Raw genomic sequence first — 69,378 nt, forward strand, 5'->3', positions numbered from 1 at the left:
CTGAGAATCTTAACATATCGAAATCGAGTGTTGAAAACCATTTAAAACGACTTGGATACATTAGTAAGCTCGATATTTGGATACCACATGAGCTCAAAGAAATTCATCTCACTAAGCGTATTGACATCTGCGATTCTCTTTTGAAACGTGAGGAAAATGATCCATTTTTGAAACGTATGATAACAGGCGACGAAAAGTGGATCGTCTACAACAACGTCAAACGAAAAAGATCGTGAAGCAAGCGTGATGAACCTGCTCAAACACTTCAAAAGCAGATATTCACCAAAGAAAGATTATGCTGTCAGTCTGGTGGGACTTTAAAGGTATTGTGTATTTTGAGCTGCTTGCAAGGAATCAAACCATTAATTCAGACGTATACTGTCGTCAACTGGATAAATTAAATGATGCCATCAAACAGAAACGTCGAGAATTGGTGAATCGCAAAGGTGTTGTGTTTCACCATGATAACGCTAGACCACGTACAAGTTTGGTCACTCGTGAAAAATTGTTGCAGCTTGGATGGGATGTGTTACCATGATGTTACCACATCCACCATATTCGCCAGACCTGGCACCATCAGATTACCATTTGTTTCGTTCTTTGCAAAACGCCTTGAATGGTAAAACCTTTACTGCTGATGAGGACATCAAATCGTTCTTGGAATTGTTTTTTGCTGAAAAAGATAAGAACTTTTTTGAGCGCGGAATCATGAAGTTGCCTGAAAAATGGCAAAAGATAATCAAACAAAATGGACAATATATTGTTTAATAAAGTTTTTGTTTCCCATGAAAAATTCGCCTTTTATTTATATAAAAAAAACGCAATTACTTTTTGGCCAACCCAATATTTTATTTCTGGCGAAAGATGTGATACGAGAAAAGTTGCCTTGGCTCGATAATAATTAATGCTAACAGTTATCGAGATTATTTTAGTTTAAGTATAATATAATAAGCAGAACTTTTTTTCCTCTAAGGAAACTTGGCGCTGGTAGAACAGCTGCGATCGTGATGGTCGTTGAAACGATATCGTTAGGTCTCTATGAGATAGAGGATACTGGATGAGATATGAATCGTTATCTGAAGCCGAGCGATATGAATACAATACTATGAATACAATGCTATGAATGATTCTCATAAACTTCGAGTGGAGTTAATTAAGATTAAACTCGTTTCCTGATTGACTTTTAGAGGCGAAATTTAGCAGTAGCAGAGAGCGAGTATAATTTCAATTAAATGTGTGGATATTTACAGAGGATGTTTATAGAGATAAATATGCATAATAATTTATTAAATTCCGACTTTTCAGACATGCAACATTTCTATCAAGCACTCTCGTGGAATAATTTTATTCAGAAATAATTTTGGTTGGTATGCTTTTGCATGTATATGAAGCTAATATTATATTAAATAGAAGAGAATATATTTTCCTTCTCCATTAACAGTTCTCCGTTTCCTTTTGAATGTTGCGAAATATTATTGCTTTCTCTTCCTAAGAAGTCATAATTATTCCTGACGAATAAATTTGTGATATTCGATAATCAAGTCAGAATTGCAACTTGGCAAGTGAATAGGAATAAATGTCAAGAAAAAAAAGACAGCTGGAGAAACGAGGCTAGGAAACTGGCAGGAGGATCGTCGTGACAAGAAGATTATATCCGCAACACGCTCCCGGCTATTACGAAACTTTCTATCCACCTTTCCTGAAACGTGACTAAAACTTTTTACCGCGAAGTTATGAGAGAGAGAGAGAGAGAGAATAACAACAATTATATCGTCTACATTACATTATTAAATAGCTAATCACTTGCATATCTTGCTTGAGGCTTTTCTCTTCGTTTCTTAAGATCTAGGCATCGCATATCAGGGACGTAGCAGCCGCATAAAATTTTACAGCACTTAAGCTCTGACTTCCAATTCCAATATCGAGCGATCTCGCGGAACAATATTGCACGTGACGTTGATCAACGTTTTCCATTTGCGTGTCTTAAGTTCTGAACCACGAAGTTGTTGGTGCCCATTGTCATGAACTCCGTTGCGATTTCAGTTTCGGCTAGTGCGAGAAACACTTGGGTACTCTTGTCGATGTCGAATTGTTATATAAGTATATAATACACGTATCGTGCAAAAATGTACGATTACGATACGGGCTTATCACCCACCAGCCGGTGTCAAATTCAGGATTAGCGACGTATCGGCGCTTGTGGCTTGCTCCGATTGGCATCTCTCGTCTTTTTAGTGAATATTGAACTATAGCGTCACATTACCCTTTAACGCATGAATAACCAAATCGATCGAAGGGGTCAATGTTCCTTAACAATGTAAAATTAGCGCGCGATGAATTCACTGAAGAAGGAGATTCTTAGATTCCATTCTTTGATTGTTCTTTGATTCCGCTCAACAATGATTGGTACGTGCGTATAGTGATTAATAGCGAAAGAATGCGTCGTTGTTCCAAATGACGCCCGACGGATATCTGGTGATTTTTCTATGATAAAAGACTCATACCATTGATTCAGCAATTAAAGTTTGATCGGCCGCGTACACAAAGCTCACGAACATATATAATAAACATATAATTACGAACGCGAATTTACGCAGAAACGCAAACGGAAATGATGGCGTAAACTAATATAAGCGAAATAACGCAACGCGTCCCGTGTTCATTACTTGTGCAATTAATTACTCAATTCCGCCATTAAGGCGCGATTGGCCTACACGATATAATCAGCCTGATAAGAGACTAAAATTATAGAAATAATCGCCAGTCGTAAAAGATGTGCTCAACGCTTTATCAGGTCGCTAATGAGGCCGCATATCACAGCACATAGAACGCTAATTTTTAGATTAAGACAACAAGTCGATTCGTGCATATATATATTAACAAATAACAATTTCTGATCGATCGAATAAATGATCGATCAATAATTGTTAATGCAATTATCGCAGTTATGTATGACAAAACATCCTATCCACTTACAAACACGAATAATACTCGAATAATACTTGTTTATTTTACGACGACATTAAACCCATAAAAAGAATATTTTTAGAATAATTACATCGAGCAAGATTGCGAGCGCAATTTTAAAACGTTATCTTGAGAGAAAAGTTTACTTAGCGAGATGGAAACTTGAACCGCATGGATGGCAGCGAAGAGACCGGTTCACGAATACCAGTACACGTACGTACGCGGCATACATACATGCGTACATGCGTATCCACGTACATCGAACTTCTCTTGAAACGATTTACAGGCACGAACTCTCTCACCTGTAGTACCACCGAACTCGCCGTCTGTTTGCATTCTAGCTGGAGCATAGAATTACCTGGAGAACCGAGAAGAGTTGCACTTTCGGAACGATACGGAAACGATCGAAACTTTACGCTGCACACGTGAAATCGGCTGCAACTGCATCGAGCGCAATCGTCGAGCCGTCAGCGGATCGCGATTGACAAACTTGTCGTCGGCGCGAGTCTGACTGAACGAGAAATCCATGCGAGTTTCTCTCTTTCTCCCTCTTTACCCCTCTCTTTATCTCTCTTTCTCTGTCTAGCTCTGGCTGGTCTCCTACCACCCGGTCGCGTGTCCGCGGTCGCTTTACTTTTATCTTCGTTCAACCGGCTCTCTGTGTCTCATGCGTTCTCCCTCTCGTTCCGCTCCCTCCTACAATCCGCCGTTCTGCCGTCAAGGTTTTCGCGCACGGGCCGAGCCAGCGGATCCCCCTGTTCCTCGGCTTTTCACGGTGCTTCACGGCCGCATTCGCGGATCAAACGGCGCGACGCAGAAGCGCGAGTAAGTCGACGATACCGGGGGAGGTACTCGCGAAACAGAGATCGGCCAGTGCGCTGCATTTCTACGGGGTGCAGCGACCCTTCCGCTGCGCTGCTCGACGCTGACTCTCGTGCAGTAGTTTGGAGCCGATGAGACCGGCGGATGTACGATGCGCATTTGGCATTTCCGGCTTTTTCGAGTAACGAAAGTCGAGCGTTGCGTGTCGCGCGGCGGACATCAAATGTCAGCGTGTTGTGTCAAGCATCGGATTACCCGCACCGTAAAAATTGACAGGCGACACTGATAGTGTTACGATGAAAACGAGATGTTTGACATTAATTCGTCTGTCGAAGTCAATTTGGATCGCGTTGAGGAAGCTCAGCTGCGTCAAAGTAAATCGGTTTTCGGGCGTACATTACGTGCATGTATGACGATCTATTAAAAAGTTAGCGGAAAGTTGCATCGGGAAAGTTAACTGGGACTTCTTCCTTCCACGCGAGCGTGTGCTTTAGCTCAACAAACTCGGGGCAGCTTTCGGAAATACTACTGCATTTGCCGCACGTAACTGCATATTAATTTTAAATGTGCGAGTCGAACACACATTTATTCAATGAATCGTTACGTGTCGGCATATGTATGAGAAATATTTTCACTTCCTCGTTTGCCTCGGTGCACTGTGGAAATTCAACTGCGCGCCTCACGAGCAGCCCGTATAACGTGCGTCGTTATGTACTCGGCGTAATGTTGATTTTTCATGTGCCCTATCTCCACTTATCGATCCTGCGAACGGTATTATTGCATGAATTAGCTTCACTTCCGCGGGTCTCGCGTGGAAGTCCAGACGTATTGACGCCGAGCTTCCGCGATTACGACGCGCCACCGTCAAATAACACCGGCAAGGATTTTGAACTCCTGTTATCGTGTCAGATCAGCTATGAAACAGCACGTAACGCCAGACATTGAAATATTTTCTACGCGATCGCGCGATGTAGATACATACTTCAAAATCAACACTTGACACTTTCGAGAGAAATGCTGTGATAAAACTGAAGGATAAGCTGAAATAATAAAATTAAGTAATCGTGCAAGTAATCAGTTGTTGAGCGCAATTATTTAATCTTGTGTCTAAATACGCATCTTTGCATTTGTATTTTATGTGTTTTTTCCACTTTCTATTTCAGGACTGCGTGAAATATTGCCTTGCTGGTTTCGGACGTCTCGCATGGAAGGCCTTCTACCAGCAGTTTAAAATAAAATCCTTTGCTCACGCTCCGACTAACGGCTATACAACCAGATCGGCGCCTATACTGTGATGACCTTAAGGAACCTCATTCCGAGCGTACCACGTAAATGTCACGAGTGTTAATTCATCCGCATTGGATACAGCGTAAAAGGGAGCCGCATACCGTCGTCGGAATGATCGGAAGCTTCGATTAGGTTTAATAACTGCTGACCGTAAAAAACTGTCAACAACAATCATCTCAAGGAAGATCGCGACGTTACAATGTGCTGAATACAGTGCAAAAATAATTACACACGAATAAAGAACAATAAATTGCTTTGTCTTTTGACGCGCGTTCATCTTATTACAAGCTGCATTCAATAAAGTTATTATTATAATATAATAGCAAAACAAAATATCTCAAAGCGCGTCGATGTATACATCTCATAATTCTTTATGTATTTAAAAAGTTGTTTGGGGTGTTATTGGAATTATTAATAAATTTGGAAAAATTAAAATTGAGGTTTTTCAAAGAAAAACAGCAAATTTGAAGAATTTATTTCAATGTTAAATTAGTATTAATGATGTATAACGAAGATATAATACGATGCAGATACGTAAAGGAGATGACGAAAATGTACGACGCTATGCGAACAAGATAATGCGAATATGATAAATGACATGCGCTCGCTCGTGCAACGACGACGTCCAGATAAAATTATGGAGATCCCCGCGACGCGTCTTGGACCGCAGCGCGCGGTTGACATCGGTCAAAAAGCTCAGTCCGAATTTGCAAAGTTTGTCTCTCGCGCAGACAATGTCCGTTGCTCCTGACGAACGTATGCCGGCGACCTACTTGCCTCGCTGTTTGCTCCCTCGATCATCCACGTACATCCCCCAAGCCGAACTTTTTATTCCCGCAACACTCTGCACATGCCCATCCGTCCCGATGCAGATTTCGTGTCTTCGTTCTATTTATGTGGCTTTTCTCCGCGCCAGCTAGCTCCTTTAATGCACGCTGCGTCTCGAGGATGCTCGCGCGGTCTGGGTGTCAACCCCAACGATTTATTGCGCGCTGTGCTTTACCCTTCGCAATCGGAGACCACGATAAATATGCTCGCCTACTCTCTCCACGCACGTAGATACACCCGGCTGCGGGCTGGACGGAAATGCAAATCCATTTTTAAATTAATATGACAATAATAATTTAATAAAGCCTACCGTCACATTGGCGGGATATTAAAATGTTCTGTACCATTAAAGAAATGTTTGATCTTTTTCAAAGCAATTTTGAAACGGTTCTTCCAGTTCCGTCGTTTCTTCACGCTCGCAAACTCTCCAATATGCACGCGCGCGCGGAGATATATGCAATAACTATTAATCAGCACCGAGCAATCATCTCGCCGGGGAACACGGGGTGCAGCACGTTGTGGTTTCCATCGTGGTCCTCGAAAATACAATGCGTTAATCGATCGCCTAATCGGAGAAAGTACACAGTGCGCTCCCGCTGCGCTCGGGGCTCGCTTAACTCGCTGTCATCTCCGCATTAGGGGCTACGTGTGTGATCTACGTGATCGTTACGTGCATCATGTGGCTGCACACACGTACGCATGCCTACATAGCGCACAGATCCGCCACGTAATCCCGTATTGATGAACGAAAGCCCGAATGCAACGGTATTTCAGTAAACCGTCTCAAGTCGCGACAGCCAAGCCGCCAACGCGGCTAACGAGATTAACGTCCGCGCGTCAATAGTTTATTCATCGCATCCCTCCTGCCATTCGGATATCATCCCGCTTCGTGTAGCCGTTACGAAGGCACTCTCGTGCGCTAAAAACAGAAGCGTTTGCGCCCGAAATGATGCACCAGGAATGTCCTCTCACCGATACGTCAGTTGGGTTTCCGCAAAGGTGGATGAATCGAAACGGCGACACGTACGCCGGAAATAAAATATAAAAACGGATAGCACGATTTTTCGGAACCCTAAACTAATAATTTCCAGTGACTCCCGGCGAGGGAATAACCGGGCAAGAAGTTGCTATGCATCTTTTAAAGCGTGCGAGTGAATATATGCTTTCGGAGATACTTGCGGAGTGGCTACGTCCTTTTTCGAGCAGCTGAATATTTCAGTAGACATTTCCGGAATTGATAAACGTTCCCGAAATAGATAAGTGAGTGAATAAAAATAAATTATTCCACGAGCGACCGCTTGAAAAGTACCGAACCGCAAGTCTTAAAAAGTTCCACAATAGGATAACTCGACATATCAGATGTTCCTGAAGTCATAAAAAATGGACTAACGACGCTATTCCTTGCAAAATTTATCATGCAATTTAAATAAAATTAATCATTTCATCTTCAGACGTTTTGTGTACGTTGATAAAATGGTAGTTTAAGATTCAGATGTATATATAGATCACTATAGACAGCGATTACTAAAATTCAAAAGATTGCGGAAGATCGACTTCCGGTGCCTTCGCCGAGAAGAGACTCGTGAAATTTCGACTCGAAATTCACGAGGAGCAGCGTTACATATATCGATTGTCCGCCGATGCTAGGACGTTCTATAGACCCGCTCCTGAAATAAGAACGCTATGATACGATCATTAGATCGGAGTCTAAGGGGTTCGAGCGAGACCGAGCTGCAGGTTAAAAATGGATCCCTCGCACCTGGGGAACCCGCCGTGGAACTCCGAGATTTCTTTCGTATCCCGAATCTCATTAGGCAACATCGAAGGGAGTCACGCGAACGACGGGAACGTGATTCGAGCGCCGAACGCGATTTCGAACGCGGTATAGAGCCTCGGCGTCGCGACGCGCCGCGCCGGGTGGAGTTTCTTCCTCCTCTCGCACGCGGGAGGGGGCAGAGGGTAGAGGGTGCTGCACCGTTTTACTGGAACGCATCGTATCCGGGTAACACGATCGCTAACGTTCACACACACATTCCGTATAAAATGCCTGCCCACATATGTAAGTATACGCGCGCGCGAGCTTTCAGCTTTTTCGTGTACCGAGTGTGAGCTCCGGATAATATTTCAAGAAGTGATAAACGCTTGACAAGCACTTATAAAATCAGTCTGTTTTTTAGCGAAAATCTGCATGTTCGGTCTGTCAATGAAAAAAATATAATTGAAAATGAAATTTCCTCGAACAAGAGCGATAGTGGAAATCCACTTGTCCATTTACGTTGCGAAAAATGCATCATCGATTAAAAGGATGCATAATTTAGCAACTTTGGCCTCCGCATATTCTCATTAAGAAGAAATACGCGCCGATGAAAAGCCAATGGTCTGATAGAAAACCAATGACAAATTCAACGAATATTTTATAGTCTGCTTTTCATTTTAGAGAAATCTCGAGTCGCGCTGAGGATGGAAAAATAAGATTAAATGCCATTACCCTAATTTGACATCTCAAAAACGAAAGATGATATTTCTAATAAATTTAGAATAAAATGAATAGCGAACGAAAAGTGCAAGACGCGCTGTTGTGTGTGTGAGAGGAGTGGATGCATCGTGTACTTCTCCCTCTCTCTCTCTTTCTCTTCGTCTGTCCGTCTAACTGTCCGTCCGTCTATCCGTCTGTCTGTCCGTCCGTCGCGAGTTGAATGCAACCCTCGATGGCTCGCTCGAGTCGACTCGAACGCGCTCGAACGAGGGAGTAGAGCGGAGCCTGCCTCTCGCGCATTTCCCTTCGGCGTTATCGCTCTCGTTAGCCGCAGGGGAACACGGGCAAATCTCCGTCGTCCCTGGTCGCCGATCTTGCGAGCGCCGCACGACGTTGCGGACGTCTTGTATTATCGATTGACGAAAGTTACGTGGAGGCGACTCGCCGCCGGCGGGGCACGGCGATCGGTGACGCGAGCAAGTCGAAAGCAGAGAAAAAAGAAAGCAAAAAAAAGAAAGACAAATTCGAACGATCAGAAAAGCATGCATGCGACGAACCAAGAGGAGATGTCAACCCTCGCGTACTTGCTATCTCCCTCTCTCTTCTCCCTCCCTTTTCTTGTCTCTCTCTCTTTCTCTCACTCCCATTTCCCTCTCTCCCTTTCTCTTCGCTTCGTACGTCATTCTCTATGTTGCTTCTGGTTCCCCGCACCACCTTCGTCACGGTGCCGCGTTCTCGATCGTCGTCGAGGGCGACGAGCACGAACGCCACCCCGCGACGTACAGCGTCCGCGGTGCCGAGAGACTCACGTCATCGAGGGGTGAGGACACATGGATTCGGGGGGTTGGTTGCACTCACCCTCACGGGTTAAACCGTCGCGATGGAAGCCTCGTTGGCAGCGCGGACGACGATCATACTCGCGTCGGATATGGTGGCAGTAATGGCAGTGGCGGGACTGACGGCGGCATCCACGACGGCGATGACGATGACAGCGGCAACGGCGGCGGCGATAAAGGAAATGACGCTGGCGATGACGACAAAGACGGCGGTGATGATCGCGGCGACGTCGCAGATTCTATCCGTGGCGGGCGCGATGACGGCGGCGGTACCGCAGCTTACGGCGTTATTGGTAATGCGGATTGACGGCAGCAGCAACGACGGCAACAACGACGATGACGATGAGCAGCAGTCACTTCTCACCCCCGTACAAGCCGAGGACACCATTGCCCCTTTGCCCGCTCGGTCGCGTGCACACCCGACGACGACGACGTCGACGCCCGCACTGCCGCTAGTGCTGTTGCTAGTGCTGCTCCTACTGCTGCTGCTGTTGCTGCTGCTGCTGCTGCTGCTGTTGGCCCGCGCAACGACGACCACGCTGTGGCACCACCGTGGTCGCGCTACCACATCGAGTGACATCGTCGCAGTGTCATCGTCGTCGCGCCCCTGGCGTGCGCCTCGTTTTACGCGCGTTGCTGCTGCTGTTGCTGACTCCCGATCGCACCGTATACGGTATGTGCGCGAATGGGAAAAAAAGGGAAAAAAAGAACGAACTTACGGATAAACGAACGAACGAACAAACGCACAGGATGCACGCACTCTCGTCGCTCTCCCTTTCTCTCCCTCTCTCTCTTTCTTCTATCTCCTACTCTCTCTTGTTCTCTCTCTCTTTCTCTCTCTCTCGCGGCGATTACTCGCACGGGGACTCGCAGAAGACGGTGCTCGTCCCCCGATCGACTGCACGACACCGATGCCCGCTGATGCCAGGAGACGCCCCAACGCGGGGCACCCAGTTCGACGTATGGCGAGCGACGGCTCACCCCGCGATCCGCGTCTGTGCTCGGCCCGACTCGCACAGTGCCGTAACGCACGCGAGGGCAGCAAGCCGCGGTGCCCGCCACCCCCTCTGCGCGACCTTACCTCAGCCACCCCTCAAACGCGCCGCACCCGCGGCGCGGATGCGCCCGCTCGTCTCGCAACCCCGATACGAGCTCTTTCATTGACGTTGTTCCAAATCCCGTGACCGTGATGCGATACGACGTGATCGATTCCTCCCTTTCTGCCTAGAAATCCAACCTGCGATTCAATTCGAGTCAACAATTTCAAGATTAACGACTATCAATCCCAACAGCGTTGGATCAATTAAAGCGAGCGTTCTCGCTACGTTAACTCCTCGAGCTCTTCATAACACGAGGGTAATTTTCCCTCACACCTACAGATTCGTGACTCCACGCCCCTAAGCTGTTCCATGCGAGCGACGAGGAGAAACGGTTTTAGTCGCGGGCACCACGAGCCCTTCGGGGCGACCTGGAGCCGTCGGGCACTCAGCGGCAAGGCGGGGGGCTAAGGAAGCCCTTGAAATCAATAGCTAGCCGCTACTGCCGCCGCCACCCTGATCAGGCTGCTCTGCGCTGCATCCACCGCCGCCACCGCCGCCTCTCCCTCTTCCCGTATCCCGATTTATCTGCACGGCGTGGTCGAGGATGTCGCGTCCGACTTTAGTTCGCAGCCGTACGTCTCTCGGTGCCGGGGTACGTCATCGGTCATCCGAGTCCGTGCCCACGGGGCCATGTGTCGTGGGAATGGAGCGCGTCGCGGCGCGATATTCTGGAGAACGGTGACGCGTCGTTGTCGTCATCGTTGTCGCTGCTACCGTCACCACCGATGCTTCACTAATCTCGATTCGATGATCGGGGATTTGTCGAATCGGTACGGTGAATCGATCTGACGTACGCTGTCACGTTCGACACTGAGCCATGAGTGACCGATGAAAATTTTCACGCAGAATTCTCGGACGCTTTCGTAAAATTCTGCAGCGAGCGATTCACACTGCAGAGTTTATCGTATTATAGATTAAAAACGATAAACGTTAAATGCGTTCGTCGTAGGAATATTCGGAAATTTTCATCTGGACAGTCACAGCTTGTCGTCGCGTCTGTCGTACGTCCTCGGCTCGGACATAATAATATCAGCGTTTATCATGTCTCGGCGAAAGGAGTCCTAATTTCTTCGCATGAGAACGCGGTGAATTGCAAGTTGCTCCTGGCGATTTTCACCCTTCGGTTCGGTTGACAACGCGGTGTTTTTTTTTTCCGAGGCGCGCTTTTTGCCAAAAATAAATCTTTGATGAATCGCGAACGAGACAGGCAGAACATACGAGAAAGTCGAAACTCACCCCCGCTGATCGAGCGGAAATCGTTGCGATATCTCGCCCCACATTCGGGAGCTTTATATTTTGACGCTCTTACCGCAACGGGGTGGATACGACTCTTCGATGTGATCGAAAATACAGACGCGTAGGGAGACGTGCGTAGATCGTGGTCTAGTTATGAGCTGACCTACTCTACTTTGGATCTACCTACGCGCGTTGTTCCCAGGGATGCTACCCCTTTCGGAAAACCGTCTCACGTCACGAGGATGCTTGCTCGCCTCGTTACGGTTTCATGGCATTTTACGTATTACGCGCGAACCCTCTTTCCTCCGTTCAATTTCTCGTTGAATTGCATTCGTTTGTGGAAATGATTGCATCTAAGAAACAATTTAATTTTATATTAATGTGGTCTGACATGTGATATTTAAAGATCTCTAACATCTAAATTCAGATTATTGCAGTTGATCGAGATGAGACAAAAATATGCAAATATTTTATTATAATATACAGGAGGTGGATAGAGAACTGGGGGAGAATTTTTATTCTTTTTTTGCCCGTCTTCTTAGGAAGAACTAAAATTATATACATCTCATGTATATATAGGTTTCATTATTATGGAAGCTTATCGGAAAAAGAATGTGCTGTACATTTACGTTCCTTAGATATGCGTTATATATGTAATCCCGCATTTATTCTGAAAGGAATTTATCACAGAACGTCACAGAAATATCATCATTTACTATTTCTCAAATAAATTAATTTTGCAGATGCTCATATATGTAAATCAACGGCAAATTAAATCTTAGGTAAAACTCCTTGGCGAGGTCAAGATCCTTGACGATCTAGACTCATGTTTTTCAGAAACTCGTTTCGAACTTTGGATCAATAGAAAACAACACAATTGTCTGTAAATATAATGAAAAGGTCAGTTAATTCGAATAATATCGCTGGTACATATCGAAATGCCAAAAAATCTAGATACAGTGTATTCTTTAATAGAATATTTTTATTCAAACACGAGTGTTAACGAAAATATGCTGTTAATAGATTAGTCGCACGTGACGGTGTGTAGTCACGCATGAAGCAAAATCGCAAAACTTGGTAACCATGTGTATAATCATATGTATAACAATAACATATCGATAACGTACAACGAATCCTCGGTGTTTGTAATAAAATCTCTTGCAGCACAATGTCCAATAAATGTTCATCATATGCGTATCATACTAATCGCAACGTTTCTTTCCCACGGCACATGCAGAGAGTATCTCTCTGGTGCAGTTAAGACGCACGAGACGAGAAACGTGCTTTTACCTCCCTTATGTAGGCATGAATATACATATATTTCAAATTTACATGTTACAATATTCTGCTTTACAAAGACGCGACATAGATTTCAGGTTCGAGTTGATGAACTTGATATAATTAATACACGGGACATACACGCAAAAAATATATATGCAAGGAGAGAAAGAGCGAGAAAGAGAGAGAGTAAAGTTTCGAGTTTTTACGACTCAAGATCCAGGATCGTTCTCTCGCTGTAAGAGTCGCCGAGTTCCTCCCGCGCACCAAACTTCCGAAACAACTTTTACAGGAATGTCAGAAATATACAGGAACAAAGGTAATATTGAGAGAGAAAGAGAGTCTGAATGCTCGGCTGAGATCAGAAACTCGTACAGCGACAGAGATTCGCCGTTACGAAGCACACGCGTCGATCGAAACCGCTGTTTGACCGCTCCGCGCGCTTCCAGCTGACAAAAATCGCACGCACCTAAATCAGACGTTCGAGCATTCTGCGATATGTCACAGCCGCGAGACACGGAACTCGTACGGTTCGCTGGAAAGATCCAGGAAGATTACCGGATGCGGTGTGGGAGGTGTGTGGAAAATAAAATGCGAAACGATGGAGAGAGACAGAGAGGAAGCCAGTAAGGTCGAAAATCGTGTTCAATACGCTATAACTGCCTCTAGCTCTAAGGCACGGTTATGTAAACGTCTCTATATCTGCGTGATAAGTATTACGTGCTCAACAATAGTACTTCATTAAACGTGACAACCCGCGATCAATCCGTCGCGCGTGAATTCTGAGACTCCGACCGGCCGACTCGTCGTGTTCGAGGCTCCCCGGCACAAATCGACATCCAACAATCTCGGCTTGGACGACGGTCCGAGACGGCAGAGAGGTGCGGAATACAAAACTCTTCGCCATTTGTGATATCCGAGACATATCTTTATTCGTTACTTTTGTAAGACAAAACATAAAGAAATAAAAAGTACACTGAAGCGTCAATAAATCCATTCGCATTTTAACGTCTTCTGGTTTTTTTTCTTTTTTTTTTCTTTTTTTCTCTCATTCCACTTTTAATATACCAACGCTGGGCGGATACAACGACCAGCGCGGCCAATTGTTGGATCATGAATCACTACTCTTCACCATCAGCCAGCTCCGCCTCTATCCCCTTCTTCCCCTCCGACCCCGACCTCTGCGTGTTACATATTTTCAAATAGACCAGTACATACAACGGGGAACGAGAATAGCCGCACCCGACGCAGATGCACCGACGGAGGGCGAGTCGCGCGAACGTAGGTAGCGAAGTTCCTCGCTCGGTGCATCCGCACCCGGGCCGTCGTTTCCTGCTTCCGATTGTACAACGTTATTTTACGTGTAAGAGTTACATTACGTAGAGAGAGAGAGAGAGAGAGAGATGCTATCCGTGACGAAGTGACAGTAGCAGCACCCCCTCACTCGCTCGTGTGTGACCTTTTGTTTGTACCAGTATAGCTCGGTTTTATTTCGGATGGGTTATAACGATGTCGAGAAAAGGTGCGCGATACATATAAACGATCCAGTAACTCACATTCTCAGCGAGACACTTTTAAAACGGTGCCGGGTGACAGCTGGCCTGCTGGTATCTGCTACTAACGAATTCTGAATCTATTTGTAAATACGAAATCATTACATGTTATCGGCAAATACCGAGGTATCATCCAGCACCGTTTCGAGAACAGACGCAAGCTACTGACCCGTAGAGAGCGAGAATTCCCCTCGCAAGAAAAAAATAAAAATATCACGACAAAACCAATAAATATACAGAATGCAAGAATAACTACTCATCGTATTACTTTGAACGTTTTCCGATCGAGTCTTTGTTTTTTCCGAGATATAATAAATACAACGAAAAATAAATAAATAAATAAATTTAAAACCAAGCGTTATTACCAGAGGTTAAAGCGCACACACCCGTAACGAGCAGCTCTATTAACGTAAACCACTACCACGTTCCTGTTTATAGCATTTATTATGAACATTCGAGTAACGCAACGTTTGGAGGAGTCTGCGATCTGCGATCGAACGGTGACGTGTGACGGCAGAGGACAGGCTAAAAAAACATGGGGGGCGGTGGGGATACACTGAGGTATGCAATAAGATAAAGGCTGTTCAGATTAGTTTTCCCAACAAGTAGCCGAATATAACCATAGCGATGGCGATGACGATACTAGTCGGCGATGTCGGGGATAACTGGCTATTGCTCTGCGAGATCAGACCTCTAGCTGCTGCGAGGTTACCGTCGTTGCCCATTGCCGCGTTCCGCCACTTCATTAAATCTTCCTGCGAACAGAAACACCATCGCGCTGTTGACAGATTCTTCGTAGCTATCCTTGATTCGATGACACAAATATCTCGTGGCCGACTTCACCAACTTTCTCCAATGTCAAACAACATCTATCGAATTTAGCGTTAGAGTCGAGGTAACGTCAGTCGACTTTAAGCTTTCATACGATTTAACGTCTACGGTTTACTTTCTACTCTGGAAATTCGTGAAAATTGAAGATTTGCCAATTCCTTCAATTTCTCGATTAAAATTTAAGCCGTTTGGTGAATTCAGCCACTACAGATTCCAAATTTTATTTTGCATGAAAAGATTAATAAAACTGCTAAAACATCGATGTGTGCATTGTATTATTTGTATGGACAATTTCGATTGTAAAATACATGATTGTCACCAACTTAATAAAAGAAAGATCGACACAAACAATAAATAATTATTTATCCTTATTAGGCATGCAATAATTTCTCTAATATATATTTACCCTAAGTTGAAGATTTTCCTGCCTAAGGGTGCTTTCTTCTACCCTAAGCTGAGTAACTTCTTGTGCAGCTTTTAATAGTTTCTCTTCTGCCTCACCAAGTACCTGGAACAACAAATCAATGTGAAATAACAAAAGAAATAAAATGAATTACGTCGTTTGGGTCTGCAACAAACAATTGTTGTACGAACTCGCGTGAAGAAAGTATATTGTTGCATGATATATTTTAATGCGTCTTACCTTAGGTGACGATTTGGCTGCCATATCAACTGCCTTGTTCTTCCCGTTAGTCGCAGTAGAGTCTGCCTTAGTTGTTGTGGAAGTTACAGTCGTTTTAGCTGTAACGCTGGTACTAGTCACAGGATTCTCAAAGACGCACTTCAATTTAGAGTCCATTAACTGATCTGGATTTATGTCTTTCCACTTGAAAAAGTAAGATACACCCATGTAATTTATTATAATTAATCGCAATGAATAAATAAGGTTCATCATTTAAACAAATTATTTCTAGAGCAATCAATAAAGCAATTAATAAAACATAGTATTCAAAATATTGATCAACATTGCATATTAATTGTTTAATATCCACTTACCACATCAATTGGATACTCATCATCATCATCGTCTGGTGCTACCACAGTTTGCACCATGAATTTGTGTTTATTTTTTTCCGACGGATCAAAATCATATGGTTGTAAGCATACTGCAATGAAGCACAGTTAATATTTAATCAAAAAGAAAAATTCTTCTATAGCTTAATATATAACAGCACCGACAAGATATGAAATTAGAAGACTGCAATAAATGCAAAGATAAAACACATATTTTTTACGTGATGCGAACTAACCCGCTATTTCAGTGACATCCTTTGGCTTGAGGGCTCCAGAATTTGGACGTACACAATATCTCTTTGGGGCAGTTGTCTTTATCTTAAAATATACTTTTTTATTCGTTGGATTAGTTAATTTTATATATGATGTGACTGGACCTCCTGTAAAAGGGCCTGTAACAAAATGGGAAATACAATCATTTATTAACTAAAGTAAATATTATAACTAAAGTAAAACAAGAACAGCCACATATTAACGAACATACTCAAACACGTACATATCATACATATATATGTACACACATTTATCAACTTTATCAACTTTATCAACTTTATCAGTTGAGCTGAAGATTACGTTCAGAATTTCTTTGTCATTTTATTGCACTATACTACCCAATAAAAATAACCGTCAAGAAATTAAGTTATACCTTCTTTATCAAGAGAAAATGTGCTGCAACATCAAAGACACATCTGCCACACTTAAATCTAAAGCGCATTTTGCATGACAAAAAAGAAACTACTATGCGTTTCATCAGTCATCGTACAAATTTCCTTTGTGCAAAGTAAAACGCAGACATTTACTAATTTACTATCAATTAACAACGAGAAGCTCGGTAGTAGCTCGACTCATTACAAAGATGAGGCGTTATTAATCTACGATTACAACGAACTTTATCTTCGACTCTATATTTACCGATTATGATTTCATGCCGAGTCATGCACGTGAGGTGGCCGTGCAATACAAGAGCATATAAATTCCGCATGAATTCATAAATGTGGGGAAAAAAGAGAAAACGTATAACGTAACGGGAACAGTAAAGGATCATCTCGTGGCATGTTGACCGAACTTGCACGTTGATTACAAGTTGTTTTCGGTCGTATTTTAATTCCGATAACGAAAACGTCGTCCGTTCGTACGAACGGCAGCGATATGCCTCGTATGATTGACACCTAAGTGTTTGTCTCTTAATGCAGGCTGGACACGCGCGCACACGAGCGAGCGGTCATAGTCGAAGGACGTTATACCATTCAATTCAAGTATAATTAACGAACTTTGCGCTCGTGGCGATCCAACAAAAGGAAAAGCGAGAGCGCGAAACGGAGGACGCGTAAACAGACGAATTGTTGTAGCCATCTTCCGATACCGATACTCGAGACTGGTGCTCGATACTCGAAGGCGTGCGTGCCGCGGCTTGGAATTCGCACCTGCGAGTACCTGCTTTATAATCCATAGAATCATTTGCAAGGGAATCACGTGACTGGCAACGACGTATGGATGCGGATACGCGGGCGGACGCGAAGGAGGCGGCACTTGTTCTCAAAAGTTTCGCGTTCGAGCTACCTCAGCAGGCAGACGGAGAGACACGATAAAGTGAGAAACGCAGAAGAAGAGACACAGGTTGTCATCCAATCGATGTTGCAAATGCTTTAAAATACTTCCTCCTTTTCTTCCTTTTAAATAAATAAAAAGGAGGTTGAAGCATTTGGAGCATCAACTGGATTACAGCCGTAGAATGGAAATGAAACGAACGGAAAATTGAGAAACTGAGAAACTCGTGGGGACGATCACCGATCAATCGCCGGTTTCCTCTTGCGAGGCACAAACAAGCCGAGCTTTTTTGTGAATTATTATTGTCGCGCACGGCGCAGCTAAGTGGAGCGCCGGTGCAAATCCGATAAATAGGTTTTCCTCGTGTCGGCGGTCAGTAATCGCCGGAGGACGCCGGGCGAGCGCGGACCGTCGCATCGATCGACGACACCTGCGTATTTCCACTTCTCTCTCGCGACGACCGTCGATCGATCAATCGTTCCTCTCGATCTTTCGTACTCGTTCGCGTTTCCGCACCGGGGAAAGAGCCTCGGCTCGCAGAGACGCAGCAGCGGATCCGAGAGGGCGCAAAGAGGGACCGTCCGGTCTGCTCGATCGCTCGCTGCTTCGTGCGTCCGCGTTTAACAAAGCGGGATCAGCCGAGGATTCCTCCTCGAGGCGAGAGAAACCGTGCGATTTCAAGCTTGCGATCGTCAGGCGGACATGCGACGTCGAAGTTGCACTCATTTCTTTGTCTCCGTCTCTCTCTATCTATATATATATATTTCTCTCTCTCTCTCTTTCTTTCTTGACTCGGTGGCTTTGACAGCGGATTGACATACCAACAGATAGGGTTAGGTGCGGAGTTAACGTTATCGGCGCGCGGAGCGCGACCTCGAACGCGGACGACGATGCACGCGCGTCGTGCCGTACCCCGAGAACGATCGCGCCGAGGGAGCAACACGGTCACCCGGCCGCTGCCCACCGTTCGTCAGTCGGACCTTACGTCATCCTGACGACGGCGGCGCGGAGTGCCCCGTGTGCAAGCGGAGCCTCGGCGCGATCGTGCGGGCACCTCGCGCGTAATGGCACGCGCACGGCGCGGTACGACACGGAGCGTGTTGCTCGCTCGCTCCTTCAGCTCGCGCAACGTGACGGAGAAAGACGGAGAGACAGACGCAGAGAGAGAGAGAGAGAGAGAGTGAGAGAAAGAGAGGGGAGAGCGAGAAGAAAAAAGAAAAGATGCTACCGAGGATGACTCCTCGTTTTCAAGCGTACCCCTGAATCGCAGCTCGCTCTGCGGCTCGATAATTAAAACCTGCTCGGGTTTCTCGACGGGCTTCTCGACGGGCTTCTCGACGGGCTTCGACATCCTGGCTAGCCGACCAAGACGGACCTCTCAAAGATACGAGTCACGGCGTTGTTGGTGTCCACTGCTGCTGCTGCTTCTTCTTCCTCCTCCTCCTCCGCCACCGCCGCCGCCGCCGCCGTCTGCTGAAGCGCCAACAACGGTCGACGCGTTGGGCCCCACGTATCGACAAGTCGCTCGGATGCTCACCTCGGGCGCGATACCCCGCTCGGCTGCGTCGTGTCGTGTCGCGTCGACTCGCTTCGCTTCGCGTCGCGCCGCGATACCTCCTTTTCCGCGATTCCGTTGGACTGACTCCGACTGCGCGGCCGCTCGCGACTGTCGCGACGCGCATGCGCCGCGATGGAAATTACACCGCGGCGCAAAGGCCGCGGTGCGTTACGTCACGCCACCGCGGTCGGTGACGGCCGGTTTCAGCGCCGTTCTTCCGTCCCTCTCTCTCCCCCCTCGCCGCGCCCTCCGTCGCGTTTCCTTCAATTTGTTAAAATATCTTGCTCGCGCGTCGTGATTTTTATATCAGCGTCTACGAGTCGTCTGTTTTTTTTTTATCTGCTGTCGCTCGATCTCATTTGTTAGACACCGCGGATTGGCTTGTGAGCCAATCAGAATTTTTCAACCACTTCGCTCGTTTCGGATACGCCCAAGGTGTTTGTAGCCACAGCTGACAAGCGTAGGGAGCCGGTTTTTGAAATCATCGCTGACCGCGTGAACGAGTGCTCTTCCTTCATGTGCGTCTAGGACACCGACCAACCACGAGTCATCGCGAGTAGCGTGGATAGCATATATTTAGGTTTGGGAGAATGCTAAATAGAAAAGTACATTGGCAAAATAGCTAGTATCTCAACATAGAAAGAGCAAGTAACTAGATACTAATCGAGACTGTTTATGAGACTTGTGCGGAAATTGATTGCGGTAGGATTGATCTTTTTGTTCTTGCGATTTCGGAGCGCAGTATCACGGAGTAACGCAAGACTGGCAAGTCACGCGAAGGATGGATCACACAGACTGGGAAGACGCATCGCCGATAAGCAGCGAATCTTTTAGAAATACATTATTAAATCGACCGCCTGTCAGGACTAAGAATCTGCAGTTCCTTCTAATTCACGATGGTAAAGAATTGCATGTTCGTGAGAGAGAGAGAGAGAGATTTCATTTATCGCCTATTAATCTGTACACGTTGATGTTTCTGTCACAGAACACAATGCTATTGTCGGAGGCACGAGTATGACCGATCTCTTCTGGACCGGCGCTCTCTGGTACTTTAACGATATCTCAGAACTGGACAGAAAGAAGGCTGCTATAACGCAGGAACTGGACACTGGCGTTTGCGATGCTGTTTACTTGAACGAGAACAAGTTCGTCGTGGTGGATGACAGTGGTGCTGTACAGATCTTTGACATAATGACTGACAATAGCCCAGAGCAGCCAGCCCAGTTTCTATCTGTCGCGTACGCCTGCCAACATGACAGCAGCGCATTGACAGTATCCTTGTTTCCTGATAAAAAAAATATCATTACGGCAGGAATGGACTATTGGTAAAATTGCAGGACACGAAATCTCACAAGTCATCTTACGCTGATGATAATACTGATCCTACACTTGTTGCAGTATAAAAGTCTGGGATTTGGAAGAATTGATCGCCACGCATACATTCCATTACGCGCACACTGACATCGTCACCAGCGTAGACGTAAAGCCTACGTGTAATCACATAGCCGCGTCTGCAGGTTTGGACGGCGAATCGTTATTGTGGGATGTCCGATGCAGCAAAGCAGTACAGGGTAGGTGAATCATGAATTCTTTCGTTGGTTTATTTAATTTTGCTTTAGTCTTATCCTGGATTTCCCTAGTCCTCTACAGTAAAAGCGGAAGCCAATTAACGGCGGTAACTTGGAACACCAACGTGGACCACCTCGTAGCAATAGGTGCAGAAGACGGCACCGTTATGCTAGTTGACGTCAGGCGGACAGACGTAGAGTCGCCAGACGTGTGGACTAAATGCGATAGAGGCGTACACAAGCTCTTATTCAATCCAAATCCAGAAAAGTAAGAATTTATTGAAAAAAATTAATTCTACAGCTTATTGCAGATATTTTTTTTACTAATATTTGGAATTAATCTTCTTAATAAAAAGAGAGAGATAAAAATCTGTGATAACGCTCGTCGCATTTCTCTACTTTGTAGGAAAGACCAATTGGCATGCTGTTTCAACAACACAACTGTGAACGTATTCGACAGCTACAGAGAATTGTTGGAGATATACAAGGATGATGGTCACAGCGATTTCGTACGAGGACTCGCGTGGCATAAAGACGACTTGTTCTCATGTTCGTGGGATGGAACTGTAAATAAACATGTTATATCGTCCGATGATGATACGAAAAGTGATAAAAATAATGGAGATTAATGATGTACAATAATTTAATGTAAGACTTATTTTCGATGACCAATGTTTGCAAGTATTTGCAATCAATACAATGAATTTTAACTCGATCGATTAGTCATATGATTTTTATTGATTAAAATAATCCCTTAGTACACCATAGGTCGCGCAATTAATGGTAAAATACCAAGTTCAGCTAGAAACACCAGACTATGCGGTATTATTTAATCGCGAGAATTCGGAATTCATGGAAAAATGTGCATTCAATTTTACAACATCGTAGCTTCACAGCGCGAACAGTAATACGGATTTGTAACAGACTTCAGTGCGTGTAGGACAGTCGAAAACATCGTTCTCGTATTTATTCAATCTTTTTTAATTATCGTTTCGGACATTTTTTTTGTAACATGATTATGATGCTCTCTGTTGTGATTATTCGATATATTCTGTTATTGTAGAGGTGTAAAGTACAAGATATCATTACTACATATAACGATAATGCGCAAAGAATCATATAATTGAATATGTAACAGGAACGTCCATAAAATCTTATGCATCCTAAAAACCATCAAATTCCTAAAAACAATCATCGAAACAAATATTTATCTTTCTGACGCTATATATTGCGTGTGTGTAAACGGGCAGTGTGTGTGTGTGTGTGTGTGTGTTTGTGTGTATGGATACTCAATATAAAGGATTTTATTTACAAAACCAGTGTATATCGAATAACGTATATCGTAAACAAAATACCACAGACAGGACCGACGCCACAAAGCGCTCAAGGAATTCCGAAGCAACCGTTTGAGCGTAATTAAAAGGGTGTTCAAATAAAAAAGGAGAGACGTACATTATACCCTAATATAATGATTCTAGGCATGCAGTTTCATTCTGTGGTGCACGGAATAACATACGTATATATTTGTATTGTAGAAAATTGCGAGTTGGTTTGTCCGAACGCACAGTAATAACATTCGTTTATCGTAATAATATCTCGAACATTTAAAAATTTCATTATCTGTTGTACTGCAATTTGTAGAGCTGATCTATCAGGACGACTGCATAATAAATGACTTCTCGTAAGTACATTAATATATCAAATTCATTTATGCATGTAAAATGCGTACACGTATAATGTGAAATCCGTCGAAAAAAAAAGAAAGAAAGAAAGAGAGGTGGTGATGGAGTCACGAGAGAAGGATGGCATAGTTGTACGGTACCTTTCTCCGCATTATTATTACGAATAATAATTAATATAATAACCCCAGTTTACTTTATTATGCTGAATTCATGCGCGCGCGCGCACACATACACACACACGTCATTCAGGAGTTGAAAACCTCGCATCCGTCTCGGATGACAACGTTACCGATGTCGCTTTAATTGAAAATATTCTAATAATTCTCCGCTGATATGAATTCGTCCTATCCTTTCTGTTTCAAGCAGCAGCGCCCGATCCGGATTTGCGATTACAAAGTCTACAGCTACATGATCATCCCTCGCATATATCAAAACTTGGAAATAATAGCACGCATGAGTCAAACATGATCGCTGTGTATCTGTGGGAGAAAGCAAACGATTAAACGTATCTAACGTGTCGAATTTGCATTGCACACTGAAGATTTTTCACCGCGGTACCGTAAAAACGTCGGTGTCCCCGAGCGATCCGTGCCGCGTGGCACCGTTAACAAATAAATTTCATGTCAACGGGGATACCACGGCGATGCCCGCGGCGCTGCAGGATTCCGCTCGAGGATCGTCCTTATATTGCGCACTTTGTTCATTGCATTATTATGCATTAATGCAGAAATTATCAAGATCGTTTATGTACAAAAAGATTCTCTTTTCATATACTGAAGTATATGTAATTACGTTGCGACTGACGTTGCGCGACATGTAGCTTCCCTCGATATCGACAATAATAATCGTTCTTACATCTCTTTTTTTTGTTGCCTATGAGCACAAAGTATCATATATACTCATGATGTTTCGTCTTTCTTTTGTAACATGATCCGTCCGCTTTGTTATTTTTTCCCCACTTCGGTAATGCTTCCCTCATTGAGCACGTTTTACGGCCAATTACAAGCCAAACTCCTTGTCGTCGTCCTCCGGCCTCACGTCACCGTACATCCAGATGTTGCGGTGGTTGTGCTTCGCATCCTCCTCCGCCTTCTTGTACTCCTCAATCTGTCGAGAATTAAACGTGCGATCATAAACATATAATAAGAAAATTCCATGCTTATTCCGTAGCAAGTGAATAGATAAGGCCAGCTAACCAGTTTGGTGAGTCTCCTATCGCGGTGCTTCTGGACGTGCAAGTATCCGTCAGAGATGAGTCCCTTTCCAATGTCCTCGTTTGAAGTGACGTGTACCAGCGTCACGGCGTTCACGTTGTTGCCGAGCTTGTGCTCGTGATTTAGCAGCAGTATTTTGTCCAGCACGTCGTCTTTGAACGCGTCCACCGCTGCCCTCTTATCGTCAGTCTGCAAGACGTATCGGCTCGTGTTAGCGAGAGACGTTCCGTCGAGCAAATCGCGTCAAGGAGGATCTCATCATCGTCGTTACTTACATCACTCGGAAGAGTGACGCACGCGAGCGCGTACTCGTGAGCGTATGGCTTGTCAGTCGCGAAGCGCGCGGGCAGATCGGCGACCCGCGTGACATTCAGGGTCTCCCGGTTACCATAATCGACGTAGAACACGCTAACGTTGGTGCCGGAGACCTTCTCCGTTTTCACGCGGTACCACTGATCGTCGCCGCTGAATTTCGCGACTGCCAAATCTCCCCTGGTCGGCTTGTAGGCGCCCGGAAGCGGCGGGTTCGCCGCCAGCTCCTGGCGCAGTTGCTGCACCATGTTCTCCAGCAGGCTACGCTGGTCGACGAACTGAGCGTAGAAGTGAAGATCGTCCGTCACCTCGGATATCACGATCTTCTGGTAATCGATCTTGCGCTCCTGCACTTCCTTCTCGTCCACGATCTTGTCGGTCTCCACCGGTGCCTCGACGCGGTTCTTCCAGATCTACAACGCAGAGACGTGCATCTCAATCGCACCGCGATGCTATAGAACGTGGTCAATAACGAAAGAATTGCACTTACGTTGAGCTTTTTCGCCTTTGCGCGTTCCTCCGCAGCCTTGAGCGTTCTCGTGAGCTCGCCGGAATCTGGGAAATTCACCACTTCGGCGAGACCCTCCTCGACCAGAGCAACCGACATGTTAACGTCGTTCACCGTCAGCCAGCCGATGAAACCGCTCAACTTCGTTTCCGTGTTCTCGATTTTGATCTCTACGTCCCGCTGGAAGCAGTGCTCCTTCGTGAACGCCAGAGCCTTCTCGCCGTACTCGTCGGCTTTCACCACGCCGCCGCCGGGCAGCGTTCTCTGGCAGCGCGGCGTTCTTATTCCAGCCAGCACGAACGTGATAACGTAGTCCTCCTTCGGGAGATAGAGCTTCAGGCGCGAGCCGCTCGTCACGAACTCGACCACCGCTCGGATTCCCTGCGCGCGTTTCAGCGACGTCAGGAACGCCTTCGCCTTCGAGGGATCGTTCGAGAGGTCGACTATTCTGTGAACTGGAATGTCCTTCTTCGCGTGTAATCCGTGCTGCGATTTCTCCGCTTTGCTCTCCGCGACTTGCAGGAGATTGTAGTGAGAGGAACGCTGGTCGTCATTCTGTCTGTACTTGATGACTCGCGCGAGACCCCGAGCGACCAATGCCTCCGCGATATTCCTGTCGATGTGGAAAAATCAGATAGAAACGATATTAATTCATGATTAACGAAACGTAAATAATCGGAAGGAATCGAATTTCTTTTCGCCGAGCTGGGTTTACTCACGTTTTACCGCAGGTTACAGTGCAGCACAGCTTCTCCGGGAAGTTATCCCTGGCGGGCTGCGTGTAATCAACCACCACTTTTACGTTCTTCCTGATGAACTTTTCGCGCAGGAATTCCCGCGCCTCCAGCATCCACGGGATGTCGTAGAGAGGTCTGAAGTCCTTCGGTCGAGCAGTGTTGTTGCTGTCCTCGGTGTTCTTCTTCTCGCGAGTGGGCGGCCGAATGCTGCTGAGGAATACCTTCTTGTTCTCTCCGTTCTGAGTGCGGATGATGAGCGCGTCCGCGTTGACGACCTCGACAACGGTACCGGTGAACTCAATCTGCGGGCCGGACGGTTTGTAGTCTTTCCACAATCGCAGACGTGCCTCTTTCGCGGCCTTCTCCGCGAGGTACAGCTTCTCCGCGCCGGATCTGCTGTTACTGATCGACCAATCTTGGCATTTCGCGAAACCCTCGCTCAGCAAGATCTCAGCGATGTTTCCTGGTGGAAGAGGCGCAAGATATATATTTTATACAATTTCCACAATTTTCAATCAAGTTTAGTTTCTCAACGCGGACTTACCTTTCGGATGAATAATGCTGCCAATGAAGTTGTTGTTGTTGACCGACTCTAGCACTATCTCGACGTCTCTGTGCAAGAGCCGCGACTCCACGAAGTATCGCGCCTCGTCCGCGTAGGGATCGCCGACGGAATTCTCGCGACGTCCGTTGGGCCAACCAGGGCAACGAACGCCCGATATCATCAGCGTTATATTGTAGAAATCGGGCAGTAGGAACGCCTTCACGGTCGAGCCATCAAAGACGAATTCAATCACGGCTTTGATCGGTTTCTTGCCAAACTTCTCGACCAATTTTCGCGGATCGTCGACGGTCCACTTGATGTCCCGTATGTGCTCGGAGGCCGGCGAGTCCGACCATTTTCCTTTCTTCGCGGCCTTCGCCATGTTCTCCAACTCGACCAATCGTTGCTGCTCGGCTGTGGGATTGCGGTTGTCCTTTTTCACAGTCACCAAACCCTCGGACACCAGAGTTTCGATCACGTTCTCGCCATTTCTGTCTGAAAGATAATAATAATTATTTAATAATAATTTCTGTCTGCAAGATGATAATCGTAATTGAATGTGAGAGTTGATTCTTTAAGGTCTATCGGAATTGGTTGTCGCCAGTGACAGGTACCTTTTCCCAGCCAGACTGTTCCATACGTCCTGGCTGTGTTAACTGACTTCTCCGTGGCAAAGGTGACATCTTGACCGATCAGCTTTCTGCGTAAGAATTCTCTTGCTTCCCAAGCGTAAGGCTCATCTTTGGTCTCATCGGTGCTACAAACGTAATTATTTTATTATCTTCACAATTGAAAATTTGCTTTTTAGAAAATTATATAAATCTCTTATTTGGAGTTTGAGGATTTACAAAAATTCTGTATTTAATTTAAAATTGCTTTGAGAGCAGTAGTTAATATCAAAATTACATGTTAGAGCTATGCATGATTTTATTTTGTATTTTATAATTGTATTTTATATGTAGTAAGTACTTAAATGTGTACATATAATAACACATACCTATCGTTCCCTTTCCAGCGTTCTAATTTTGGAGCAGTAATGTTGCACAGAGTAATCGTCATCTCAGGTGGCGGGCCTCCCATGGGCTGTCCACGGATAACAACGGTGTCTCCAGATGTCACCTATACAATCACAGTTTTGCGTTAAAAGTGCCGTCAATGTGCCCCAAAGTATCCAACATCGTGCAATATCTTGAATCAGGATACCCGCCGTGCGATTGCCAATATTTTTCATAGAACTTTCTCGGATAGCAACAAAAGCAACTCGACAGCGTGAGACAGCGAAAAAAGAAGAAACGACCAAGTGCAAGAAAGACGTTCACGTTCTCATTAACGTTTACAGATATCCCGGGCAACGCTACGCGGAGGTACACGGAGGTGCGCCACGGCGATGATACTTGGGGATCGTAACCATATGTTCCGCCGCTTCCTGCCAGCTGGGCGAGCGAGGCGTGGAGTCGACACTCGAGTCTCGGCATTCGAGCGCGGCGAGTCGCCAACGAGGTGCGCGTGCATCCGCCGCGTGAATCGGCGAGACGATCGACCGGTACGCGCGGCCGCGACGGCAACGACGGATCTCTACCTGTTTCACCACTCCATTCCTCAGTTTCACTGGTGCCTGCGGTGCGCTCATGGTGCCGCACGGTGTCCTCGCCGTGAGAAGAATCGGGACGGCGGAACTGGTCGATCGTACGTCGATGATTTGCGCTCGTCCTCGTCGTTCCGCGCGCGCTTTCGTGGTCGGGTTTCGTCGGTCGACTTGCGCTCGGGCTTCGCGTATCTCTTCAGGTTTCTCAAGTGGCGGTGGCGGACGAGGAAGTCGCGAGGCGCGCTCACGAGTAGGTTGACATGTTGGCTGTAACGCGGCAGCAGACAGGGCCCAGGCACACTCACGGTCTCCACGTAACGCGCGGCGAGCGAGTAGTCGGCGCGAGCGCGATCTACACCGAAAACACGCTTCGAAATTCGAAGCGATTCGGTGGTGATGTGGCAACACGCGACACACGGCGCGCGGCACGGTGTCGCACTCTATGCCGCGGCTTCGAGTTGATGCGCACAAGAGAGGGGGGCGCGCGCGAAGAATCGAATTGCGCGTGCCCAGGAGGGGGAGGGTAATTGCAGTCCGCTCGGACTTTCTCAGCTGCATCTCTCGCACCTGCTTACCGTCGGGCTGCTGCTCCTGCTCTCCTTTATCCGTGCGAAGTTTGAGTACAGAGCTTCGAAACGAAGAGCGCAATCGAAAAGACAAGCTTGTCAGGAATTTTGGAAAACAATATGCTCTATTATTATTTATTTTGTAACATGTGTATATTATCCACGGGAAATATTGATTTTTATAAAGTCTTTTATTTTTGTTAACAGAATTATTATGACTATAAACGGTGTATTTCTGTCTGCGTCAAGTCGATATCAATTTTATTATTATGTCTATATATGTGAAATTTAATTCATTTATATTTCTCGATTTTGCGAAGGAAGAAATGTTAGTACGATAAATATTATATAAATATTCACGAATAATGTACTCGTAATTTTGTCTCGTCCATAAATGTACAAGAGTTTTAAATAGATTTATCTTTACGAAAAATACATTAAAAGTATAAGATGTTTATTTCAATCGAGTATTGATTCTATTTTCAAGTACCTGTATATCTTCCTTCTTTAAATTATTTAAAATATTATTTCTAAATTAGAGAAATAAATTATCTACTAACTCTATTACAGGAATGATGTTTGGGTTAAAAGACTTCGAGAGCTATTAATTAATATGATTAATTTATTTTGTTACGCACGCTTACATTTACCATAGAACCAGTTTGTGATGGCGTGGAATGATGGAAGTGTGAAACGCAATTACGCAGAAGGTAAAAAAATGATAATGGGATGCGAATCTGCGAATAAAATGTAAAATAATGAACACTTCTGGACAGAATCAAGTGGCAAATTTCTATCGAGTTTCGATGGTTTTTACGCAAGATTCGGTGATCGATCTTTCCAGTTAGGTGTCCAGTTATTTCGACTTGATACGTCGGGATTCGACTCGTGCTCGCGAACTTGTGCTAGATATTCCGTAAAATCAATACAGATGTTTCCATTGCACGCGTCTCGCACAAACACGGCACTTCGTTCTGCCAGCGCATACGGAAAAACGAAACTGAAATGAAAAAAAGGGAAAAATACGCGCGGCGCTCCTAGTAGAATTAATTAAGAACAGTCTCTCTCACTTTCTACTGTCTAAAAAGTCTTTGGATTCGAGACAAGAGTCTTACGAGCGGCTTAATCTACTTCTTCCATTCTCGAGGACTCCTCCGTGTCACCCTCCAGCGTCGGCAGTTCCGTCTCCATTTTGTCAGCTTCCTCAGCCGGCGCGTCGTCATCCTCGAAGCCCAGGCCGAGCTTGATCATCCTGTATATTCTGGACGCGTGCACCTGCGGGTCCTCGAGGACGAAGCCGGACGACAGCAGAGCGGTCTCGAACAAGAGCATGACCAGGTCCTTGACGGACTTGTCATGCTTGTCCGCCTCGACCTTCTGCCTCAAGTTCTCCATGATCGGATGATCGGGATTGATCTCGAGGTGCTTCTTCGCGGCCATGTATCCCATGGTGGACGTGTCACGGAGCGCCTGCGCTTTCATGATCCTCTCCATGTTCGCCGTCCAGCCGTACTGCGACGTGACGATACAGCACGGCGAGTCGACCAATCTGTTGGACACCACGACCTTCTCAACCTTCTTGTCCAGGATGTCCTTCATGACCTTGCAGAGATTCTCGAACTTGGTCTTGTCTTCCTCGCGCTTCTTCTTCTCGTCCTCGTCCTCCGGCAGCTCCAGACCCTCCTTCGTGACGGAAACCAGCTGCTTTCCGTCGAACTCCTTCAACTGCTGGACGACGTACTCGTCGATCGGCTCGGTCATGTACACGACCTCGAAGCCACGCTTCTTGACGCGCTCGACGAACGAGCTGTTGGCGACCTGCTCCCTGCTCTCGCCGGTGATGTAGTAGATGTGCTTCTGGCTCTCCTTCATCCTGCCGACGTAGTCCTTCAGCGAGGACATCTCGTCACCGGACGCGGAGGTGTGGTAGCGAAGCAGCTCCGACAGCTTCTTCCTGTTCTGGCTGTCCTCGTGGATGCCCAGTTTCAGGTTCTTGCTGAACTGCTCGTAGCACTTCTTGTAATTCTCCCTGTCCTCGGCCAACTCCTCAAAGAGCTCGAGGCACTTCTTCACGAGATTCTTCCTGATGACCTTCAGGATCTTGTTTTGTTGCAGCATCTCACGAGAGATGTTCAGCGGCAGATCCTCGCTGTCCACGACACCCTTGATGAAGTTCAAGTACTCCGGGATCAGATCTTCGCAGTTGTCCATGATGAAGACACGTCGCACGTACAACTTGATGTTGTTCTTCCTCTTCTTGTTTTCGAAGAGGTCGAAGGGCGCGCGGCGCGGGATGAACAGCAGCGCCCTGAATTCCAGCTGTCCCTCAACGGAGAAGTGCTTCACAGCCAGATGATCCTCCCAGTCGTTGGTCAAGCTCTTGTAGAACTCGCCGTACTCCTCCTGCGTGATATCGTCCGGATTCCTCGTCCAGATCGGTTTCGTCTTGTTCAGCTCCTCGTCCTCCGTGTACTTTTCCTTGATGGTCTTCTTCTTCTTCTTTTTCTCGTCTTTCGGCTTGTCCTCATCTTCATCCTCGCCGACGTCCTCGATCTTGGGCTTCTCGTCCTCAGCCTCGCCCTCCTTCGCGGGCTCCTCCTCCTCGTCCTCGCTGAGTTCCTTGTCACGTTCCTTCTCTACGAGGAGCTTGATGGGGTAGCCGATGAACTGCGAGTGCTTCTTAACAATCTCCTTGATCTTCGACTCCTCGAGGTACTCTGTCTGATCCTCCTTGATGTGCAGGACGATCTTGGTGCCGCGACCGATCGGCTCGCCATTGTCGGGACGTACGGTGAACGAACCGCCAGCGGAGGACTCCCACAAGTATTGCTCATCATCGTTGTGCTTCGAGATGACGATGACTCTGTCGGCCACGAGGTACGCCGAGTAGAAACCTACACCGAACTGTCCAATCATGGAGATATCAGCACCCGCCTGGAGAGCCTCCATGAATGCCTTGGTGCCAGACTTGGCAATGGTACCAAGGTTATTTACGAGATCAGCCTTGGTCATGCCAATGCCACTGTAAAAATACAAAAATAAAATTTGATGACAACTGTTACGTTAACTTGTGTCATGTAAATGCATCTTTCTATGAAAAATTGACACTTACGAGTCAAGAATTGTCAGGGTGCGGTCATTCTTGTTCGGAATAATTTTAATGAACAGTTCCTTGCACGTATCGAGCTTGGATGGATCTGTGAGAGATTCATATCTAATCTTGTCCAACGCCTGCACAAATTCAAAGAAAAATTATTAGATTGATAAAAAATTTTTCTTAGCTCGTGTAATATATATATTTGAATTTTAACAAACGTACGAGTTTGTCTACTTAAAATCAATAATAGTGATTTTATCCAAAATTATAACTAAATTTGCACAAGAGATGATGCAGAAAAATAATGCAATATATCATTTTAATTTTAAATTTTCATTAAACATTAATTAATTATTTATGTGTACCATTATTATTTACTTTAGTATTGATATATTTATAAAATATTTGAGTTTTATATGTAACGAAATATAAAATATAATTGTTGAGAGATAAAATACATTGAAAAGGAATCTTGACATTCAAGTTGTAAAACACGAATGCATCTATAAAATAAAATACGGAAACGACTTGAAGAGTATAAAAATATAAAAAAGATGTAAAAAATAAAGCCACGATTTTTTCATCTATGGACCGAAATAATCTCTCGCACAAAGCAACCTAAATGCAATGCGGCATTCGCTTGACTCGACATTCCTACAAATATATATCGATACATACATCGGACGAGTTGGAGATCAATTCACGGATGAAGATTTCCTTGTTCGAGTAGAAGGTGTTGATGATCAAGCTCATCAACTGAGCGATCTCGGCCTGGAAGGCGAAGGTTTCAACTTCTTCGGAGTCCACCATGCTTACGTCCTCTGGCATGCTCTGCTGCACTTTTATTTCGAGCAAACTCTCTCTCTTAGTTCAACGTCGATAGCTGTACGAAGAACTACTCGACGCACGAATTGCGGTCGAAATTCGATGCGAGTACACCCGATCGAGATGTCGCGAAAGAGACGAACCGCTCCGCACGTGATCCGCTACTCGAGTATTCAATAGTGGCGCGCAGCGTCGCTTTTATATCCTCTGAAGATTCTGGAAGGTTTCGAGAGCGGAAGCGCGCCCGCTTCTAGAACGTTCTATCAAGATGGCTCCGCGACGGCCGGTTAACGGACGAAACCGCGACCGGTATCGCGCCTCGCGCTCTCGCGCAATTACGCGACCCGCCTCGCGTAGCGATTCGCGCGGCGGTTCTCGGCGAACGCGCGCCCGCTCGGATCGACCCGCGGCCTCGCCGCGCTGATCAGCGCGGTAGCCGGAAGTGACGCCATGTTTCCAGGGATCTAGAATCATCACAGCCGCTTCTCGAGGAAAGAGCGGGAGCGCGCGCGCGCGCATGGTGCACGCGCGTCCATGCGAGTAATCGACCAGCTTCGGCGTCGGGCTCTCGGCGATGTGCCGCGGATGAATCTTACAATAAGCGTGCCTGGGCGTACCTAGGCGCGTATTGGGTGCTCCACGCGATCGGAGAACGATTTCGCTCTAATCGGCACGCGTTTTCCCGGGCGTTTTTCCTGAAAATCCCTCCACGTAAGCGTAGGTGGAGATTGCTCGTCTCGCGTGGTTATGATTGGTCATACTCGCGTTGGCAAATCGATAGCCAGCTACGATAATTGGGCGTTCGATTATCAGATTATTATCCGGTTATCAGCTTCTGCCTGTCTCGTGTTGCATTGATATATATATATATGTACTTTATTCGTATTGTATTACGCATTTATGTATGTTAAATTTGATGGGCTAGTGCTCGCACTCGAGCATGACTAGAACTCGCGGTGGAATTACGTCATTACGCGTATCTTTGGGAAATCGGTACGTCAGTTTGTCGGAACTTCCGCGGTTTCCGCGATGCAGTACCATTTATGTCGATAAAGGAAACGCAAAGATGGTTGTGCGTAGGGTGTAGAGTGGATGTCGCGTACATATATATACATATATACATACGTGTGCATATGTATGTATTTCTGGCATTCTATTATTGCATGGCGCGCGTGTGCTCACTTTTGCAGACTCATGGATCCCGAAATCCTGTCCAGACTGATCCCGCAGAACAAGGAGCAAGTACGACCGGCGTGTAAAAAATGCGGTTACGCCGGACACTTAACCTATCAATGCCGCAATTTTATCAAGGTCGATCCCAACAAGGAGATCGTGCTGGACGTCAGCAGCACGAGTTCCGACAGCGACGAAAATTACGTGACCCCGCTGACGGAATTGCGGGAACGTGAGTTGAAGAAGAAGCTAAAGGACGCCAAGAAGAAGCGCAAGGAGAAGAAGACCAAGAAGAGACGTAAGAAACGCGAGAGCAGCCCGGAGAGCGACAGCGAGTCTGAGAGTGAATCGAGCGAGGAGGAGAAGCGGCGGAAACAGAAGAAGAGAAAGAAAAGCTCCAAGCACAAGAAGCGCAAGAGGCAGAGGAAGAGCAGCTCGTCCGAGGGCAATAACGACGGTGATAAGAAATGATCGTTCGTGACCGAGCTTCGGACGCGATTCCCAATTGCCGTTATCGTCGAGTGCGATTTACGTGACCGTGATCTGCATATTTTTATGTGTTTCTTTGATGTAACGATGGAGAATAAATATTAACATGTTTCTTCTAATCGTTGGGTCAAATTTAGAAATAAAAGTGCATATATGTACGTGTACGTGCGAGGCACAATGCGTTACTTTTATACTCCATGTTGCAAAAATAAAAAAATACGTTAGTATCGCAGAAATATATATTTCTTCGTAATTCACGTTAATCATTTATCGAATCGCTGATGTTGACTGATGTAATTCAATTAATTTCACGTTAAAAATGCTTGTCATCTGTCAATCTAGATTCTAGATGATTCCGGAATTTTCTGTCATTATAAAGTCCAAAGGAAGAAGAAGGATCGAAAATATTCTGTAGCATTCGCGGTGCCAACTGGACTACAGTTTTTATCAACGTTCAAGCAATATTCTGCACAAGTTTCTAGGAAATTTCCAATTTATGGGCATCTATCACGTAACTTTTCCCCTAGGATGAAAAATGAAAATTTCGCGTGAACTTTTACGTTATGATTTGCTGCCGAGATGAAGAAATTTTCATTTTCCATCCTAGGGGAAAAGTTACGTGATAGATGCCCAGATCGGTGATTTGTTGAGTCTTTCTTATGTTGTATGCCATGCTTCTCGCGATGTAGGGAAATTTCACTGTCCCTCAATTGGTAACTATCAAAGAGAAGCCTAGGATTTAGGTTAGCTCGAGTCACGGTCTTATATACAGGTCTGGAAACTTCAGAGGTGGAGATGGATCATTTTGTGTGTCACTTTTTATTTCTTTAGTAGCCACTAGAGGCGTTGCGATCGATGTTCGCAGGGATGACGAGGGACGTCAGAGGCCGGGGGAATATCTGTCTGTCTTTATTCCACTCGCAGTCTTCACAAAACAATATGATAAATTAATAACGCTTTAAATAATTTAAGACTATAAATGAATTAGTGAAATATGTATATGAAATAAAATTGAGTTTTTATTTTCAAAATTAAGTGTGAATAAAAACGAATCCTTCCGCGATGGAAAAAATGTAATAAAATTTGTTGAAATGTATTTGAAACTCTCTGTCAATTGACCTCGATTCATTAACATTTCATCATAAATTTTTATATTTTATTATAAATTTTCGTATTTTATTATAAATTTTATATCTAATATTCCAAAAGTTTGAAAATTTATGATGAAATGATAATGAACCGGGATCAATTGATAGAGATTTTCAAATACATTTTAGCAAAATTTTATTATATTTTTTCCATCAGGATTTTATGTTTAAATCTGTCCTTTATCTTTTTATTTTATTTTTGCGGGTAATAGCTTTTTCCCACTTTGTCCAAGTAACAATGTCTTTCGGCACTCGAAATAAAGAACGTTTCTGCTCGGTTTTACTGCCGGTCTTGCAATTCGGTACCGCATACCATTTCGTCATTTCAATAAACGTTTCGATAACTTTTGTAGTCAATAACCGTTTTTCAATAAGAGTCATGAACACACGTGGGTTCTTATCTCCGGTTTTTCAGGTTATATTTATCTGCGGACATCGATGACAGCGACGAGTAGTGGTTATGCTAGAAACTAAATGTGCTTCAAAAAGCGGCCATACTCCCACCACTGAAATTAGAGGTAGTTTCCAGACCTGTATGTAAGACCGTGGCTCGAGTGGCGATATTACGAGGAGCCAGCGGGGTGTGATCGCTGTCGACGAACTGAGAGAAATTAACGCATTCGAAGGAAGAAATAATAAAAAGGACCCGAAAGAGAAGAATCAGCAACAATGACGCGACACGCGAGGAATTGTACCGCGGGTGCGGTGTACACGTATCACGAGAAAAAGAAGGACGCCGCAGCGTCGGGTTATGGCACCAACAGCCAGCGAATCGGCAAGGATTCCGTAAAGGATTTCGACTGTTGTTGCCTGACGCTGCAGCCGTGCAGAAATCCTGTAATAACGTACGTATCAACTACATTGCGTACATTTCTTCGAATATTGTTTCATGACCCTCTTCGTGCAGGAAGGACGGCTATTTGTTCGACAAGGAAGCAATATTGGAATACATTTTGACCAAGAAAAAGGAGTACGCGAGGAAATTGAAGGAGTATGAGAAGCAGAAGCAAAAGGTGGAGGTAGGCAAGTTACGAGGGAGTTATTGGATCGTTCAAAAATTTGGACGACTGACACAACGTTTCTATCATATTCGATACCTTTGCTGCAGGAACAGTCACGGGTGCAAACTGCCAACGAGGAGTTAAAAAAGCTGCAAAACTTCCTGAAGGGCGAGAAGACCATCGTGACGCACGACTCCAATGCGACGGACGGTGCTTCGGTATCTAACATGAAAAATGGCAAGGACAAAGTGCTACCGAGCTTCTGGATACCCTCGAAAACGCCGGAAGCTAAGGAAATCACTCCACAGAAGCCCGACAAGACCATCTACTGCCCTCTCAGTGGCAATCGATTGAAAATGAAAGATCTGATTCCCGTGAAATTCACGCTAATTCAGGATCCAGATGACAAACGGTCGCACATCGTCAAGCAAGCGAGATACATGTGCCCTATCACTCATGACGTTTTAGGCAACAACGTACCTTGTGCCGTGATCAAAACAACGTAAGTGCGACAAGCTATCTTGAATTAATTATTGATATTAATATTATATCGCACGAGTGCGTTTGCACGTTTCGTATTTTCAGTGGCGACGTGGTTACGATGGAATGCGTGGAGAAGTTGATAAAGAAGGATTGGATCCATCCATTGGACAGCTCCAAGTTGACGCCGTCCGATATTATTCCTATGCAAAGGGTTAGTAATATAAATGGCGTAATATATAGCAACGATATGGACCGAAGAAGATAGTAGGGATAACACATGGATAAAATTACTGCAAGTAACGTCCATATTCATCATTTTGTAGGGTGGTACTGGCTATGCTTCTGTTAACGATTCATTGGAGGGCCGACACGAAAGGCCAGTACTGCAGGCATGAAGAGCGATTTGCATTATTTATGTGTATATAGGTTTCTGATTAATTAAGGATGTACAAATTCGAATATAAATTAAGATATTATCTAATCATTTTTTAAATCCACCGACTGATTTTCAGATCTATTTTAGCGTTAATTAATGACGTTATCTCGTGATGATATAAAAACTATATAAATACAATATTGCACAATATATAAATAAAATATATAAAACGTATTGCCTTGAATCTTTTTTATTTTTTATCGAAAATACAAAGGACTATGGCAATGCCTTGAACTGGCGGGAACGGCGACCGTGGCGCCATCTCGGTCGGTACGATTTTTTGACGGGAGCTCGCAGATGGTAAGCGGCAATCGGCAGGGCGGCGGTAACGGTTCGCCGCTGCGTTAATCGCCGTCGGGTCCGCGCGCGCGTTCGAAAGACGACCGCGAGTTTCGTGCGTGCGTGCGTGTTACGTGCGTTTTTTACGTTTCCACGACCGGACGCGGCGATGTGAGCAGACCATGCGGGCCCACGCGGCGTGGGACACGCGAGCGACGAGACGTCAAACGACGGCGAAGAGGTGAGTGCGACAGCTCCTCAAGTGCGTTAACTTTCTCGAGTCGCGATTATCGCTGCGAACCGACGGCGCGCGCCGCGAGCGCGAGTCGCGCGTCGTCCTCCACGGCGCGAGAGCGTTTCCGCGCCGACACGCGCGTTCTTCTCTTCTCTCGTTTGCGACAGAGAGCTCGCGAGGATTCCGCGCGATTGCTCGCGAGCCGAACTCCAGGGACAGCGGCGGCGACGCGGGACGTTCCCCTCGCGTGTCCGAGTGCTGCGACTTGAGCACTGATTGACACCCGTTAACGTAAGTAGGACACGCAAATGCATCGATTGTCGATTTATCTGCCGCGAGATAGCCGGGTGGAATCTCGCGCGAGCGCGCCCCATCCAGCTTCAATTTCGACCGTTCGTCGGCCCGCGAAGCGTTTGCGGCCGCCTGAAGGCGGCGTTCCAAATACATCATAATAATAAAAGGAGCCTTCCGATCCTTAAAGTTGTGGCGTTCAAATGGCCAAGGTACCTCTCCAGCCTCAGGCTTGCGAAATTCCGCGCAGTTTATTCGCGATCTTCGCACTCTTTTATGTACACTAGCAACACAGGCGCGCGCTATTTTATTTTTCAATATTAATGTTTTATTTATCAATATTTTATCAATATAACCGCACTGACAGCCACTATCACATTCTGGCATTCGCAACACGAAGTTCGAGCCAAGCGAGAGAACCCAGCATCGCGGAAAAGAGGCAACAATGATTTCGATTCAATATTTATTAACACGGCTTTTTTAAGAGTGGACACAACATGACATTTTATCGATCACGTGGTCATGAAGTTTTTTTATTTCAGTCATTCGGACAGCAGATTCTGTTCGGTGTAAAAAAAACGCGGGAACACGAGTTTCCGCGGTGGATGTCGCACGCGTGCGACCGCGATGCGGCCTACGATACGCGTGCGGGGATGCGCGAGATCCGCCGGGACGATTCGGCGGGTCCTCTCGCGCTAAACGATCGGCGCGAGCGCGATGGTCGGGGTTCTCGGGAGCGCGTCCGCGTGCTAGCCCGCTCGTCCGCTCCAATTTATTGCAGCCCGCGCAATTGAAGCGGGCGAGCGAGCGATGGTTCAATGGCTGGAGGAACTTACGGCGACGTATCGCGCGGTATCACGTATCGCACACAACGATCCTCGTAGACGATGATATAACGCGACGCGACTCTTATCGCCGGCGCGCACGCATGTACAACACGCTGCCGCGTGAACACGCACGCACGCACACGCGGCTCGCGTTGTTACGCATGCACTCTGCATCTCGAGCTCGGAGTCCCTCTCGGCTCCTAGAGAGCTTTTCTAAACAGACGTGCATACAGCGCGTACGCGACTGCTTTCTATGCGAGTTCTCCTCGAGATGAACGAATTCTGATGGTAAATTCCGCTTGCGAGTCTTTTAGGCCCGTTTCCACCTAGCCGGAAGTATTATTATATTTTCCGCGCAATTTTTAAGACGCCTTTGAGGGTGCCTGCAAGGTCCAGCTCAGCGATTTAAATCGCAGCGAAAGAAAGAAATGGATAAGAAAATTATGTTCCTTGATTTGGAGACGATCTCGACGTGACTCTTCAATTTGATTCATTGCGAAAGGTAAACGAGATGGTAAAACTCCAAAAAAAGGACAGTAATTCATATCTTTGAAGAATCGATCTGAAGAGAGATCCCGAGTCGAAATTTTAGTTCTACATTGAACCTCGAATTCTTCGTTTGAGGCGTTATTCGGCGTCTATTTAGCTACTACTTTAACACTAAAATATGTGCGAAATTTCCTTTTTTGCCGCTAGAGCGTCAAAGCAGGTTACGATCAAGATTACAGCCGAATAGCATCTTAACATCTGTTCGTAGGAGTTTGAGTTTCAATGTAAGAGTTCTAGGTTCTATTTTCCTAAAAGTAGGTTCGTACGACTGCTAAAAGCATTAAAGTAGGCGCAAAATTTCGACTCGGGATGGTTCGCGAGAGAGAATGAAATACTTTTCGATTCAAAGAGTTTATCATCAACGCTGACTCGGTTTAGTCGGGGTGGTGTTTCTGCGTACGTGAACTGTCGGGAAGGCGTAAACCGACGCGTCACTTTGCGCTCCGGATGTATTCGGTCGGCAATCGCGGAATATATAAGTGAAAAATTATGCCGTCCGTATCAGTCGGCCGTTGCATAATGGTTAAAAGCGACGAGATGTGCAGAACTAAGCGGCGATACGATTACATAAGCGGTAAACCAGTTGTGAAAAGTCCGCGGAAACGTATTTCACATGCGCGAGAAATATCGTAACTGTCGCGTAGGCGAGTCGCTTGAATTTTGGAGAAATTTTGCAAGCTTTTCATTCGATATCCGTACGATGATCGTCGCAATCACGTTCCCCGCGTCTTGGAATGAGCGGTGTTCTTCCTTCAGCACGGAATCTTGATTGCCCGTTTGTTTGCCAGCTCGTCTAGATTTTTTAAAAGGGTAATTAGCGTTATCTATGCATCCTACGTCTACTGCATCGACTGGTTACGAAACGGAAATTCAAGGAACGGCTGGAGGATGATTCTTTCGATTACACGAGCGGGTGTTTGACCGGTAGTCGCCGGTCGATTTCCGTATTCTTTATGCATTCATCTGCTTTGATTGTTTAAGGGGGGAGCTTGCTTTAGAACGTTGAAAATAAGGTATAATTTTACGAATTTTTTTGGAGAAACTATACAGCGGATCATTATAAAACTTTGATGCATTTATTAGTACATGTTTAAAGATAACAAAAATTATTTTTTGAGTTGAATATATCGCCTGTAGAGGTCGTCCTGGAGGCATCTTAGTGCAGCCGGCATTGCAAATTGGTGAGCATTCTCCTGCCTCCAAATTTCATCCAAATTGAAAAATTGAAATATTTTCTCGTTATTTATGAATTCCCATCGTCGATGAACCTTTAATATTCATAAAAACATTAAGTTAAACAATTACTTTTGCATGAAAAAGTTCAACAACTTTGCCTAAAAATCGTACTTTTGTGTTCTAAGCTCCACCATTTTGGCACTTTTCAACTTTTTTCTTCTCTCTTTGGTTCATCGACGATGGGAATTCATAAATAACGAGAACATGTTTCAATTTTTCAGTTTAGACGAAATTTGGAGGCAGGAGAATGCTCACCAATTTGCAATGCCGGCGACGCGGCTGCACTAAGATTTCTCCAGGACGACCTCTACAAGCGATATATTCAAATCAAAAAATAATTTTTTTATCTTTAAACATGTACTAATAAATGCATAAAAGTTTTATAATGATCCGCTGTATAGTTTCTCCAAAAACAATTCGTAAAATATACCTTATTTTCAGCGTTCTAAAGCAGGCTCCCCCCTTAACGAGCGCTCGCATTCTCATTAGATACTTTCATAATTAATATTCTCGAATTAGCAAAACTGTTCAAGTTACAATTTAACAGTAAGGTTTCGGGTCGAATGAGGGGCATACAATCTCATCATTCGTGTTCATTCAAGTCCCGACAAAAATTCGATGCTCATTTCTGATAACTTGCAGCAGCGCTCTGACTTTCGCACGTCAACTCGAAATATCAAATTGATATGATGCATAATCAATTAGAATTTTATTATCGGCGACTGTCATTATTGGCCCGTGCTGCGATGGCGGACGTACTCGGTGCATGTACATACATCGGCGCAAAACCGCGAGATGTACTTTCACCGCGAGCGACGACCGATAGCTCTCCCGATATCGCCGTGTATCCGCGAACGGAGAGCCGGAGACTTTTCCGCCCGGCGCGCATTACCCCGAGAAGCAGATTACTTATTCAAGGTTGGTCTCGAGGGGAAGCCATCGTCCACGCTGGCAGCCTCGCAAGTGTAATCGATGATTCAGTTTTCCCGACTCTCCCCCGTCTCCCGGCCTCCGTTGTCGCGATCCGTGCTTTCCGTTTGCCGATAGCGTTACGTAACGATCCGGAGCTGCGAACCCGGTTCGCTTCGATCATGATCAACAGCCGAAGAAATCGTTTCCTCGAGTCACTCAATTATCGTACCAGAAGCAAGTATACGCGACAGACATGGACGCGACCACCCGCTCGCGCGAATCGCGATCTTTTGCACGCGCGATCTTCCGTGATTCATATGCGACTCGCGGGGACTCGCGGGCGGATTATAAGCGCGATCCGACGCGGCAGATTTCGGCGAGAGTTGATCATTGTCGTGCACGATCGACAAACCGGAATGCGATTGTACTTGGATCTGGACGCGGGGCGGGAAAGAAGGGGACGGTTACTTTGCGCGCGAGTCGCGGGAGGAATTGCCTCGGTGGGAAAATGACCGCGCCGTGCTCGAGAATTGCTTTGATATGAGGTAACGCGCACCGCAAAACACGCAAGAAGCATTACGTAACGTATGCTTAAAGTGTGTGCGACCGGCGCGGCGCGGCGGGTGTTGCCGTGGTACATTTATTAACGAGCCGCCGGTTTCCGTCGTGGAGAATGTTGGCCGGCCCGCGCCGCCGATCTCCAAACGATCGCAGGCGATCGGTGGCGGATAATTTATGGGGGCAATTAGCTCTGAGTTCCAGACGCAACATGGTGGTCCGTGGCTGGAGAAAAACGAATCCGAAGCAATCGGTGTGCCGGGATCGAGATGACAAATACCGACTTAATTTCGTCTCCAGAACGCACGATGTTTGAAGAATGCTCGCTTTGAACTCTGGATATCGAGGACTGGTTTTGCAATTTTGGAAAGTTGTACTTCTCTCTTTTTTACTTTTATTATATCATATAATATTTTATTTTATCGTATTATATAATATTCCGTTATGTGTTATTCACGACTGTTTTCCTATTTTCTTTTCTCATCTAAGTTTGACACTGATTTCCGACTTACCAGTGGTTAGTTCTCTCTGCGATTCGTATGCGGCGAGCCAGACGCCCGTAGGGCGCATGTAAACTGCAGCTACAGCCACGAACTGCATACACACGTCTGAAAAGGTCAAAGTATTTCAAATGCAAATCGCATTAGGCTCGTAAGGGTACATAATACCGGTCAGCGAATGCGGGACGCGGATCCGAGTCGGCCGGCTCTCCGCTGCCGTGCTCTCGCGCGTGATAATTATTTTCACGAGGAACTCGCACGAGACGCGAAATGCGATTTTCGTGCGGGCGTCTGCCGCGCGATGACGCATCCGCGCTGTAAGAACGCTCGTCGCGTTTAATTTAATCGAATCACCCGGCCGCAATGAATCGCGGGAGAACGATCCAGGGATTGCTCTTCCCGTTTGCTCGGAGCGACGTGTTTACAGCGTTGTAACATTCAATGTCGACAGGTATCCCTCGACGAGGCCACGCCGCGTTGGGCGCCCGGGTCCCGCGCGCGATTTTTCCGCTTCAATATTAAATTAGAAATCCTTTGCAGGCGCGTCGAAACGCGTCGGACCGGTTGATAGCGGTAGTGTTAATCGCGAAAGCGCGCGATTTAAATTTACATAACGGAATCGTTGCGAATGTAACGCTGCGGCCTTGATTACGCGTGCGCGTGCCTGTTCCGCGTCGCAGGTCAAGCACACAACGTGCATCGAGGGCGCCGGAGTCGGATATCGGTGCACCGCACTTCGGGCCCCGATTACGTAATCGCTGCGCATTGATAAGGAAATAAGCGAGTCGGTCGCCTTGACATTGCCGATCCGGTAAGCGCGGTCCGGCTGTTTTTCGAAGAGCGGTGCTCGCAGTACCGTACTGTACACGCGGATGCGGAAACCAATGCTCTTCACACAGCGGGCTAGTAAATATTTATAATATTTTTCCGATGCTGTTTATCCCGCGAAGGTATTGCGCAACATTACTTATCACGTCATTGCTCAGATTAATAATGCAATGTCACGCTCCTTACGCGCCGTTCCTTCCTGCCACGGAACAATCGAAATTTCTCTCGCACGATTTTCCACTCGCTTTTTATTTCAATCCAGGTGAGCGATTCTCGTACGAAAGATTCGAATCGATTGGCTCTCCCGAGCGCAGGTGCACGATATTCGCTAGCATGCTACGAGAAGGATGCTAACGACGTGTCGCCACCCATGACATTAGACTCCTCTTTCCTTTATGGTCAACGCAAATCTCTTCCTCGGGGTACGTACATGTATCGATATCGTATGCAATACTTTCCTTACTTCACGTGATCTTATATCCGTGACACACTCGCGGCTGCGGAGATTACGTAAAATAGTAATCACTGCTCTTACGCTGATTCGCGTTGAAAATAAGGCTGTCGTGTTAGTCACGAGAAAGAAAATCGTTTCGTCCGATCTCGCCGAGCGGCCATTTTTCGGCGTTAACAAGCTGATATCGACCCGGAATCTTCCCGGCGTTAATAATATCCTAAATCGTTGCCGTGCGCCTGTCCGAGGCGAGCACGTACCTGTAGGCGAAGGGGCTGTTTTTGCGACTCGTCAATGTAACGACGATAGGGGATGTCGTCGGCAAGGCATAATATGTCAGGCACAGGCGCTGATGATGTTTATATAATCACGTGGTTAAATTGTTGCACACTCCGTTGTCCGTATGCTTACGTAATCGGGATTCAATCGCGGTTGCTTTCGGAAACGAGCAAATGTGTTACGTTTTGTGCTCGTCGAGTTGTGCTTTAGGGTGTCCTCCCACGAGTTCTCCCACGCGGATTTTCTTTTAATCTCCCTGCATCGTGTACACGTTACAGATTTCATGGTTAATCCGTTTCTTGCAGATACCGGCGCTATGAGGCCGCGTGAATGGACACGTAAGACACTCCTAAGCAGATTTGAAGGTAAGATTATCGAAACTGATGCTCTCGACACCTCGTTACTGCAGGCCACTCATTTGTAAATGTATATAAGACACCTGTAACGGAAAAGTTTTCTTGTGCATTCATGTATGTATTTATTTGTTGTGTACATGCGATTGAATCGATAAGCGAGTAGTAGTTCTTCGAGATACTCGTGTTGCAGCTAGCAAAAACTTAGAGATCCCCTTACACACTCGCGAGTAGAATCGATTCTGTTCCTCAAGGGCGCAGATGCTCGCTGTAATGTGACAATGGAGAATAAGAGCCTAACAAGTGCTCGGTGCACCTGGTATAATCCTTATATCTCGTTATTGTGTTTGTATTGTGCATCGGGTCGCTAATATCATATATTTCAGATTCATTTCTTACAGTATCAGTTTTATATATCACTAATTATACAAATCATGTTAGATCTGTGAATAAAAACAGCCTTTTACTCAATTTCTGTACCACAATACGTTGTAATCTTGCTCCCACAGAAAAGATTTCTGGACTTAATGCTATTACTCTTTAATCTATCATAAAATAACATCGCTATAGCGACAACATATTTATTATTGAAAAGAAGCATATTTTAATCTTGAATAGAAAATTCGAAAATCTAGATTAAAATAATCTTGGTGCTATCTCATTAATTTTCTCAGAAGGATTTAGATAAAAATTTGTAGCAAGTTCAAAATATTCTTGATTTAAGAATATTGTGAGATCTAAAAGACATCTTATTCTATTCTTCTAAGAGAATTTGTAGAATCTGCACAAAACGGCCAATATTTATGTGTTGCAATCGAAAATCGGGAAAGTATTTCTGTGTTTCTGTTATTTACAATGAATAAGTGCAATACTCTACAAGAAACATTAAAAGGTATGGAAATGTCTCTTATCTCGAATCTTATTTCTCAAGTAAGTATATTGTATATACTTACTTACATTTCCATATCTTTTAATATTTCTTGTAGAGTATTGCACTTATTCATTGTAAATCTTTCCCGATTTTCGATTGCAACACATAAATATTGGCCGTTTTATCCGAATAAAGGACGCAGAAGCGCCGAGTCGACGAGCGACTGTGAGAAAATGATGCGTCGACATCGACAAAGCCTACTATAAAGTGGCGCTAATATCAAATTATTCTACATACAAGAATATATAAGCATAAATTTGTATATGTTACTCTTGTCTGAAGACAGTAAGACAATCTTATTTAATTCGAGAGAGAAGAATAGAAATGACTGATTTTAATTAAAAATTGTTTTATTTTCATATTTTTTATACTTGTAATACGATTAAATTAGTCAAGAATATTTTTCGTCTTGTTATCAGAAATCCTTTCTGAGGGTGTGTGGTATAGAATTTTATAAGATAATTAATCTTGAATTTAATTTGTTTTTTACAAACGAAATTATATACGTGTCCATGTAATTACATATGTGAATAAAGAGTCTCACGTGTTATTTATTTTTCTTCATCTTACCTGTAAAGTATTGCCGTTCCTCTCGCGCGTTATTACTGGATCTTAATTTACCTCTTAATTCGCCGTCTCATCCATTTGGGCGTGAAGTTTACCCGTCTTGTTTCTTTCACATCCCGATGCACAAATGATAAAACGTCTCACAGAAGGCAGGCGTCCAATTATAAAAATTCGCGCGACAGCTGAATCAATTAAGACTCAATAATTTGATGCTTCGCAATCGCTTGTTGCAGGCACGGTCCAGCCAAATGAATGGACGCATGGAAGGGCTCGATACAAATCTGAAGGTAAGATTGTTATCGATATACTAATTATCTTAACGTCTTCACTCTCGAATAAATTAATATTCCCCCGTCGGAACGCTTATTATTTTGATAGAAGATTTATTATTGGAAAGGACAGGAATAAAATAGAATATGATTTAGCGTAGTTGTCACCACAATGAAAGGATGACACAATAATTGTATAGTTGTTTCTGAGAAAGTATTACGTTACGAGAGGACAGTCAGTGTCGCCTTACCAATCAATGCTAAGAAATGAATTCCGGAATCGCCGGTCAGTACTCGAAGAAACTCGAGGATATAACAACGCTTTCGCAGCGGTGATCGAAGTAAAATAATACGCGAATACGAGAGAAATACGAAGACGAAAATACATAGGTGCAACGTCCCCCGATCTCGATCACCGCTCCTCGATTCGCCGCTCCTCGATTTCTTAATTATGGCGTCAATGATTACGAAATGTAATAATATAGTTTGGCTTGCAATTAGATGAGTAGGTGTTATCGTGCTGATGTTAATTCTATTGAAGAGATATCGGTATGCGTTCTTGAGTGTTTAATGAATATTTAAAGAAGCGATCGCACGCGTATATTACACGCGTGAAAGTTCCAAGTATACAGGGTGTCCCGGGTTTTAACCGACAAACTGCGGGAGCATATTCTACTAGTGGAAATAAGAAAAAATTCTTATATCGAGTTTGCTTAGAAATGCTTTATTACAAAGTTATAAACCAATATTCAAAAGAAATATCAGATAAGTAACAACGGATTTTTTCACAAAAATAAAAATTATCTACGCAATGATTTAGTGACGCATTTCAAAATGTTGTCCTTGCACATCGATACAAGCTAGACATCGACGTAGTACAGAATTTGTTACGGTACGACATTCCTGAAAATTTTGTTGCATCTCAGTAACTGAATTAGTAATTCGTTGCTTTAAATCTATCTGGTACTCTCCTGTTAGGAAATCTACGTCGATACTCTCGTACGGCAGCTCGTGCATTTCCGTCACAGAATCCGTACACGAAATGAATATCGGTGTATTCCTCATTTGAAAACACTTTTGGCATTCTGATAGTAATTGCTAGTTGACACGACGATTGAAATCTAACAGCTACTGTTGTGAAAGTAACAATCATACTGAATCGTTTCAACATAGTGAACATGAATACATGTGAATACACGTAACATAAACATCTTCGACCTTCCAAATTCTACACTATGTTCCGTTGTTACTTATCTGATATTTCTTTTCAATATTGGTTTATAACTTTGTAATAAAGCATTTCTAAGCAAACTCGATATAAGAATTTTTTCTTATTTCCACTAGTAGAATATGCTCCCGCAGTTTGTCGGTTAAAACCCGGGACACCCTGTATGTCACAGCACAAGAATATTTATTATACAAAAAAGAATTGCAAGTTTTATATGTCGAATATATAGAGATTATACTTTCTATCCTTTTTACACTATTTTCGACGTATCGACATTCTCGGTCGGAGGAAAAAAAATGTCGCACGTTTTATTTTTACATTTTGTCAATGGCGATGACGCGGTGCTAACAAAGATCTCGAAAATCGTTATTGAAAACGCGAAAATGCTCCTCGTTGTAAATAATTGGATAAGCAGCGCGGAGAGCGCTATGAAATCACGGTAAATTAATCAACAGAGGACTGATCTCCGGTTACCGAAAAATATCACGCTAATGAGTGGACGAGGCAGATTTATCCGGGGGATAGGGAGCAGGCTGTGGTCACTTCAAACGTCGATGCCGATCGTAAACCGTGCCGCACAAGCGTATTGACGATAACAATTACCGCTCCGTTACAAACGTCCAGGCCGTATGGGATATGTACAGGTCCGAGGCAGAGCTTAGCTCGTGTAATTAGCGCTAATTAATACAGTGCGATCGGCTCGGTCGCGGGAGATTCCAGTGACGCGAGTTCAGAGTGAAGAGCGCAATTAAGGAAAACAACGGTATTCTTGCATGCGTACATATATGTGTGTTTTTCCGATTTGATCGTGAGGCGTATTGATTCCTCGTTGCTGCAAAACACGTCGCGGTAAAGTTACACGATCAAATAACGAGGAACGAATCACATTTCCGACGAAATTTGTCGATATTATTTATTTATGCACACTGAACGAATGCGGACTAATCGCAGATCTCCGTATAATTGTTTTCACGGCGTTTTTCTGCAGCAACAGCTATACGTGATTCATCCTGCGAGCATTTCCTGACGCTTACGATACCACCTCGACTGAGGGTAGCCTTATTTCTTTTCTCTTCTCTTTTAAGAGAGGAAGACGTACGCCGTCTCGCGCACGTCGTCGATAGAAGGGTCGCATGCGGCTCGACTTTCTTGTTATTATGAAACTCATATGTTCTCTCAATTGAGATGCCACGATGCTGTCATAAAGCGTTTCGAATGTCACGCACTTTGTTGGCTTACGCGCGATGTGCAGCAAAATATTATTTGCAACTGTTATCTGACAAGTGTTTGTGTCAGAACTAAAACGCCAATAAGCGCTAGCAATTAGCTGAAAATGATAATATCAATGTAATGTCGATAGTTTATCGATAATATTTATCGTGTAGTTCTGTTGGCATAATAGTATTAGAAATTACATTATTATTAAAAATATTGGTTGACAATCGTTAACGAAGTGCTTATCGTTAACGTTGCCACAGTTCTGATCACCGACGTCGGCGCGTGGTATCGACAGCTCACGGGAAGTCGTATAATAGGAGAAGAGAAAAACGCAAGCGCGCGCGAAATTAAAGCGATATGAAAAGTCTCTCGCAGGTGGCAATGTGCACGGCTACTATTATTACGATATTAAGCAAATTGCACGCAAAGGTAAACCGGTTAGCCGAAGGCTGATCGTTTCGAGTGTCCGCGCTCCGAAGTAAGATATAAACATGGAAATGCACTGCGGGAAACGATATCGCGCGGGAAACGCGCCGGCTGTTTGCTCCATGCCTCCTCCGTATTAAAATGTTAGTTTGAATTAATTAAGTTATATATCGATGGAATTATGTAAGGTACTAGGATAATTATCGTTAATTAATCGGCTTTAACACACATATATATCGGATGTATACATCATGTATTGTAATGTATCGTATGATGAAATCTTGCGCATTAATTTGCTGTTGGCGAAAAATTCGATACCATGCGGACAAGCAGAGATCCATACGTTCCTTTTTTGAATGCTTTTTCCCGGAAAATTTGCATAATATATAGCCATTATTTGCATTTATTTAACCTTTACTTATACGAAAGGAAAAGGAATTTTCGAGCTACCAATGTACATAAAAGCATCATACGTAATATGCCATTATTGAGGGATTAATGTAACGGGTAATAAAGCTTAGAATGTAAAGGTGTAAGGTCAAGAAGATATAAATTAAAGCCCACACAGGTGCGAATTTCAAAAATATTAATGTACGTCTGCAAAATATGCCTATTTTGTGATGATATGCTTGTGCACTCTTATAAGTTACGCGTTGTAAACGTCGTGTCACACGCAGTGATTACCGGTTGCTAGCGTTATACTTGATTTCCCAACTCGGGCATAAATGGGATAGCAGAGAAATCACAAACTGCATTTTTTTTCCTCGACCCGCATACATAAGCTCGTAACGAGTCGTTAAAAACATGTTTCTTCCGTGGGCAATTATTACACATACCTTTCCATTACTTAATTACATTAATAGACTCTGACAATGTAATCATGATTTATGCTGACAAGCGCTGGCGTATCGTGACACGATTTTAATAGATTCCTCAGCTGAGCTTGATTAACTTTATATCTTCTCTTAATATCTCGCGATTCTCGTCGCGTTCATCTCATATGTAGCGAATTGTATATGAACTTCAAGTTTCCAGTAATCATACATTTATAAAAATTCGGAAAATGCAAGTGGACTAACTGCATCTGCAATGCAAATCCGCTTTGAGCGCCAAGTTTAATACCTCAAACGGGTCTAAATAAAAAATTTATATATTACCCCGGTTGATGTACCGAGTCGACGTGGTAAACCGCGATCTCGCATTTCCACCGTGAGTTTCACCACGAACATCGCTGCATCGCGTGACGATCAATCGATCTATCCAATGATGAAGAACGAGGAAGTCGCGAAGTCGAAAGGATTGCCTTGATGCGCTTCCCGCGTCGCGGCCGCGGCGGCGGCGCGTAGCGTCGGGGGTAGCGACGGTTCGTCGTCGCGGGGGCGGTTTTAGTCCACTCCCACCTGTGTTGGCATCGCGTGACCACGTGGTTGCCGGTATCCGTCGCGGCGCCGGTGCATTTAGCAGCATCGCCGACGACGGTCGTCACCACCGTCGGCGGAGGCGCCTCCACCACCACCGTCACCACCACCACCACCACTACCGCCGCCACCACCACCATCAGCACCACTGTCAGCACCACCGTTACCTGGTGGTCCGTCATCCACCCGCGCTCTCAGTGTCAAGCGGACGACGCGTCTGTCGACGGGCGGGTTGTCTGCCTCGCGCGAGTCGAGAGGAAGCATTTCCCTCCTCCGGTCCGGTTAGCGACATCAAGAACACAGCAAGACGCCGATCCTCGTGATCTCGGTGGCGGGAAACGGAACATTCACCGCGTTAGATGCCGACTGTCGTTCGTCGTCTCTCTCTGTCGGTCTCTTTCCCTCTTATCTCGTCGATCAACCCCAACCACTATCCGCGCAGTCACCGATTTAGCGTAGCTCGCGATATAGAGATCGAGTCGACGGCGGTACTCGACGACCAGCACGACCCCCTCGTCGTCGCCGGGGAGGCTTAACCCTCCAAGTACGAGGGCATCGCCCGTCAAGAGGGAAGGTGACGGGCCTTCTGGCCTCCTCGAGGATGCCGCCGCCGCCTCGTCGTCGGCGACGACGTGGATGTACGCGCTCGGTAAGGGATGATCCTCCTCGAAGTACGGACGCTCGTGGCGCGCGGACTATCGCGACGGTCCCTCCCTCCCCCGTTGATATTTGATCTACGTGTGTTTGGTGCACATATCGGGATGATTGCGCGCGAGATTCGTTCGCACGATTCCCGCGACTTGCCGAAGAGATCAACGACCGATGTGGAACATCATCGTGCGATTTTCGTCAATCATGGATGTCTCGCACGTGTCATCGGTGAATACGGATTTATTCTGTCGTAACGTCTGGATCTTATCTGGAACAATAAGATGACGCATATCGTTCTTCAAGTTCCTAGATTGCTGTCAGCTGATGCTAACGATAAAGCAATCCTTCATCCGGCACTTCATCCGGCAGAATGCAATTTTCATTATCGCATGATCAAAGAACTGCGTCATTTTGCGTTAAGATCGTCGAGAGGAATCTTGGCCTTTGTCTCTTCCGCCCTTGATCGTCGCTCGATGAATTCACTTTCTCCACAGATGACAATACTTCGGTTCGACGACATCATTTCGTCATCGAGCGAAGTACCCTCTCCACTCTTTTCTTCCCGTTCGCGGATAGCAACAGGTATTATAAGGTATCACTTCGTCGTCACGTCAGCATACTGGTCTCAATGGCGTAATCGTAATCGTAAAGTTTGATAAAGCTCGCTACTACGAAGCACAGGCATTATCGAAGGTCGTGCGCGCGTGGCGTTGCAATTCTTAGATAATGTCATTGTCGCCGTTATCTCAATCGTCACGCGATCTAAGGAATTTTTAATTCGTCGGCAGACGCGCCGAGTCAGGTGTCATGTCACCTTCAACTTCAGGTGAATGTTGCACGGTCGCGATAAAGTGGTGGATCTTTGTCAGAGATTCACGTAACATTTCTTGGATGAAATTCAATCAACTTCATTATACACGTGAGAGATTGTCGGCGCTCGAGTATCATCCTGGGCATCCCTCATCTCTTATTGTTAATCGTCACGCGGAATAAAGAACTCCGACTTGTTGTACGCAACCCCACGGCTTAACGTTTATTTCAATTGGAACGGATGCCCGCAAATTCCCGTGCCTGAAAAAGTCGCGTGCGTAACATACCGTCATTACCGATGCACGAGTCATTATTAATAATCAGCTATTGCTAATCGCGTCTTAATGCAGTCGCAGGGATCGCGGGGAGCAACGCGCCGCGCGTTTATCGGGGCCTGATGAAGTCATTTACGACAGTCGTGTTTGAAATAACGCTCTCGCGCGGTCATTATGATTTTATTATCGTAATCTTGCCGATTTTTACAAGAGCGGGGGTATGAAAGTCGTGTGAAAGGATTTGTATTTAGCAATAACGCGAGGTCAGACGAAGAGGTGTTTGAAATATCATCCCAAGGGAAAACGTATCTCTCTCTCTCTCTCTCTCTTCTGCATCTATCGTGGCACACGTTCAACCCCGGAACTGGTTTCTAGACCGGCTCGAACTTCAATCGTCTTTAGATTGTAGTCTCCGAAGGGTATTCGCTCCCGCGAACTCTCTCGCTCTCCCTCCTTCTCTTTCTTCCTCTCGCACAAGAACTGTTCTCCATACGCACGTTATTATGCGGTATATTTACCGCATGTCGATGCACCGCGAAGCGAAATGTCATAAAAGTACGGAATTGCCTGACAGCAAACAAGCACGAGGTAGCAATTAATGCGCGCACGAAGGCGGACGATTCGCCATAGGTACGCGCACGTAACCGTTGATTAATCGTCGATTTCGTCGTCCGGCCCGCAATTCTTGCCGATCTAGAGCTAGTCTTACGCAACGCCTCTTTGTGGCGCCTTTTTTCTTCGCCTCGGGAACGCGCACGATCGATGCGCGATGCATAGCCGTCGCGTCCGCGGTTTTTCGAGCGGGATAACATATTAATGCCGGAGAAGGCATCGACCTTTCGCATTTTGTTCGGTTGCGTTAATTTACGTGTTCGGATGCCTCGATCGGCTCGCCGATTTTGCGCGAGTTATCTCCCCGCAGCTTTCTAAAAAAGCGTGGAAGCCATTCTCTCTCTCTCTCTCTTCCATATACGGTAATGATCGTTGCATCACTGTCATTAATATCCTACGTGCTGTTAACGATGATTCGCGCGCATTCCGAAACCGCGGGAAGTCCGATGATACGTGCCTCGGCCATCGGATTCGCAATCGTGACATTGGCGTGCTGTCACTCAAGGCTGCAGACTGTTTTGCACGTGAGACAAACTTACTCGCCTATTTCTCCACCAGATTATGACGCGCGGTGTTGTTAGATTTCACGAGTTCTCGAGTTCAAGTTGTCGCGTCGCGCGTGACATAACGTACCCAGTAAGCGAAATGTGTGCAATCTGCCAGCAGATTGGCAACAGATTACTGCGGAAGTTGATAGCAAATTGGCATCCGTTATGTCCGCATTAGGATAGTGATCTGCCAGCAGAGCCTGCTAACAGACTCTGACAGCAGATTGGCGGCAGAAACCGAGCAGGATCTGTTAACATTTGACGGCAGATTGACAGCAGAAACCGAACAGAATCTGCAGCTTTTGGCCATTCATATTTACGATATATTAAAGCATGTGTTTACTTTTAACACACTATAAATTGCCATTTTATATTACCATGTGTTAAAAGAACGCATTTGTTTGTTTGTTAAATTAAAGTACATTTGGCTTGATGTGTCTTTCTGACAGTTCGTTGCATAATCTCTCTCTTATTGTTAATTTATTCTAATCCGAAGTCCGAATTTTGCTTTCGAACTTCAGATTGCTCGTGGCGTGCGTGAACTACATGGACGTTGTCCATGGGAGCCTCTGTGCCGCAAGTGCAAAAATTTTCAGAAAAATTAATATTGTCGTGCCAAGGCGCGTATATTAACTTATATAACTGTTAGGCTAAATCTTAACATCGAGTAAGAACTCGACGTGTGCACCGCATAGCGGTGCGGAGCCAAAACACGTATTCATAGCCGTGTAAATTTGAATACTGTCAAAAGCTGCAGGGCCTGCTAACAGACTCTGACAGCAGATTGGCGGCAGAAACCGAGCAGGATCTGTTAACATCTGACGGCAGATTGACAGCAGAAACCGAACAGAATCTGCAGCTTTTGGCCATTCATATTTACGATATATTAAAGCATGTGTTTACTTTTAACACACTATAAATTGGCATTTTATATTACCATGTGTTAAAAGAACGCACTTGTTTGTTTGTTAAATTAAAGTACATTTGGCTTGATGTGTCTTTCTGACAGTTCTTTGCATAATCTCTCTCTTATTGTTAATTTATTCTAATCCGAAGTCCGAATTTTGCTTTCGAACTTCAGATTGCTCGTGGCGTGCGTGAACTACATGGACGTTGTCCATGGGAGCCTCTGTGCCGCAAGTGCAAAAATTTTCAGAAAAATTAATATTATCGTGCCAAGGCGCGTATATTAACTTATATAACTGTTAGGCTAAATCTTAACATCGAGTAAGAACTCGACGTGTGCACCGCATAGCGGTGCGGAGCCAAAACACGTATTCATAGCCGTGTAAATTTGAATACTGTCAAAAGCTGCAGATCCTGTTCGGTTTCTGCTGCCAATCTGCTGTTAGATTCCGCGCGCGCGGATCTTGCTCGGTTTCTGCTGCCAATCTGCCGTTAGATTCCGCGTGCGCAAATCTTGCTCGGTTTCTGTCGACAATCCGACTTCAAGCCATGTTTGCAGATTCTGCTCGGTTTCTGCCGCCAATCTGTTCTTAGATTTTGTGAGCGAGCTCTGTTACATTTCTGGCACCAATTTGTCGAATTAATCGTTAATAACAACTTCTGTATCAAATTTGTTGTCTTTTGGCTGGCAATAGATGATAGCAGATAGTTAGCATCATCTGCTTTCGGCAGACTTGGCTATCTGGGGTAGGTAAAAGAGGAAGACATAGACACGATCGTGGGATAATCTGTACCTTTGACATGCTGATGGTGGGAATCGCGATATCTTTTTTGGCAGGGAAACCGTGTCGCATGGCGCTCGTTGATTTAGCACATTGGAGATACTCGATTGAGAAAAAATAGGCGCCGATTTGAAAAATCGCGTTCCGCATTGGCGTTGAATCGCGCAAGTGGACAATTACGTTCTGGCTCCCGAATGATCGCACGATCGATAATAACGTATCTCGTTTATTACGCAAATTCGCGGCGCGCGCTGTATCGACTTCACAAGTCACGTATAGAGATCTAATAACACTATCAGAAAATGGAAACGGCGCGTTGAAAGAAACTTTTTGCCTCACTGCACCGTTCTATTATCGTAAACGCGGCGGTTGTCGATGCCGTCACCTGTAATTATACGTAGCGCGCCTAAGATTATCGTAAAAACGGGCAAAGCACACCGCGTGTCGGATTGTCAGACCGTTCGCACCGATCGCTGTGATGCTCTGGAAAATTCACTTCGCGAGATTCTTATTTCTCTTAATTCGGACGAAAAACTGGTTCCGAAGCTCGTTGATCGCGCGATGAGAACGAGATTTATTTCCACGCGTCGCGAGCGTTCGCCCGCGCGTTTTTCTATGTCGCGGGGGATCTTCCGGGAGTCAAACCTGGCTGTATCGTTCTCCAGACAAGGGTGGCTTACTGCCGGACAGCAGCAGCGGAGGCGTCATCGAGAACGAGGACGCGGTGGCCGCCGCGGGCGATGGCACCTGTGTGAACGACCTTATCCTCCATTATCATCAGCAACATCAACATCATCATCATTCCGAGCTGCAGCAACAGCAGCAGCAACCGGCACAGCTGGCCGAGCCCGAGCTGGACGAACGCCTGCAATTCCGCGGATCCGGATCCGCGACGGAGCAGAAAGAGCAGGGGGAGATGGTGGCACAGGGAATGGCACAGAGCTACACGCAGCTCCTGCACTCAGCAACCGGGATCCAGGAACCGCAGGAGTATATCTCGCTGGAAGAGTTGCCGCGAATACGTCATCATCACCATCACCAGGAACACCATCGCGCCGTGCACAACACGCCGTGCACGCAAATCGCCTCCTCTGCCCCCCAGCTTTATCAGCAGCAGCAACAGCTAAATGGCGACCAGCAACAGCAACAACGAGATTACTATAATCTGTCTTCCGTGCAGGAGTAAGTTCGGCTTCCGGTCCTGTTTGATGTTCCGCTTGCATTATCTGCGCTCGGCGAGACGATAACGAGACAATTGCTATTAATTGGAGTAATAAATATGCGTATAATGCTTCGTTTAATATTAATGTATGTTCATATTGACAGCTCCCGTGAATCTCGAATGTTAACTCGAATGTCGCTGCACATTCGCTCTTAAGAAGCAACATTGTCACGCAAAAATTGTACGACGACACATTTATGTCGCGATGTGCGCGAGACAATCAGCAAGCTCGCGGAAATTGGCTTATATGAAATTATTCGATTGTTATTATCGATATTTCCGAGTATCGATATCGAGTTTAGTCCAGTATCAGATATATATGTTTGAAATCATGCGGCAACTGGGTATCCGTGTTTGAACAATATCCCAACCATTACTTGGAAATTGCTCGGTTGAATTAGGCTAATGTTCGCGTAATTACCCTCGCAAGTCGAACTGCAGACTGTAATAATGGAAAAAACATTCACGGAATGGCATTTTTCTTTTCTGCGCCACCCGCGCGAGAGAGGCGGAAGAGGGTGAAGGACAGCGACCGGCCGTCGCCGGTTCAGCGTTCACGCTCGGACGGATCGAAATAACGCGAAATAACGAATCGGAGGAACGAGCATGATAATGCGTTAAGTTCGTACCAGACTGTGCATTGCAGATCGGAATTTGATAAATCAGTGTGCAGCAGGTAAAGTTGATCGGTCAGATCACAATCTCAATCTTTAATGTGTAGTCTGATGCGGACTTCAAGGTGTAAGAGGCGAAAAATAACTAGGAGACTGCCTTAGATTTGAACTCGAACTCTCCGGGATCCCTGGTTCACACGCCTAGGTCTTAGGCTGTACGGCCAATACTCCTACTGTTGTGATCAACTTGTTTTCATTCCGATCCTCTATACGACCTGTCAGTCTCGACTATCTTTCCAGATCTTACAGCTCGGCCAGCCTGACATTACATTCGTCCCCGAATGTCTCCAAATCGTCGGTTCACTCTTCTGAGTCCCTCCCAACATCCATTTTTGGTTCACTCTTTTGAGTCCCTCCCAACATCCATTTTTGGTTCACTCCTCTGAGTTCTTCCCAATCTCCATGTTGGTTCACTCCTCTGAGTCCTTCCCAATCTCCATGTTGGTTCACTCCTCTGAGTCCGTCCCGACCTCCATGTTCAGGCTTCACTACCGGCCAGCTGCTTCTCAACTCCCTCCTCTCCGAGGGGTAGCGGATGAATCTCAACTGTCTTCGAGGGGTAGCGGATTCTATCCCACTTCTGAATTGTAAGAGGCGAAAAATAACTAGGAGACTGCCTTAGATTTGAACTCGAACTCTCCGGGATCCCTGGTTCACACGCCTAGGTCTTTGGCTGTACGGCTAATACTCCTACTGTTGTGATCAACTTGTTTTCATTCCGATCCTCTATACGACCTGTCAGTTTCGACTATCTTTCCAGATCTTACAGCTCGGCCAGCCTGACATTACATTCGTCCCCGAATGTCTCCAAATCGTCGGTTCACTCTTCTGAGTCCCTCCCAACATCCATTTTGGTTCACTCTTTTGAGTCCCTCCCAACATCCATTTTTGGTTCACTCCTCTGAGTTCTTCCCAATCTCCATGTTGGTTCACTCCTCTGAGTCCTTCCCAATCTCCATGTTGGTTCACTCCTCTGAGTCCGTCCCGACCTCCATGTTCAGGCTTCACTACCGGCCAGCTGCTTCTCAACTCCCTCCTCTCCGAGGGGTAGCGGATGAATCTCAACTGTCTTCGAGGGGTAGCGGATTCTATCCCACTTCTGAATTGTAAGAGGCGAAAAATAACTAGGAGACTGCCTTAGATTTGAACTCGAACTCTCCGGGATCCCTGGTTCACACGCCTAGGTCTTTGGCTGTACGGCTAATACTCCTACTGTTGTGATCAACTTGTTTTCATTCCGATCCCCTATACGACCTGTCAGTCTCGACTATCTTTCCAGATCTTACAGCTCGGCCAGCCTGACATTACATTCGTCCCCGAATGTCTCCAAATCGTCGGTTCACTCTTCTGAGTCCCTCCCAACATCCATTTTTGGTTCACTCTTTTGAGTCCCTCCCAACATCCATTTTTGGTTCACTCCTCTGAGTTCTTCCCAATCTCCATGTTGGTTCACTCCTCTGAGTCCTTCCCAATCTCCATGTTGGTTCACTCCTCTGAGTCCGTCCCGACCTCCATGTTCAGGCTTCACTACCGGCCAGCTGCTTCTCAACTCCCTCCTCTCCGAGGGGTAGCGGATGAATCTCAACTGTCTTCGAGGGGTAGCGGATTCTATCCCACTTCTGAATTGTAAGAGGCGAAAAATAACTAGGAGACTGCCTTAGATTTGAACTCGAACTCTCCACACCGTTAAAAATTGTGCGTCCATATGTTAAAATTTTCTTGTGTTGCCATGTTTTGATTACTATTTCAATGTAAAATTAACATACAACTGATATGTTATTATTTTTATAACAATTTTATATGTTAACTTCAGAACTTAACATTTTGTGTATGTCTCTTAGAAATGGAATATTATTTGAAATGCTTTTAACACAATAATTTTAAACAATCAACATGTCACAAAGTCAGTTTAACATTCTAAAAGAAGTTAAAGTAAATCTTCAAATAATCATGAACTTTGACATATAAAATAATCAAATTTACTAAAATTAAATGTTTCTATCAAAAATAATTTAAGTTGAAATAATTACTATCATGTGTTAATATAACATAAAAAGTAAATGTTCATATTGTACGAACGAAAATGTTCTATCAACTTTTCTGATGAGTTATTGTAACTTCTCTTCCATGTAGTTTTCAATTACTTTGTATGTTATTTTTACATCACACTTAAAGTTACAATAACAAAAATAAATGTAAAGTATTGTGTTAATTACTTAACATTTCTAGTTTGTCAAGAAGTAACATATGACGAATGAGTTACTTTAACTTAAAATTTAGAGTGGACTTTCTGGGACATGCCAAAAATGTTAAAATTAACATTTTATTTTTTACTCTGCAGGATCCCTGGTTCACACGCCTAGGTCTTAGGCTGTACGGCCAATACTCCTGTTGTGATCAACTTATTTTCATTCTGATCCTCTATACGATCTGTCAGTCTCGACTATCTTTCCAGATCTTACAAAAGGTGACGCGAGTTAATCCGCCTCTCGGCGTCTTTTGTGTAACATGATCGGTTAATAATCGTCATTTTTGCCCGCTGCTGCTCCCGACTCGCGTGCTAACATCTTGATCATGGTGCAACGACGTAACGACAATGAACGTACAGGGGAAACCTTAACGGGGCTTCTCGCGCTTCCCATCCTTTCTCCGTTTTTCCCTCTTTCCCGCCATTCCCACACGCTGCGCCCCGATACCCGGCATTTTAACGCGAGCGCGATTGCATTGCACAATGTATCTTTATCATTGTCTCGTGGTGCGGCAAGAAATGCATGCTACGCTGTGTATCAGCCACTCGATCCGATGCGCTTTCTCGTTTGCCTGGCGACGCCGACGCCTGCGAAGTCCAGTTTCGTTTCTGCAATCTGGTGGGCCAAAGAAACTCCCGTACGTTTTAGTACATTAATTACAATTTGGAATTTGTTCGATTGTTTTCTTCCCGAAATTACAAACTGAAGGAAGTTAGCGCGGAACTCGTCGATTTAAGTACCTGCGTCTGGAGAGTGACAACGGCAATCGTCCGTAATTTCGCAGTCATCGACGTCCATCATCTTTATTGCATATTCCTCCTGGCTGGACAGAGATCATCGTTGTGCCCATCATTATTACGTAACTGTCGAGACGAGATGTGCGGACATTATGTAGAAATTTTGCTCGTCGATATGAGATAAAAAAATCATCATCATTGTCACATGAATCATGTTACATCTCGTTGATTTATGATGCTATAGGTTTTAAAAAAGGAATACAAAAATTAAAAGAGTTAACGAACTGAAGGGAAAAAATATCCAGGGGACGATCTGCGTTCACAGAATTGATTTGGTTTCGCGATTCACAGTCATCCAAGGAGATCGGGTGATGCATCGACGACATGCCAAGAGCTTCCACCTATCGCGTTGCATGCGACATGTCATCGCCGTTACTATCGCCGCGCCGCATGCGCTACGTTGTATCTACGAATAAATAGAATTACGCTAATCGGCTGCATTACATCATAATACACGGAACTATCTGCCGTTGCGCTGATTGCGAGATAACTGGCAGACCTTGATCCCCCGTTTTCTGCGGAGAGACATAAAACGCATCCGTCTCATTGTCGCACATCGTGCGCGCGGCCGTTTTCTCAAAGACAGAAAACAGCTGGAAGAGTGAAATTCAAAACTCGAAATTTATGCTTGCTCTTTCTTTTTACAGAAATAGTGGATCAATCTTCCCTGTGAAAGATCGACTCTTAAATATTATTTAAATTTATGTATAATAATTACGTTTGTGAGTCGAAAACATCCAAATACCAATCGATCAGCTAATTATATATTAAACTTGCTATATCCTTATGCATTTAAATGAGATAGGCAAGGCGATAAAGCAATCAAGATTTAATCAATGCGCAGCGAGAAGTTTATTCACGATCAAGCGGGCAAGACAAATCGGGAGATTGGATCGGAATCGCGGGTGCATAGATCGTAAGATCGATGATAGTTCAATACTCCCGACCTAAGCTACCGCAACTATGCATTACACGCCCCGTATATGATTAGCTATGTACAAAACGTTATGCATTCCCGTGCAATCGTAACTTTCCTCATTCCTTCGAGTCTTAAAAATACATAAATCTAGCTGTCAATAATCAAGTGGCTCATTCAGAAGATAACGATTAGAAATTTTAATGACAGCGTGGAATATTGCGCGACAATTAAATTTCTCCCTTGGTTATGTAATTACTTCTCCTTACAATAATAATCAGAGTTCGAATACATGTTGCATAGAAACTTTTTTGTTCATACGATTCGATACGCTATAGATATCTTTGTTTGCGTTTACTCAGCTTAACGCGATCGATCCGTGCACGATCAATCCGTGCATTGATCTGTTCTCCGTAATCGTCGCTTTCGATAACATTTGACACGTCGCATCTGACCGTTTACCGTTTCGCAAACCTGCTTCCAGAAGTCGTGCCCCACGGTCTATTTTGGCGAGATAAGCACGGGTTCCGGGTGGGAGAGCTAACCGCCGCCTCGCGGGGGTGTGGCGAAGGTCTCGCCCCGACTCCAACCCCCGCCAGCAGCAGCAGCAACAGCGCCAATACCACCACCACCACCCCCAGCAGCCCAAGCACGACCACTACAACCACCTCTACCACCTCTACCAGCAGCACCGTCACCATCCCACAAGTTGCAACGGGGGCTGAACCGCCCCGGCACATGGAGACACCCCCGACGATGGTCCCCGACCAGGCACCCGCCTCCGGCCATCATTATCACCATCACCATCATCATCATCATCATCATCATCGAGTGGATACGGCATTTCCACGATGGCAGACGTGTCGCTGTACAAGTCAGCAACACGAGCAAGAAAGATAAATCTTTTGGAAAGCAATTAGTGATGACGGGTGACGAGAAGATGGAGTCATTTACAGACAATTGTAGTCGAATAAAGGAAGTCATGGCAGGGTAAGGCGAATATGATAGCCTTACACTCCGGAAAGCCGGCCTTACATACCAAAAAAGAGTCATGCTGCGTGTCTGGTGCGATTGGAGAGGAAGAGATTCCTATTTTGTGCAGCTTCTACACACTCGACCAAACACGATTCATATTGCGAAGGATAAGGATCGTGGCTGGCAGTCGAACATCATAGGAAATGTGCGAATGTATCAGAAGCAGCGAATTCAGGACAGAAGCGTCCTCAGAATTAGCCGAATAGGAATGGGCGTCGTTTTCCATCAGGACAATGCCAGATCCTATGTTCTTTGACTACCCGACAAAGATTGTTGGAGTTATTGCTGGATGTGCTACTGTCACCGACGGTATGCACCAGACATTGCACCGTTCAGACTTTCACTTATTTAGGTCTATTGCAAAATTCTCTTAGCGCAAGAACTTCAACTACTTTGATGACATAAAAACGCACCTTTGGCAGAGTTTATCGCGAGAAACCTCAGAAGTATCTGGGAGAATGAATCTTCAGTTGCCGTGAAAGATGTGAAAAGGTTTGTGCTAAACCAAAAACGGGTAGCATATCACTAAGTCAATAATATTTATCGACTATAAAAAATGTTGCCTTTGAATTTTCTTCAAATTCGCAGTCGAAGCTTTCCGCACGAGAGACCCTCAGATACTAGCCTAGAATATGTATATTAGCGTCTCTTTGCTAATTATGTTCAAAATTGGTTGCAGAGTATCTAGTATAAGTATAATAGAGTACGCTAATCGCTCCGACTTTTGACTTTTGATCCAATCAATACAAAGGTATAAAAAACTCGACATTACAAATAACTGTTAAAATCTACGTACACATTAAATCTCTTCTTAATAATATATCCCATGAGATTTCAGCATAATTGAGTAATCGCAGCTAGATGAGAAGAATCGTTTCTCAAACAGTTTGTATACGTAATATTGAAAGCTGCCACGAATTGTTAAGCATTTAATCTCGATGATGATTCATCTTCGTGCCTGACTCAGTGAGGAGTTTTCGAAAGACTGCAAACCTTTTCATCATTGCTTTGATTATGGCAGTCAGAATGCAAATGAAGTCGAGCACGCATGCAAGTTGTTGATACGAAAGTCCTTTTCCTTGAATATTTCTTACATAATCAGTCGGCAATCGTGGTTCACACTGTAAAGAACTAAGTCATGATTCGGTCTATACAGTTAAATCTTCCTTGTCGCGAAAATATGATCGGCGATACTTGGTCCGGTGCACGCTGAAATTTACGATACTTTTAATCGCACAGGCGGAGTGGTGCAGCAAGCCGATTGGGTTGGCGACTATCGGCACGTACGACGAAAGATGAGTTTCCAAAGTAGTGATCCAACGTACGTTCCGCTACGCTACACAGCTTCTGATACGGATCGCAGTTGTATCAAACGCGATGATGATTTAATTAGATCGCGTCATACTCGCCGGTCGAAATAAATCATTGCAAAGTTTCGTCGTCGGCCTATCCTTTCGCAATGCCCAATTGTATACGCCAATATAATAATCTTTTTGACTTTCACGCTCTAAAAAAACAAAGCGCAGCTACACAGCGCTCTCTTTGTCATCGCGCATTTCGAATCGCAGACCGAGAAGGAACATCCCGTTTCGTTTCGCTTCCCGCTCCGCCGCTCTAGGACCAAGAGGGTGAATGAGGAGAGGAACGAGAGAGATTTCGCTGCGATTGGATCCAACCGTGTTCGCTGGTATCTAACGTGAAAAAGTTTCGTCGTGTCATCGGATACTCTCGAACGCGCGATCGGAAGTTAAATGAGGCGCGCCTCGCGATGGGCGTCACAACGGAATCAGAGAAACTTTTAAATTGGCACGTGGCAAGCGACGAGGTACGAGATAACCATATCGTACGTCGCGCGTCTTTCAGGAGGGAAAACGGTAGGAAAACGGTGTTGCCTTTTCCATGCATGGTCGTCGAGAGACGAACGAATTAAAATTCGCAACGAATGGGTAATGCGCGCCCATCCCGAGTCGAGAACTTTGCAAGAATATGTGCGGCACAAGCACGTATATCATTGAGTCTATCAAGAGAATTCGATCTCCAATTCTAAGTTTTCAAACTCAATATAAGTTGTAACGATCAGTAACATAATTGGTAAACGCCTAGTCATAGCAATAATATTGATATCATGACAACGAGTGAATATTTAATTACTCTGACACTGCAATACAGAAAATTGGTGATGCAAAGTTCTAAGCCAAACTGTTCACTGAATCCAAATATATTCACGTCTGGTTCACATTTCGCATCATGATGACATTCGAGCTCTGTAAACACAGCGGCATGGTGTCCGGTATATTACGCAAGGCGGCGATGGTGTGTCGGCGGCGCAAGAAATGATCGGCCGTTGGGTACGCGGGCGAAACTTTTGCTGCTTTTCGCTGTACGAGAGGTGAGACGCGAACGGCCATGCGTTACAATGCAGCGGGAAACGGGCCGAGTGTGTCAGCCGGAGCGGCGTGAAGCAGGTGGCATCGACGAAAATCTGAGCCACCTAAACTCATTTCAAATAAAGTGGGCCCCATGGGTGGTCGCCCCCACATCCTCTTTTTTTCTTGGGGTACTTCCCCCAAATATAGCGACAGTATTATCAATATTCTAGATTTTATACCCTGAGATTTCAAATTATGATATGTCTAAAATGCGTGCAATATGTGTGCACGGTGTCATACCACTTCTGTTGCACAAGGATTATTATAGAAAAGCTATAAAATTAATAGAGAAATGAAATGTAAAAAGGCCAAAATCAATGCTATAACTTCGACTATTCTATTTCGAAGAATCTTGCGCGATCCGAAGCTTGACACATTGACAGCATCCGAAAGTGCGAATTAGGAAACCTTAGATGCGCGTCCGAGAGTGAGAGGCGGAAGGAGTTGAATACAAGTTACTCTGACGTTATTCCATTCACCATCGACGTGGCGGAGCGTGAGCATCACGAGAATCGACAGCTCATACCGTGGCGATTAAATAAGGTCTCGGAGGTGCTGCGAGATGGCGTGTTCCTTCAAGGTCTGTTGTCTAAGCATCTTCCTCGAGTAGCCAAACTTACGTTCAACACACAGGGATGAAGTTACCGCTGATTAGACGTATTACGCCGAGTGAGGCATATGGCGCACACTAGATTAAGACAATTTCAAGTTTAATACAGTGCAGCTATGCGGTGGATAGAACAGATGTAAATGGAATCGCATCCGCCTGGCAAGCTGAGATCCCTTACGAGCGTAATTTATTTAGTGCCTAATGCGATCAAGCGTGCATCTACATGTACAGCGAGCTGTAGATCCGTTCATTTGCGTGTTTAACTGTTCATTTCCATCTTCGCTTCCTAATTGCTGCCCTAATTACCACCACAAATAAACAATCTTTTAGTTCCCGTAGACCATCCCCCTTACTTGAAAATTCGTGTTTTGATCTTTCTCGAGTGAAAAACATCTCGCGATTTATTGACAACGTAGTTTCATGCGTGCGACGCTAAGTTTTTTTAATTTTGAAGTAAACACAGACAGATAAGAAACTATTTCAGCACAGCGATGCTCGATTCCTTCTCTGGATCCGGAACGGCGATCTTTTTTACTCGTCTGAAGGGTATTATGCTTGTGCCCGTTAGCGATTCAACCGGCGTGGGATCTCATCGCAGGCCTGGAATCGATTTGTTCGCGAAACTGCTCGACGATCGAGACAAAAGGTGTGGTGGTTTCACGTAAGGCGCATAAGTCGAGATGGACTCACAGAAAAGGTGGTAGCACGACAGCTGCAATTATCGAGAACATCAGAAGCACGATGTTCAAGCAAAAGTAGGTTCAGCAGGCATTGCTTGAAAGGGTATAGAGCGGGCACGCAGACGATACAGCTATGGCGCAGTGGAAGATCTCTGATCACGCCAACTAAAGCTGCGCGCGCAAGGTACACAGGCTGTTGAATCCCTATCTCAGCGATGCGTATGAAAGGTACCGGACAACAGAGCAAATAGGAGATACATATACCATGCCGTCACGTGAACGTTGCGGCGACTGCACGCATTCCGTTCCCGCTTATCACGCACGGACCTAGATAGAACGATCTTTCCACTTCTGGGTACGAACCATGGCGTTAAGTACTCTCTTTCCAGCGAGCATATGGTCGCATAGTCGTTAGCCGTTTGACTCGGACATCGTGTCTCAGTTTGCACGTAGAGACGGTCCTATAGGGCAGATAAGGCATGTAGACTATGGCCCGCCATTTCATACGCTTACGATAATAGGCTTTCTATTCGGGTTCGGACGAGACTTCCCTGCATCAGTATGCTAGCTGGCGATAGTCGTGAGCCTACGAGAAAGCGATAAACCTAATGCGAGTCTTTGAGCAGAATATTCGTTAAGTGTGCCATACGGTATTTCGAGGTCAAGCGATTTCAGTGTGTGTAAGCTTTTATTGTGCTGTAACTTTTCAATAGTTTTAAATACATTAGTAACCTCGGATAGTAAGATCAGCTGCATGCTCAAACATCCGTGGTCTCATTATTTATCATTTTTATGAAGATTACGAAAGTGTACATTACTTAGAACACACTTGCAGTAAAGTTGTGTTTGTTTAAAGGAAGCGTTTTGCATTAATACTATCGATATACGATGAATTCAAGTAATTTAAGTGTTGAGATCTATTTAAGTTAATATGATGTTTGTAGTTATAGCTTCGTTCCATTAACAGACTCCTATCGACTTCCGCTATTTTACCGACGAAGTAAGATACGCGCCGATAGATTTCTAATATTAACAGTCGCCTGCTGCATTATTTCATCTTTTTCGCCTTCGTTTTAGAAGGTACAGCCGTCTGTACTCTTGGCCAAGGACACAATATCTTTTTCTGGCGCTTCGCGTCCTCTCCCACCTCATTGTCGTTTGCGCCTTTCATATTTAAATGCTTCTCTACGAATTTGCTTCTTACGAAAACCCCACTTCGCATAGTAAATAAAATTTAGCCTTGATCGACAAATCGTATTTCTCTCATTCTGCACCCTTTCTTGCTTTACTTCTTTTTCTCTTTTTATTCTATTCTCTTTTGTTTCCATCCCTTATATCGTACATCTACACTTCTCAAATTTTTTTCCATTCGCAGTTGCAGTAATTGAGCTCTGAGAGTTTTAAACACTCTATAAACGCAATTAAAAATTTCTGTTGCTTGCTGCAGTCATGCACACAGTATCTCATTCACTTTCTACCTACTTTCCCTTTCACGCGTTGTATCGTCTCGACCCATGCATTTAACCATTTCTATAATGTTTTCAATCAAAGATTTATCTATCATAGGTAGACGTTACACGATTGATCAACTAAATTTTCCACATGAATTGATGCGAATATTCAAAGCTGTTCAGTATTCTTACGTTACTCTCTTTAAAGAGTCACGTTTATGTTAGTAGGAATGGCTCGTCGTGTCTTAAAACAAGTATAGCCGATTTTTCTTGCCCATCTATCTCTCTTCTTCCTCGGTCGTCCCGTTCGTGCCAACAAAAACTGCTTTAATCGGTTCGCTCGTGCAGGTGACTTCTCGAATACGGACCGGCGGTGTCTTCGACACACATAACCCTCGTAAATGGACGGCGCGGCGTTCACTTTCCAAGCGGGCCGTATGTCACCTTATTTATCTCTCGATGCGCGTCGTAGCATTGCACCAGGAAGGCCTCCGCTGCAACAGACTCTGCGCTCTATAAAAAAGCGGGAGAAACTGGCATAGGCACGCGGTCGCATACGCGTGGCTGCAAGGAGAACGTACGTCGGATGAGAGAAGAAATCTGAACACGTAGACGGGTGTGTACAACTGTCTCCTTATCAGCTTACTTCGCACGCTCTGACGATGTAACGTGAGATATTTTCTTGTAAACTTGATGTGGCGAGAACGTAAGATGTCCGCAGTTCTATCGCTTTCGTTGCAACGAGCTGCTACTTTTTGCCGCTTTCTATTATAAGGGAGCTTTTGAAATATACTCGCCAATCCAGCTAGCTTGCGTACATCGTGTTTTCTATCAGAATCCATAAGGATGACAATAGGTACTCGCTCCACTAGTGCGAAAATACGTATTCCTTACGCCGTTATTGCACGTATCACATATGCGTGATCACCGATCACACGTGAACAAACCGTTCACACACGGCGTGAGTGATATGTTATTTTGGCATAAGAAAGTCTATAAATTGTTTTTTTTAGCAAATATTGCAAAAAAAAGTTAAAAGAAAAAATATGAATAAAATTACCATGGGCGGGGTATATAAGTGTTTTGCCAACACGGTGGTAGCAAACGTCTTAACACATTCATAGTGCAAAGTATTGTTCTGCTGAAAGCTGCGCAGGTACATGTTTTTTTCGAGTGAATGGCATAATATAGTAATATTGGATTATATTATACAGAATTCTTCTTCTTATATAATATCTTTCCATCTTCTGAATTTTTCGTTATGATTAACATTAGTAACGCCATATAATGATGCACCGGTGACCGGTTTTACTTGACATTACTCAGTAATAATTATTTATAGTAGATAATGTCCCATGTTTTAATGTTCGTCGGAATATGTAGAATTTACTCTGTCTATACCGGTGATTACACGTGAACTTGAGGAAGTGGCAGGTATTAAAGATGAGAACAACGAGGCCAACACGGTTTATGCTCACGTTATTCACGGTGAGTACTCTCTCATTTCACGTCACCAGTGTTCGCAGGGATGTCCCGCGAAAATAGCGTGATAATAAAAAATTAAGGCACGCGCTCTGCGTGCTGACTGCATTACGTAATTCACAGGCCAATGTGAACTTTTTTACAGTAGATTAATATATCAAAATTTGCACGAATGAACATATCATCGACAATGCAAAGTAATCAGAAACAAGAGCGATTTTCCGCAACGTAAAAAATGCTGATAATCTTACTGACGTTGAGTTGGCGAATCGGAGACGACAAGATCAATTTTTCTGACTTACGAGTATTTATAGAAGGATGTATTCGATGGACGATATGCGAGACGCAGGGAAGCTCAGCGGGGGAGAAACGGGAAGCGAGAAAAGGGATTCTTTCCAGAGTTCAGAGGGAACTGGTGCGAGGTTGAGAAGCCGGAGATGGGAGAATCGTTGACGAACTCAGTCGAGGTGAATAATAAAAATCGGAGCAAAACGCGGAATTCTCGTGGGTCGTTTGCCCGTGCACGTTCGTCTCTCGTACTATCCATTCGCTGGTGAGTAAGCGCCCGTTTACATCGTGTGTAATGTATGTACGCCATAGCGTACGTAGTGCTGGGCGGATAGGTATTGATAGCTATCGGCCACAGCACAAAAGCGGGAATCAATCGGCAGGGCGCGTCGTCGTTATGCTAGAAAGTCGAATAAACGCGCGGGCATTTATATGACCGCACTTTTATATCGGAATGGCCGCCGCGAATTCGGCGCGGATTCCATGTTTGGCAACGCGCGCGGTTTTACGCTCCGCAACTGCCGGTGTATAAAACCTTGGTGTTTTCGTTTGGTTGCTGATCTTTGCAAACCGCGTATTACGCCATCCGGAGCTTCCGTCCGTGCATCGGCCGTGTAACGTTGGCACAAATACTACGCCAGTACTTCCGAGAAAACCACGCTCCGATGCGTTTTAAATACACCGTTTGCTCGCGCTAACAAGGGTAAGCATGGTTGTCCCAATTTCTTTTCTGAAGAGCACCGAGAAGGTTCTTACGCAAAGCGTTCTCACGATCCGCCGACAATGTACCTGCATCACTTTGCATCTATCTCGAGACCGATCTAGATACTTAGAATGCCGACTTTCTTTTCAACGAAACAGTCGAGGTACCAGCATTTTCGATTGACGGGTATTACTTTCGACC

At 45.1% G+C, this 69,378-nt stretch overlaps 8 protein-coding genes and 1 long non-coding RNA gene across 13 annotated transcripts; 5 read left to right on the forward strand and 4 right to left on the reverse strand.

Annotated features, from left to right (window-relative positions):
• Window positions 1-3,269: 3,269 nt before the first annotated feature.
• On the forward strand, window positions 3,270-5,509 carry LOC105284067. Its single transcript, XR_894803.2, has 2 exons — window positions 3,270-3,792; window positions 4,953-5,509. It is a non-coding gene; the product is annotated as an uncharacterized LOC105284067 (long non-coding RNA).
• Window positions 5,510-9,247: 3,738 nt separating this feature from the next.
• Window positions 9,248-9,796, reverse strand: LOC105284098 (uncharacterized serine-rich protein C1E8.05-like). Its single transcript, XM_011347356.1, has one exon. The coding sequence runs from the start codon at window positions 9,794-9,796 to the stop codon at window positions 9,248-9,250; it is 549 nt and encodes a 182-aa protein (XP_011345658.1).
• A 3,940-nt stretch (window positions 9,797-13,736) lies between these two features.
• LOC105284064 (vesicle-associated membrane protein-associated protein B/C) lies at window positions 13,737-19,351 on the reverse strand. The gene is made up of 6 exons (XM_011347290.3): window positions 19,034-19,351; window positions 16,465-16,620; window positions 16,211-16,320; window positions 15,858-16,040; window positions 15,621-15,722; window positions 13,737-15,138 (listed from the first exon to the last, which is right to left on the reverse strand). The coding sequence occupies exons 1-6, from the start codon at window positions 19,125-19,127 to the stop codon at window positions 14,968-14,970; spliced, it is 816 nt and encodes a 271-aa protein (XP_011345592.2). The 5' UTR covers window positions 19,128-19,351; the 3' UTR covers window positions 13,737-14,967.
• A 241-nt stretch (window positions 19,352-19,592) lies between these two features.
• Window positions 19,593-21,616, forward strand: LOC105284065 (methylosome protein 50). Of its 3 annotated transcripts, none has more exons than XM_011347293.3 (6): window positions 19,593-19,982; window positions 20,077-20,233; window positions 20,320-20,659; window positions 20,733-20,905; window positions 20,975-21,170; window positions 21,309-21,616. In XM_011347293.3, the coding sequence occupies exons 2-6, from the start codon at window positions 20,116-20,118 to the stop codon at window positions 21,529-21,531; spliced, it is 1,050 nt and encodes a 349-aa protein (XP_011345595.1). In that variant the 5' UTR covers window positions 19,593-19,982; window positions 20,077-20,115; the 3' UTR covers window positions 21,532-21,616. The 3 variants fall into 3 exon arrangements, with proteins under 3 accessions (XP_011345595.1, XP_011345597.1, XP_011345596.1); XM_011347295.3 differs by having other exon boundaries at window positions 19,593-19,978; XM_011347294.3 differs by having other exon boundaries at window positions 19,593-19,914.
• A 255-nt stretch (window positions 21,617-21,871) lies between these two features.
• On the reverse strand, window positions 21,872-27,939 carry LOC105284063 (staphylococcal nuclease domain-containing protein 1). Its single transcript, XM_011347289.3, has 9 exons — window positions 27,479-27,939; window positions 26,897-27,018; window positions 26,514-26,656; window positions 25,900-26,394; window positions 25,338-25,818; window positions 24,601-25,231; window positions 24,074-24,523; window positions 23,781-23,987; window positions 21,872-23,691 (listed from the first exon to the last, which is right to left on the reverse strand). Exons 1-9 carry the CDS (start codon window positions 27,527-27,529, stop codon window positions 23,584-23,586), a joined length of 2,688 nt encoding a protein of 895 aa, XP_011345591.3. The 5' UTR covers window positions 27,530-27,939; the 3' UTR covers window positions 21,872-23,583.
• Window positions 27,940-28,654: 715 nt separating this feature from the next.
• On the reverse strand, window positions 28,655-32,174 carry LOC105284062 (heat shock protein 83). The gene is made up of 3 exons (XM_011347288.3): window positions 31,826-32,174; window positions 31,163-31,281; window positions 28,655-31,072 (listed from the first exon to the last, which is right to left on the reverse strand). Exons 1-3 carry the CDS (start codon window positions 31,973-31,975, stop codon window positions 29,173-29,175), a joined length of 2,169 nt encoding a protein of 722 aa, XP_011345590.1. The 5' UTR covers window positions 31,976-32,174; the 3' UTR covers window positions 28,655-29,172.
• A 298-nt stretch (window positions 32,175-32,472) lies between these two features.
• On the forward strand, window positions 32,473-33,870 carry LOC105284060 (protein SREK1IP1). 3 transcript variants are annotated; one of them, XM_011347285.2, is made up of 2 exons: window positions 32,473-32,965; window positions 33,163-33,870. In XM_011347285.2, exons 1-2 carry the CDS (start codon window positions 32,913-32,915, stop codon window positions 33,614-33,616), a joined length of 507 nt encoding a protein of 168 aa, XP_011345587.1. In that variant the 5' UTR covers window positions 32,473-32,912; the 3' UTR covers window positions 33,617-33,870. The 3 variants fall into 3 exon arrangements, with proteins under 3 accessions (XP_011345587.1, XP_011345589.1, XP_011345588.1); XM_011347287.2 differs by having other exon boundaries at window positions 32,475-32,689; XM_011347286.3 differs by having other exon boundaries at window positions 32,476-32,683.
• A 1,429-nt stretch (window positions 33,871-35,299) lies between these two features.
• LOC105284059 (nitric oxide synthase-interacting protein homolog) lies at window positions 35,300-36,876 on the forward strand. The gene is made up of 5 exons (XM_011347284.3): window positions 35,300-35,627; window positions 35,690-35,801; window positions 35,891-36,285; window positions 36,369-36,477; window positions 36,590-36,876. Exons 1-5 carry the CDS (start codon window positions 35,452-35,454, stop codon window positions 36,659-36,661), a joined length of 864 nt encoding a protein of 287 aa, XP_011345586.1. The 5' UTR covers window positions 35,300-35,451; the 3' UTR covers window positions 36,662-36,876.
• Window positions 36,877-59,111: 22,235 nt separating this feature from the next.
• Window positions 59,112-61,399, forward strand: LOC113562118 (death-associated protein kinase related-like). Its single transcript, XM_026970431.1, has 2 exons — window positions 59,112-59,139; window positions 60,984-61,399. Exons 1-2 carry the CDS (start codon window positions 59,112-59,114, stop codon window positions 61,397-61,399), a joined length of 444 nt encoding a protein of 147 aa, XP_026826232.1.
• The last annotated feature ends 7,979 nt before the right edge of the window (window positions 61,400-69,378 follow it).

The sequence above is a fragment of the Ooceraea biroi genome, chromosome 6, assembly GCF_003672135.1.
Source record: "Ooceraea biroi isolate clonal line C1 chromosome 6, Obir_v5.4, whole genome shotgun sequence".
Lineage (NCBI taxonomy): Eukaryota > Metazoa > Arthropoda > Insecta > Hymenoptera > Formicidae > Ooceraea > Ooceraea biroi.

Excerpts from the sequence above, each read along its gene's own strand:
- LOC105284098 (XM_011347356.1), bottom strand. The coding sequence starts at position 9,796 with ATGTCACTCGATGTGGTAGCGCGACCACGGTGGTGCCACAGCGTGGTC.
- LOC105284064 (XM_011347290.3), bottom strand. The coding sequence starts at position 19,127 with ATGTCGAAGCCCGTCGAGAAGCCCGTCGAGAAGCCCGTCGAGAAACCC. Across the intron at positions 16,041-16,210 it reads ATGAGTATCCAATTGATGTG|TGGAAAGACATAAATCCAGA; the intron begins GTAAGTGGATAT and ends TACTTTTTCAAG. Across the intron at positions 15,139-15,620 it reads AGGAAAATCTTCAACTTAGG|GAAGATTTAATGAAGTGGCG; the intron begins GTAAATATATAT and ends TTCTGTTCGCAG.
- LOC113562118 (XM_026970431.1), top strand. The coding sequence starts at position 59,112 with ATGGTGCAACGACGTAACGACAATGAAC. Across the intron at positions 59,140-60,983 it reads ACGACGTAACGACAATGAAC|AAGTCGTGCCCCACGGTCTA; the intron begins GTACAGGGGAAA and ends ACCTGCTTCCAG.
- LOC105284060 (XM_011347285.2), top strand. The coding sequence starts at position 32,913 with ATGACTAGAACTCGCGGTGGAATTACGTCATTACGCGTATCTTTGGGA. Across the intron at positions 32,966-33,162 it reads CGCGTATCTTTGGGAAATCG|ACTCATGGATCCCGAAATCC; the intron begins GTACGTCAGTTT and ends TCACTTTTGCAG.
- LOC105284065 (XM_011347293.3), top strand. The coding sequence starts at position 20,116 with ATGGATCACACAGACTGGGAAGACGCATCGCCGATAAGCAGCGAATCT. Across the intron at positions 20,660-20,732 it reads ACGGCAGGAATGGACTATTG|TATAAAAGTCTGGGATTTGG; the intron begins GTAAAATTGCAG and ends CACTTGTTGCAG. Across the intron at positions 20,906-20,974 it reads ATGCAGCAAAGCAGTACAGG|TCCTCTACAGTAAAAGCGGA; the intron begins GTAGGTGAATCA and ends GGATTTCCCTAG.
- LOC105284063 (XM_011347289.3), bottom strand. The coding sequence starts at position 27,529 with ATGAGCGCACCGCAGGCACCAGTGAAACTGAGGAATGGAGTGGTGAAA. Across the intron at positions 25,819-25,899 it reads CAGCATTATTCATCCGAAAG|GAAACATCGCTGAGATCTTG; the intron begins GTAAGTCCGCGT and ends CTCTTCCACCAG. Across the intron at positions 23,988-24,073 it reads GCGTCACTCTTCCGAGTGAT|ACTGACGATAAGAGGGCAGC; the intron begins GTAAGTAACGAC and ends TACGTCTTGCAG.
- LOC105284059 (XM_011347284.3), top strand. The coding sequence starts at position 35,452 with ATGACGCGACACGCGAGGAATTGTACCGCGGGTGCGGTGTACACGTAT. Across the intron at positions 35,802-35,890 it reads AGCAGAAGCAAAAGGTGGAG|GAACAGTCACGGGTGCAAAC; the intron begins GTAGGCAAGTTA and ends CCTTTGCTGCAG. Across the intron at positions 36,286-36,368 it reads TGTGCCGTGATCAAAACAAC|TGGCGACGTGGTTACGATGG; the intron begins GTAAGTGCGACA and ends TCGTATTTTCAG.
- LOC105284062 (XM_011347288.3), bottom strand. The coding sequence starts at position 31,975 with ATGCCAGAGGACGTAAGCATGGTGGACTCCGAAGAAGTTGAAACCTTC. Across the intron at positions 31,282-31,825 it reads TGATCTCCAACTCGTCCGAT|GCGTTGGACAAGATTAGATA; the intron begins GTATGTATCGAT and ends GAATTTGTGCAG. Across the intron at positions 31,073-31,162 it reads ACCCTGACAATTCTTGACTC|TGGCATTGGCATGACCAAGG; the intron begins GTAAGTGTCAAT and ends GTATTTTTACAG.